The sequence below is a fragment of the Chenopodium album genome, chromosome 6 (assembly GCF_948465745.1).
Source record: "Chenopodium album chromosome 6, dcCheAlbu1.1, whole genome shotgun sequence".
Lineage (NCBI taxonomy): Eukaryota > Viridiplantae > Streptophyta > Magnoliopsida > Caryophyllales > Amaranthaceae > Chenopodium > Chenopodium album.
The window spans coordinates 5152075-5203674 of record NC_137839.1 but is presented as its reverse complement, the minus strand read 5'-3'; the positions used below and the strand labels follow the sequence as shown (position 1 = coordinate 5203674).

The following is a 51600-nucleotide window of genomic DNA, read 5'->3' as shown; positions in this document are numbered from 1 at the left end:
GCCTATACTTACTCGTATCTACGTATCATGAGAGAAATCGTGTGGCAGGTTGAATGAGGGCATCCAAACGAAGGGTTGTGAGACAATAAAGTCATGTCTCACAAGGGTAATATACGCATTTCAAGTGTCATTTTAAAGGTGTTTCATTGAATCGTCAAATAGAACCGCTATAAGTTTCAGTGGTGCAAAATACACTCTCAGTAGTACAAAATAAATATTAACTCAATGGTAGTGATTATGTTCGTTTTTGTACGTGATATATGTCTGAAAAGTTTTAGTGGGGCTCACATCATCTTTTTCACTCTTCACATCTCTCCTCTTTTCTTTCTCTTCCTTGTACCTTTATGTTTTTTTTAATAGTTGTGAGACATTATACTATATCTCGGGAAAATACAAGTTAATCTACCAGATAAACGAATTTTTGTTAATCTGATGGCTTTTTTTAAATATATTTAAAAAAAAAAACAGGGTCATTTATTCAGTACTTTTGATGAGCTGTCCAATTACTGTTTGCCTTTTGCTTTTACTGTTTGGTGAGGAAGTTACACATGTACCCCTCAACTAGTACATGAAAAGACGCATATACCTCTCCACTGGTACTTGAAAAGACAATTATACTCCCAGATAAACAAATTTTGTTTATCTGGGGAATTGACTGGGTATTGCTCCTATATCTCACAACACTCCATTTATACTTCCTCATGTTGAGTGACATAGGAGGTCGACTAGGCAAGCAAAAATCTTTAACTGGCATTCAAGTCTAACTAATTGATTTCGGGCTGGGTTTGGAGCTCAAGATAGACTAGTCTATCTATATGACTATATTTATATCTAAAACGTTCATTTTAAAGGAATGGTGCTATGCGGTACTCTTCAAAGTATGTGTTTTATCTCACAATGCCACATAATCATCCAAAGTATATGCGCCACGTAAGTTAGTCATTTTATTTAACAAAATAAAATATGCTTTGAACAAGATTCAAACTCATAACATCTAATACATATAACCGATATAGTTAATACATTTACAATCTCAACCAACTAATATTGATGTTTCAAGTTTCACATAATACTATACTTGTATATTCCTTTCATTTATTAAGTAATTTAGAGGTAATATAATATATATTTTTTTCACAAGATTAGAATATAAATACATATAATGTAAAAAAAAAAAAAAAAAAAAAAAAAAGGGTGATATTCGAGGCAACACCCGAGCCACTACACACACTAACTATACAAATGATCGAACATAATTGTTAAATTAAAGAAAGAAGTACACGTACAACTAACAACCCAGGGCATCACCCGGGATACACACTATTTATTAACTTATTGGAAGCATTTATCATTGAACGAATTCGGATACAAGGTCAAATCATGTATAGCATCATGATCATGTAAGATCTTGTTAAATTCGTCTCTAAATAGTACGAAGTATCACAAATACATAACTTTTATAATTTTTAATCATGGAAAATTAAAGTTATTAACCGTTAAATTTTTGCATTGATAAACTTAATAAATGAAAAAAGTAAAATATTTTTTTTAATAAATAACCAGAGAAAGTATATTTCGTAATACTCCTATATGTATTTTATTTATTTTTTTTTTTTAAGAAAAATGTTAGGAGAAAGTAAAATATTTGATTGTTGATAATGATTGTACTTTGTATGAGTGAAGAAGAGTTTAACTAGATTAAAAACAATAATAAAAAAAAAAGGTTAAACTAGAAAGTAGAACTTGAACAGAAAGGGATGAGGAAAAACGATTTTAGTAGCCTAGTTTACTTAATTGGTATATCAAGGGGCATATAAGACATTTCACTGATTTATTTGAGGGCAAGTTTGTACTTTCATCCTCCCTTCTTCTTCTTCCATTACTACTCACTACACTTTTTTCTCCTCCACTAATCCATCACAGCACGCAGTGCCATCACCACCTATCACCACCTAAAGTGGTTAAAATTGCCTTCACGAAGAAGATGTTACCCCTAAGAGATTGATACGACCCTAAGGTGTCTCTTTGTTACCCTTCGCGGCGTTTGAGTGGTTGTTGAGGAAGGAAGAACAAGGGAAGAAGAAGAGGGATGCGAAGAGGATGATTGTGGTGATTCGTGGTTGACCAGCGAGATGACGGGGGGTAGACGAAGTTGGTGGTGGTTAGTCATTCCTGAATCAAAGAAGTGATCAAAGTTAGTCCGCCCCAGATTTTTTTTTCCTGGGCGGGTGTGGGAATGCATTTTTAGTTGATTTTTTTTGCCCGCTCCGAAAACCCCGTACGACCTGATCATTTTGGGCAGGTTTGGGCACAAAAAATTCGGTTCAAAGCTTGGCCCGAGAAGTGGGTTGTATTTTTTTGTCTCGGGCCAACCCAAACTGAATCATTATTCAATGGCCCTGTCTGCTAGTCTGGCCCGATTTGACCCAATTATAAGGTGGACCATGGTCCACCTTACTCTATGTGGTTCACCATTAGATTAACGCCACGTGTTTGCTAGTTGTAGTTTTAATTTCTTCTTTCAAATTCTCAATGTTCTTCTTCTACTATTTAATTTCACCGACCTTCCCTCTTTCAATTATTTCCTAATTTCTCAATTCCCTCTCTTCAATTCTCTTCTTCTTCTTTTTTTAATCATCATACATAATTTCTCTCTCCTCGATTTTCTCTCTCCTCAATTTTCTCTCCTCTCAAATTTTCTCCATTGTTGATTCCTCTGTTTCCTTATTGAATTTGTTCATCACTGTTTTTCATCGCCAACCTCGACACTGTTAGATTTCTTATTTTATTTGATAATTATCACTAATTAGGTTTTTGTTGTTGATGCTAGTTATTGATTTTTCATTTTGTTATTGATTTTTGAGTGATGATTTGAATTGATCGTATAATTTTTAGGTTTAATTAGTTTTAATTTCATATTATTCAATTGGTTAATTGATGAATTGATCAAATGTTTGATTAATTTTAATTAAGTTGCTGAAATTAGTGATGAGATTTTGATTACTTACTGCATAATTCGTTTAATATGATTCTAAACATTCAGTTCATATGATTACTTAGTGCAGAATTTATGTGATCAATTTCAAAGATATTCATATATATTATTCAATTGATTAATTTAATATTTAATGTTAATTAAGCTACTGAAAGTGTGTGTTGAATTTGATTCTTGATTGTAATTGTTTTTTTTTTTTTTTGATGATTTTCAGTTTCATTTATTATTTAATTGGTGAATTGATGTTTTAATTTGTATTTTATGATCGAATATAATTTGTTTATATCATGTTTTTGAACATTTTGTTCATATAATTCGAGTAACGCACTTTTTATTGTATATATTATCAAAATTGTTATTAGCAGTATCATATTATGAACACTGTTTCTATTTTTTATGAACATTTAGGTTACTTTAATGAACCTTTTTGTTTTACATAAATCTCTGAGTATGTATATATGCTTTTTAGAAAATAATTGTAAACGTAATTATGAACATTTTTTTCCTGTATTTGAACTTTGTTGTTTTATTTTTTAACTCCAGTAATGGTTATTATGAATTGTTTTTGTTTATTACAGTTATAACATATGAAGTTGTTTGTAAGGAAAGTCTAAAGGCTGAGCAACATTCGGAGCAGTATTTTCACGTGCAGAAGTTTTTGAAGGATGTTTAGTAGTTTGTGGTTGGGGTTCAGAAATTTTTGTAGGGAAACAGAGATTTTTGTAGGGTATTCAATGGCTCGTGGTTGGGGTTCAGAAGTTTTAATACGGGGTTGTAGGGTGTTCAGTGGTTTGTGATTGGGATTCAGAAGTTTTTGTAGGGGGTTCAGAGGTTTTTGTAGGGTGTTTAGTGGTTTGTGGTTGGGGTTCAAAAGTTTTTATAAGGTGTTCAGTGGTTTGTGGTTGGAGTTCATAATTTTTTATAGGGTGTTCAGTGGTTTGTGGTTAGGGTTCAGAAGTTTTTGTAGGGTATTCAGTGGTTTGTGGTTGGGGCCCAAAAATTTTTGCAGGGGGTTTAGAGGTTTTTGTAGGGTGTTTATGTAGGAGTTTATAGGTACTACGTAGCGGAAAAACATGAATCATATTCATACAGTACCTAATCCCAAGATCTAATGCATAACACATAAAGAACATATAATCGTACCTTTGAAACGTGATTCCACGTGCGATCGAGCAAGAACAATGGAAGATAAAGAACCCCAAGCGTGATTCCTCTACTTGGTCCACGGGCACAGATTAAGACCTCCACTAATGCTAGTTAGTTGCAATTGAACCCTTCAATTGACCTTCTACGGAGAAGAGCGAGCAACGAACCAGCATGAACCACCACACACGCCACCAAGGGTGGCCGGCCGTACGGATGAGAGGAGGAGAGAGATAGCCGTGAGATAGAGAGAGGAATTAGGGTTTTGGGATTGGTTGCCTTGATGTCAAAATACTCTGTGTGTGAATTATGACTGCTTGCTTGCAACCCTAGGCATGTATCTTATTTATAGATCTCATCTCTAAATAAGAGCCCATGTCAAAAGCCCAAAACTTAATTCTAATCTAACTATGCTAGCCCAATCAATTTCATGATTAGTTAATTGCTCATGATGCCCATTAATAGGTCTCTAACTTGCTTAACCCAATACCCTTGTGTGTGACCTCATAGGATCCATTCTAGCGAGCTTTGGACTATTTATTGACTAGTCCAAAGATCATCTCTCATAGTCTAGCAACAGATGATGACGCCCCAAGAGAACGAACTTATTATCTCCATAATAGTGATCCTTGATATATCTAGTAATTGCACTTATCGAATACACAACTCCTTCAGTTTAGTGGTTTGTGGTTGGAGTTCAAAAGTTTTTGTAGGTTGTTCAGTTGTTTGTGGTTGGGGTTCAGAAGTTTTTGTAGGGGGTTCATAGATTTTGGTAAGGTGTTCAGTGGTTTGTGGTTAGAGTTTAAAGGTTTTTGAAGGTGGTTAAAATGTTTTTGAAGGGTGTTCTGTGGTTTGTAATTGGGGTTCAGAAATTTTTCTAGGGAGTTTAGAGATTTTTAGGTTGGTTCAGTGTTTTCTAGTGGCTTATCAGAAAATTTTGGGGGCTTATCCTAAATTTATTGGGGCTTTTGGGGGATATTCAAAAGTTTCTTTAAGGTGTTCAGTAGTTCGTCTATAAATAAATATTAAACAACAAAAGAGGAAATACACAACATCCAAATAAATTATTATTCATACCAAATACTTAATAAAATTTATACACAAATTATTGTTTCATACAACACATATATATGGACATAAAAGACAACTTATATGAACATCAAACAGGAAATATATGAACAAAAATATGAGGGATATGAAATGATTAACATCAGATTTGCTAATTTTATTACACAATCCACCAAAATTGGTTAAAAAGCTCAAAAAAAAAAAAAGCAATTTTTCACTTTTTAACAAAATACAGGATACTTTATATTACAGTGGATAGAGAAAGTAGAGTTTTTCCCATTTTTTGTTGAAAATTTTAGAGCTTTCGGTAATTTAGAGGTAAAAAAAAAAAAAAAAAAAAAAGAATCAAAATTGTTAATGAGGAAAACAAAAAATAATATCCAAAAAAAAAAAAGGAGAGATTAAAATCGAAAATGGTTGTTAATACGGAGTAGTTTTAATTTAGATTTTCAAATAATAAAGAGAATATCAAAATTCAATGGTGAAAAAAAAATAAAAATGGTTGGGCTTCTTTCTATTGGGCGCAGATACCTTTGGGCTAGGCGGCAGATTGGGCCTGGTGCATGTAATACCAATTGCGAAAACATGGCTTATTTGGCATTAATTTGGGCAAAGCCAAAATAACACTTTTTTTTTAGTTAAAAACTCAAGTCCGACCCGAAAAAGCTCTAAAACCCGTTTTGGCCCGACAAGCCCGCCACTTTTGAACGGGGTTGGACATGAAATTTGATGTTAAGGCCAGACCCAAATTTATGATCACCTCTACGGAGAGCTCGAAGCCCCCTATGGGCGTGTTCGGCGTTAGCTTTTGAGTAGCTTTTAGGTAGCTTTTAGTGGTTTGACTTGGTCAAACCACTACTCAACAAAAAATGTGAGTGTTTGGCAAAGTAGTGGTTAGGGTAGCTTTTAGTGGTGGAGGTAGCTTTTGTGAAAAGTTAGAAATATTAGCTTTTGAAATTAGAGGTAGCTTTTCAAGTAGCTGTTGAAAATTTAATCTATAGTTTTAAAAATAAAATATTGATTTTTATATGTAACAGCTAGTCAACCACTAGTTTATCGAACACTCATATCTAAATTATTTATCTTCACAGCTAACAGCTTGTTGACAGCTAACAGCTACCTCCACAGCTACAGCTACCTTCACAGCTATATTTTGCCGAACACGCCCTAAATAGTGATGTTAGATCTCTCTCTCTCTCTCTCTCTCTCTCTTTTTTTTTTAAATTAATAAAAAATGTATTATATTGCAAAGCAAGCCCATACCAGGGATTGATTTACGATGTTTCGTGACTTCGTCAATCAGCGTGATTGACTAAAGTGGCCTCTCAAGATCCTGTTCTGTACACTCGGATAATTTGCTCATTAAATTTTGCAAATTTTACTCGTTTATTATATGAGCAAATTACCCGAATCTATATATCCATTCTATTAGCTTATACTAAAAGCGAATGTCATTTATCCAATGACACTTGTCATTACCCTGCGAAAAAAATTCCCACCTTTTTTCTTTTTTTTTTTTTTTTTTTTTGAAAAAAGTCCTAAGAGGACACTAAATTTCATCAATGTAAGGCATACGGCATCTACAATTGACAATGAATGATAACGAAAACGAATTTAACAAAATCAAACAAGAATTAATTGGGGAAGGGCTAAGAATCCAAATACATAAATATAACAATTCGACATATTGTCGATTTGTTGTCTCATACAACTTTTTGAGTGGATCCGTCGTCGCTTCGCAATTTTGTGAGAAAGTAAATTCTTGTGTTGATTCCGTAACCCGAATCCGAGCCACAATCAATAGTAGCCCCGCACAACCGGAGACCAAATTAAGCACAAATAAAACCTTGTCTTTCGAAGGAGTACGAAAAACCTTGTCTTTCGAAGGAGATCGAAAAAACCTTGTCTTTCGAAGGAGATAAACCCTTTCTTTCGAGGGAGACATTATTGTGACCTAAAACAAATTAAAAAGCTTAAAAGAAAATAAAGATTCCCACCTTTTTTCAATATTTTATTTATTTATTTTTTATACTTTATTTTGCAAAAATCTTTAAGTAAGCTATTTACACCTTATGAGATTTTCTTTCCAATTTGACACATATTCCATATATACCCAAATGAAATATTTCTGCATATCTTTTATATACTTTACTAGATTAATCCCATGCGTTGCACGGTTCAAATAATTTTTTTTTGTTTAAAAATGTTGTCAATATTCTTTATTCGAAAAGTGTAATCATAATCTTATTTATTAATTTTGAAAGAAATATTGTAATTGTTTAGTTTTAAAACTTAGGAGAAAAAAAATAGAAAAAAAAAATGATAATGTCATAAATAGTTTTGGCGGGAAAATATTTTATAAGAAATTGACAAGTGTCCTTTAATGATGTCAGCATATTTTGTTTTAGTAATAGTCAATAGATATTTTAACTTACTTTTCGATATATGCGATTATGCGGGTGTATATAACAAATTCTACCCTCGTATCATTAATCCCATGACTTAATACGAGCAGTAAATAAACTGAAAGTAAAAAAAAAAAAAGGAAATTTTGCAAAAAACTGCCTTTTAAATCTTGTTTTTTGCATTTAACCACCTTTTAAAAAAAATGTTGCAAAAAACCACCAATTTTAAAAATTTTGTTGCAACTTACCACCAATTCAATGTAAAACAATTGATAAATTTGGCTAAAAAAATGGTAATTTGCAACAAAATTTTTAAAATTGGTGGTCTTGTGCAACATTTTTTTTAAAAGGTGGTTATTTGGAAAAAAAATAATTTTAAAAGGTGATTTTTTGCAAAATTTCCAAAAAAAAAAAAAACAAAAAAACTCCTTTGTGTTCCTCTTCTCTGTCAACTTGTCAAGTGTGACTGTGAGAGCGACTACCCGAGTACCGCCATTACCCATCAGACCCACCCGAGTGCCGCCACCATCTTCTCCGTCACGACGACTACAACCTTCAGTCCAACCGAATACACTCTTGCAAGGTTATTTATTTTGTTATATATATTCTATGAGACCTCCATAATTTTAATTTCATAAAAACATACAAGTTTAGATTTTGCTGCTGGATCAATTTTAATTTTAGAATACGAATGTGGATATGATGTTGATCGCTGGATCAATTTTGCTGCTGCGAATACAGGTCTACACAGTCTCACCCTGCAGTTTATATGTATAGATAGGTGGAGAGGTTATTTCCAGCCCCATTGTAAAGTGTTGCATCTTATTTACGAGAACTGCGTTTAGATTGAAGCTTGAGAATGATTTTATTGTACCAAGAAACTTAACTACACTTCATCTAACTAACATTACTCTAGAAACCTCCGAGGAAAGAAACCTCCGGTGCGTGGTGGAATTTATGAATATATGCTTGTGTTGGCTAACATATACTGATGTACTCCTTCTGTTCCTATTTGTTTGCCCCATTGTTAATATTTGAGTCAAACTTTGATAACTTTGACTATTATTTCCCGTTAATCTATAAGAGATTATATGGTTAAGTGGATCTTGTTGAATTCATCTCGTTGTATATTTTATTAATATCTAGTTTTTATAATTGTCTGATTTACTAGAATTTCTTCCTTTTCAGGTTAATGAATTACCGTCTAGCCCACACAAAACATTTCACTCAGTTTTGAAACTATTCATCTCCAGTGCGAATGATGATGGCAGTATAGTGTCGGCTCTCCCGTGCCTTCTTAAATCCTTTCCGCTTTTGGAAAAGCTTGAGATGAGGGTAAATATGACAAACTCCCTTTATATTACATTTATTTAAATTTATGATTTTATAAAATTGATTGACAAATTTAGTTTAGAACTATCCATGTGGTGTAATTTTGACATTTTTTTTTTTTTTTTTTCTAGTTTCCAAATTCTCCTGGCCGTCAGAGCTCTGAACTTCCGATTCCATATGTCCACAAGAATCTGAAGGAGGTTAAGCTGACTAATTTCCATACAAAGTGGATACCAGTTGCTATCTACTTGTTGCAAAGTGTTTTCATGTTGGATAGTATGGTGATTACCAAAACATCAAAAGGATATATTAATGTGGAACCTTAATATGATAGGTGAATCGATTTTTGTGATAGTGATGACGGAATTCAAATTTTGTTTGCTTGGAATTTTTTTTTTTTTCTTGATTCATGTTGCTGTTTAAGTAAGGATAATGGAATTGATTGTTCAATTTGTAACTTTATCATGATGGATCGATATTTGATTGTTCAAATGTAATTGACTAGGTATGGAACTACAATAAATTGTTTTTTTTTTTTTAAAAAATAAATAAATAATTGTTGTTGGTTTAAGTATTGATTATTTCCTTTAAAAAAAGTTATTGATTAATTATTTTGACAATGGTTTATGGTCCCTTTGGTGTTGTTGTGGATATCCATCCTAGAGTAAGTGGGACGTTGGACTTTTTCTCACTATTTATTTATTAACTTTGACTATAATGTTTTACTAACATAATAAAAACATATTTCCTTAACCCCTAAAAAATGATTAATAAGTTACTGTAGCTTATCTATAGTGACTTTCTGCATATGCCCCTCGAGGTGTTGATTCAGCCAATTGCTGAAGTCGTCGAGGGTTCTTTGGAAGACTATGATGATAGCCTAAAAGCTTGTGTCGAAGCGTCAAAGATGTGGATGCAGGTGATTAATACTGTGCTTTTGTTTTATGCGGTATTTTTTTTGGCTTCAGCAATATTTTTTTTTAATTGGAATTTAGACATCATATTTGTTAATATTTTGACTTGTTTCAATTGCTTTTTCTTTGTCAATATACGTGCTTAAATTGAGTCTATTGAAGTTTTGCTTGCCTTGGACCTCCATGGAGTGTGACTGCCCAGTTATGCAAAACAATTTGTCTTAGGGCTATTGATTTATGCTTTGGTTCTTGGAACTGCTGTTAAACAACTAATATAAAGCAAGGGATGACTAGTGAAGATTTCTTGGAACTGCTGTTAAACAACTAATAATTCTTTCGAATAACAAAGTTAAAAAATACACTCTCTCCCTTCACCTTTTGTTTTCCATGTCCTGAGCTCTTTTGTTCTTCTGCTTCTCACTTAAGTGTTACATCGGTATTATCACCCAAATAGTTAATTTATACGTTGCCTTAACATTATTAGAAATTAGAAATATTTACTTACAAAGGGTAGCATAACTAGCATTTGTATGTAAGATATAAGTTGGGTCATATAAAGAAGTATTCTGGGATCTAGGGTGTGCATAGTTAACCAAATCTGTAGCTTCCGTATTACCCGATTATGTAAATGTGGAATTATCTGGGTTTGGAGAGTAGACCTGAAGTTGCTGCTTGGGTACATGTATCAAAGTGATTTATAGCATCATTTTTATGTATTTGGGAGGGATGTCTATGTGTAGAGATTTGTCTATGTCCAAGTATTAGCTTTTTAACTACAATGCATAATATTGTTGGTCCAGAGCATTTTTTCTCTTTTGGTTCTTGTATACATTCTTTCATCAGAGTTAATTTAATGCTATGTTAAGCGTTTTCATGCAAAAAATAGGAAATTATCTTATAGTTAAGTTTGATAATTCCTAAAATGTAAATTGTTATTTTACCATATCTTGAAAACCAGAGTATACAAGTTGTAGCAAAGCGAGTAATTAATTCATTCAATGTTGTACTTCTAACAATTGTTTGGAATCTGTAGGAAAGGATTTGAATTGGAAAGGAACTTCTTGAGGCCAAGTGTGAAAAAATTCAAAAAAAAGATAAGGTTGTAAAATCTTTTCTACCTTGTTGTATACCTTTACGATTACTTTAATTAGACCAGAAGGTCCTGATTGCAAGATTTCAAGCTTAATTATCTCAGCAACTTTTTACTGTACTCTCTGTTTACCCCTCTGATTGCCATCTTAAAGTTTGTGGCCTGAAAATTAGTTGAATATTGAGGACCAGTGGTAACCTGATATTTTTCCCCTTGGTTTCACAGGCTGAACGAAGATGCAAACTTGGGTTGCCTCCAGAAGATCCTGCTGCTGCAAACCTTCTGAACCCATTGTTGAGGAGAAAAAGGTGGATTTTGTTAAGATGGACATAGTTGTTAAGTTAATCTGTAAGACTATAACTTTAGAACTTGCCTTTATCGTGATGTATTTATATACGAATTGCAGAGTATTTTGCCAGTTAAGCCTATTACGAAAGCAGAGCAAATTAGAGAGTGCCTTTGATTTTTAAAAACGAATCATAAGGTGAATAATGTCTTCAATGCTTTTGCTTGTTTGCACTCTTTAATTGCAAATTCAGGAATAAAAATCATAAGGTGAATGAAGTCCTTCAGCTTTTTATCAGGATGCTCATTTTCTTTCTTCTTCTTTCTTGGTTTAGATTAGGTCTTTCATTTTGGTGTGCCTGAGAATGGCAATGGACTTAAGAGTTAGAATGCTGAGCCATTCAGGGAATCATCTTGAGAGCGGTATGTGCTTTGCTATTGTTTAGAACTATTAGTTTGAGTTCTTGTATTGGATGTGATCTTATTATGCTTGTCCGGAACTATTAGTTTGAGTTCTCGAATTGATGTGAGCTTACGCTATTGTCTGGAACTATTAGTTTGAGTTCTTGAATTGATGTGTTCTTATGCTATTGTCTGGAACTGTTAGTCTGAGTTCTTGAATTGATGTGATTTTATGAATTGTCTGCAACTATTAGTTTAATTTCTTGAATTGATGTAAGTTTATACTATTGTGTGGAACTATTAGTTTGAGTTATTGAGTTGATGTTGTTTATTTCAAGAATATACAAAACAAAATATCAAATTAAGGTTAGCAGCAGAGTTTACGATGCGAAGTATGCTTGAAAGTGTTTTCTGAAAATTTCATGTAAATATTCACAAGTTCTTTCAAAATTTTCAGGTTTAGTGGGGGAGTTTAGCTGATTGAGTACTCTGTGTGATTATTAGATTGTCGATCCTGTTAATACGACTTTGTGAATCACCCGGTATTTTGTTCTCCTTATCGTTGAGTATGGAAGGAAATAATCGCTTTAAATGAAAGCTGCTTATAGCTCTCTTTCTATAACTGAATAAGGGTTAATTAGAGGGGTAATGCACTAATGAATGTTAATTTGTATAACAGAGTAGTTATAATTGATTTTTAGCATACATTACAAATAACCTATTATTGAATATGGAATGAGTGGTTATATACTATATTTGATTTTTAGCATGCATTACAAATAATAGGATTTTCTGCACCCTATATATGTGGCAAAATCAGTTGTGAATTGTGATCTCAATTTATTTTGTCTTCTCCTTTGCAGTCTTTTGACTGTTTTGAGACAGAATGCTTCTAGGTTGTTGATGGAAGATATCTACAGAAATCCAAGTCCTCTTCAATTTGATGGCCCTTGTGTTGATGCTAAGGTTGTTAGCGTGTGTGCGGAAGACCAGTTTTATATGGGCTGTATCAAGCATCTGCAAGAATTTTTAGACAAGGTATATGATCCTTTCACTCCACTATCAACTCTCATAGTTTCGTGCTTATGTGGTCATGGATCCACCTCGTTGGTTGGAGATTTTGGAGTATAAATGACCTTCTGGCTGTACTCCTAGACACTTAACAGTCTGAGGAATATAGTCTGGCTGGAGATTTCATTTTATTTTTGTTTTTTTTTTAAAAAAAAGAGCAAGGACGAAAAATGACAATCTGTGGTACGATGTATTAAATTATATTGCTAAGCATAAAGAAAACATACTATCAAAACACGAACATCGCAGCATTAGTGAATGTATAACGATATTTCTTTTTGCATTCTTTTGACACTTACGATTTCTAAATATTTAACTAATTTCATTTGTTATTCTTGTTGCTGCTATATACTGTTATCTTTGCCGCTGCTACTGTTATTCATTTCGTTGCTGCTGTTACTTTAGTACCCGCTGTTGTTGTTGCTGTCATGGCTGTTATTATTATGATGTTATTGTTAGGTTTTTCTGATATTGTACTGTTATTATTGTAAATGTGTTTTGGTTAAGTTTTTCTAATTGTGATACAAAGAGTGCATACAAAGTTGCAAGGTCAATCTCCACAATAGAGTGCATTACAAAATACTAACGCGTCCGTGTTTCAGCCAGAATAAGACTAAATATTTGAGGGTAAAGATGATGTAGAATATATATTGCCTATTAGAGTATTAAGACAATACACTTCTAATTTATTTTCGTAGGATTGATGTGGAATATAGATTGAATATACATATTATAATAATGTACGAATTAAAACCAAACAACTTACTCATAATATCAGGACTTATGAATAATCAGTGGAAGATATATCTTACCGCTGCCCCTTATTAAACACTTGTACTCGATTTGGGTAATCAAACCAATGACTTGTGTCTATGTCCATTCAGATGCATAATAGAGGTTCACCAAGCTGATATAATCATGAGCTAAATTAAGGGTCTGTTCAGCTGTTCTCATACGTTGAAATTCAGTTCAGTTCAGCTTAGCTCAGCTTCTAATTTCCTTGTCTTATAAAATATTCATTTCAGCTCAGCTCAGTTCAGTTCATCTGAGTTCAGTCAATGAGAACAGACCCTAAATTTGTACGTTTCATTTTTGTTGTTTATATACAAGTATATCTTTGTAGGCCAAATTTTATTTGCATAAATAAATGATTAATCAATATAGAAAGTACATAACATGCATCAAGAATAATGTATGGTATTGTAGATTTGTAGAAATAATGGAAGATGAGGTTAGTCGAATGTTAAAGTAAAATAGGTGAATAATGATGATAATCGAACTGAATTTAGAGCCATTAGAGGTATGATTATCGTAAGTGCACACCTAAATTTAGAGGTATGACATTTGGGGGAGGGAACCAGTTGAGACGATTCCATGGATTTGTAGGCAGCATTACTGAGCAGAAGCAACGTCTAGACCTTAATAGACTACAGGAATTGTGAATATAATATATATACGAAGTATAAATATTTTGGTCAATAGAAAACTACAACAATGCAAGTACGTAGAGCCGCATCATATACATACACCGATCATATACATACACAATTCCTAAAACTTATCCAAATAATCTAGTTGGTATATATATACCAATATACATACACCATGTCTACGTCGATTATTTATACGAAGTATGTACATTTACACGAATACGTGTACTCAAAAGTCAAAATTAGAATAGTCACGAAGCAAGAAAGTAACACTTCAAGCGTTATATTGGCAACATTATTATCATATATAGCAATCAAAAAATTGCTAATCTTATCTTATGCTTGTCATCTTCTACGATGCCACCATATATGAAAGCTCCCATTTGATCTCCTTGTCCATGTGCTTTCGCAAAATGCAATTCGGGGTACCTAAAATCTTTCTAATAATTTCTATGTTGGTGTTTTGACATAATTTTTGTTATATAATTGTATTTTTATTTATTTTTTACTTGAAAACAAGCAAAACAATCTTAATATTCAAGATCTATATATTCAATAATGTTCTATTGTAAAATTTTAAGAGAAGATTAAATGGGTATGATCAAGCTAAGGAGGAGAGTGTGGGTCGTAGTTACACGCCTAAGAGGTTGCACCCTAAAACAATTGGTGATGGGCAAAATAATTCATATGTGAACAATATATAAAGTTCAAGATGTCTAATATAACAATTACTTCGTATTTTAATTTTGACATCGGAGAACACACTCCCAAAAATTTATATAATCAATGAAAATTGATCATTTAGTACCGAATTCATCGATCCCTCTTTTAGCAAACCCACTTATCAATGATATTTGAATCCACTTAATCGACAGTGTTTCTAGTACCACCATATACAGACCTATCAATTCCTGACCCGACCCCATCTGAACCGATTACAAACCTAAAATACTGAGAGAAAACCTGACCTAACCCAAACAATCCAAAATTGACCCACTTTAATTGACCATTTATCATATTTGTAATGATCCAAACGAGCCAAACCACTTGACCCAAATCGGCCTGTTGACCGAATTAATAGATCTAGCCACATACAATAATGGCGGGGGTAACAAGCAAAGATCAAGGATGGAGGAGAACCACCAATAAATGATAAGAAGGTGTAGGAGCCAAAGATTATTTAACCAAAGAGAATTATGAGCCATTTGATTTACTGCCAGCCTAGCTCTAGTATATTATGGCAAGAGGTAATAAACAGTACAGATCATAAGACAATATAGAAGACAAAAAACAATTAAGAAGGCCTATCATCTCATTTTTGGCCATGATTTGATTTCGTGTATAGTATGTGGGTTGAATTTCTTGGGGGGATTGCTACTATTGATTCACCAACAATAATATAATTGCATGGAATTGAGCAAATTCTCAGATTTTGCCAGCTATTCTATATTTTATTGCCTAAAATGGAATGTACTGTATTATATTTGTTGTCACAACAATTGTTGAACATCATGTTTTGTCACGGTTGTTTCATTGTTCGGTAAAATTAGTTGTTGTTTATACTAGTTTTATTCGTCTTTAAAAGTTAAATGATCAGATGTTATAGCCAAGTAATTATAAATAAAAAGATGTTGTCATTTCTATCAATTTGAAGCTAGCTATGTCATATTGATGATTTTTGCTTATCAATATTATTCTATCTTAGCTTTCATATAAAAGACATGTAGAGATGTGATCATTGTCACATAACTTGGTCACCTTATGTAGGGCTAATTGAATATAAACAAAACGCATAAAAAGGTGTGGTATGAGTTAGATTATAACAAAGTGTGGAAAATGATCGAATTGTAACCCTGAATTCCTAATAGTCCTCTTTTCACATTAACTATATATCTAATTCATTGTATGAATATTATCTAGCCACTTGTATGTCATCGGTGTCTATATGTAGGTATATATCATTTTAAACACATCGAGCGTTCAAAAGTATGCATACATTGCAGGGTTGTATGCACTCCCATTGCACAAATATGAATTCATGTTGTGCTATACATGAGATCGATTTATAAGTTGAGACATGATACAAGACACCAATTATATAAATATTATTTAAGATTAAATATTGTATTTGAGGAGAATTATTGTAAGGGGTAATGAAATATACTTGTACACAAGATTTGATTTTAATCTCCATGTCAAAACTTTTATCTATTACGTACGTACTTCATCATTTGGCTTACATTAATATATTTGATGAGTATATGTGTTTATTCAATATACTGTGATTTGGATGAACTGTGGAGATACATCAAATATTCAAACGTTAATATAATGGATGGATTTTATAGTATTGGGGATATATGGTCATCATTTACCATACTTTTACTTAAACACCACCTTACTAATGTTCAATTAACGTTTCAATAGTCAATAGTACAACAATATCTCAATATTAGTACTAATAACATTATTTTTTTTGACGAGGTTGTTAATAAAATTATTAGAAATTGTGAAAGTCAAAATACAATATTGCTAATAAGACTTTCTAAAGGTAAAAATAGACCAATCATATCAAATATAAGAGTGCCACTCACAGACGGGCTAACCATTGGCTCAAAATAGCTTTATTTTGTCTGACCACCCAAAAAAAAAAAAAAAAAAAAAAAAAGGAAAAAGGAGGAAAAAGAAAGGAAAGAATAAAACAAATACAACGGCTGTTCATCAAATCATGTCTGATTGCTTCTTCCGTAGGTCAATTTAATTTAGAGCTAATGAGTTGTATTTCTTCCACTTGATTTGCTTGTGTGTCTAATGTCTAGTGGTGGTAGATTGAATTTAGGTCATACATAAAACTTATACTTGTACATACTTAGGAATATACTGCTTATAATATAATTTGTACTTGGTATTGCGTTACTCCTTCGATTCTTAGAATGACTATCATGGGTTCAAACTACCAATCTTGAGGTTAGGGGTTTAATTTCTACTAACACTTTGATAGTGTGGATCCCTTACTCATTTTCCTCACTCGCAAATATTGGACCAAAAAACCGTAAGGGTTGAGATACAGTTATGGTCCTTCTTTTTTTTTTAAAAAAAAAAAAAATAGGGTCAAATTCCTCAATTAGCTGGGAGTTGGGGTCCAGGGACAACGCCTTGGTTAGAGGGTTTGAAAAAAAATATACGTTATAATTGTCATTTAAAAACAACTGTTATATAGATATAATTTTCTTACAGTGGGTACAAAATTATTGTTATAGTGGTATACATATACTTCATATTTATTTTTTATTCCATATACATACTATGTATAATTTTATTTTCAATTTATTTATTTACCACTTTAGAGGTACAATTGTCGTACTGAGTGGTAAAAAAATCTACATTAACAAACCCAAATAACTTAGTGATGGGGCTGCATTACTTTGGATATTACATGCATAGTTCGTACAATTTATCTTTGAGGTCCAATAATATATTTATATATGATGCATGTTTATAATGCATTTTACAGCCATTTTTCACATGTTGATATTAGCTTGATTAAGTCTGGTACTTTTGGTCCATGCATGGCACGCTATGAAGGGTAGTATTGTCATGCATGCAAATTATAGGTGATGGATGGAGGTTTTTGCTAACATCTTTTTAGACAGCTTAAAATATTCTTGATGAGATTTTTAGGTCATTTTTTAAATTTAAATTTATAATTGAAGCGGATACTTGATTGTTTTACTTTATATATATACCAGGCATATCAACATTTAATTTTGAAAAAAAGATTTAATAATAAAGAATCTTTTAAGTGTTACTATGTGACTACAAGGTACGGACACACTATAAAATCACTATTTCTTTTTATTGTTTTTTTTGGGTTATGATATTCATCATTACATATATAGATAGGCTATCCAATGGAAATGTTAAATTAGATTTCTTCTCTAAAATCCAAATTGGTCCCTAAAATTGGAATTACATATGAAATAGACGTAAAGAATCATGATTATTAGCTTGCAATTTCCGCCTTAAGAAAGATATTTAACATTATGCATTCATATGGAATAATCATATATACCTTGTAATCTTGTACTTGTATATGGTATCGGTCACACTCTCATATATGTATTTTCAATATCAATCAATTACAAGCATATATTTATACAATGCATTCATATTAAGAAACAATTCATTGAAGGCCGTCCCTAAATAATTGTCGCACAATCTGTAATTTAGTCAGAATTTTAAATTTTTTTTTTCCCAAGTTTTTTGGGTGAAGATATTAATTTATTAGGAATTCTAGTATATATATATGGTGCGGCAGCTGGTAAATAAATTTATATATTAAAAAAATTAGTCATAATGGTCTTATAACTCGATCAATTTCTTACAAATGGATGAATATATTAATCCATAGAAACTAGGTATGTATGTTTGTAGATGGATAATTATGGCATATATTATCTCTGTTTCATAATATTTGCAACAATTAGATATTTTCTACTCACACTTTATGGTAAATCTTTGCAAATAATATAAAACAGATGTAGTATCTAATTTGACTCTTTTAGCTATGAAGGGAGTAATTTGACAAAGTACGCAACTGATTCTTGATAGACATTATTCCCTTCATGTCGTTTATATAAAAAATGCCATTAATTTTCTAAATTCGAATACATAATTCATGAACATTTTTTAGGCACGTTATTAATTTAAGGTCAATATTCAAACTTTGAAATATAACCCCGAAATTTGACATTGGTGATATTGATTAAATGTTGATTTAAGAAAATAAAATTATTTTCTACGCCGTAATATGTTTAGTATGTCGGCCTGTTTACTAGCTAGTGGAGAGTAAATATATATTGATATTATTCCAAAACTCCACATCCAATTGACCAATTGCATGTTACTTAATGAGTAAAGACAGAGTTTTATTTTGGATTATTCACACCAATTGGTTGGAATAATATCTCCGATTTACTAGATCAAACCAAAGAAAAATTTATAGGAGTTGATCAAATAAAAACTATAGAGAAGCAAGAATTATAACGCAACTTGTTGATTAGAGTTGGCCCATTTACTTGTCTGTATAGAAAACTTAAGTTTTCACGTTTTGATCTAACAAGTCGGGGTTGTACATAGCCTCAGCTCTCTTAGTTTTTACTATTAGGTCAAGACTTCATTGATGTACGTGAGACTGCGAGTCTTTCGTTAAAAACTTATGATGAATTGATGATGATCAATTAAGTAAAAAGCTCCCTAAGACCCTAACATACATTTAAAAAATATACAAAGTATATATATAAGTATATAGTAGTTTTAAATAGATGTTACATGTATTCATTATTAGTGAAAGGCTCAAGTGTTAAATGTCATGTTTTTATTTTTCAAGTTGTTTTAATTTTGAAGGTAGTAGTGGTAACTGGTAAGTCTTTATTAATTCTTGCTTCATATTTTGTAAACTCTGATTACATAAATATATTCAGCTGTTGTAAAAAAAAGAAAAAAAAAATAGTGAAAAAGTTGTACGAGTACATTTAAAAATATATGTTAATGTTACGTACTTTTATACAACCACGTGTCGTTTATATATAGATCTTAACGGACCTTCACAGTATGTAAAGAAGCTAAGGCGAATCATGTTGTATACGAGTATAAGCAAGTGAAAACCAGAAACCAGACATACTAGTAAGTTTTGTTGGCAATTGATCAAGTTTTGTTGATACTATGGGCAGTCATTTCAGCTCCAGAAGAAACACTAGTATCCTTTTGTCCAGATATCTTTACCAAGTTATCCATATTTGAAGTAGGATTGTAGGAAGTACTATCTTTCCACAATTTTAAGCTTTTTTATAGTCTGACTGATTAAAAGTAAGCTATTGTATGTAAACTAACAACATAATGCTTCATGCAAAAGTTAAAAACTTGTAGACCCCTCACTCTCCATAATGTATGTTTTCATCATTCACCATTATTTTATTATTTATTGAACTTCTTTAAATCATAGTTTACAAATTTTTAATTAGTTGACTGTGGTTTATAACATAATCCACTTTATAAAATATGTATATGTTGATTAATTTATTAAAAGTCAATCTTGTTACATTCAAAATAGTTTAGGCATTAATAATGTATAAATTAAAGTAGATGTGTTCAGTTAATTCTCCGGATATAATCGTCTTTTCAAGTACTAGTGGAGGGGTAAATTCGTCTTTTTATGTATTAGTTGAGGGGTACATGTGTAATTTCCTCACAAAATAGTAAATGTAAGTTGCACACAATAATTGGACAGTTCACCAAAAATACTGAATAAATGACCACGTTTTTAAAATATATTTACAGAAATGCCACCAGATTAACAAAAATTTGTTTATCTTGACAGATCTTGTATTTGCCCAAATTAAAGTGGATATTATGGATCTATATTGAGTCATCTATTTCAAGCTTGTTCTTACAATGGAGACACTGGGAAAACTATACTGAAGTGGTACGCCCCTTTACTATCATATTGCTCAAAACTTACAATTATGGAGTTAGCTCATACATATACTCTAACACATATTTTGTATTTAGATTAATATTGCAAGAAAGCTATAAAGATTTATGATATTACTAAACCAAGAAAATGTTGAACTATATATGGTTATTTATTTTTCTAAGTACAGGTAAAAAAAAAAAGGGTGAAAGCAACTGTGGGCAAAATGCAATAGTAAGGTTGTTTTATGCCAACTAATAGTGGGGGAGTATTTTTGGCAGCCTCTTGTTTGGCCTAGTCCCAATGCTTTGTTCACGTGAAATGCTGCTTCAGTGTTCTTTTTTTTGTTCTCTTGTTATGTATGCATAGATTTTGCCCTCTATATAATCTACACTCTTTTCTTCACTACTCTCTACCATTACACTTCCTACTGTGCTCTTCTTTCTCTTCACTATTACCTTCTATCATGGACTCCTCTAAGTCCTCAGCTCTTCTCTTCATATGCATGCTTTTCATTTCCTCGGTCGCTCCCATTATGGGTTGCGGCTATTGTGGTGATCAGCCCGCCCCCAAGCCGGGCAAGAAACCCTCTGAACCACCGGCCACTATTCCCAAATTGCCCGTTCCACCAGTAACTGTCCCTAAGTTGCCCGTTCCCCCAGTGACCGTCCCTAAGTTGCCCGTTCCCCCAGTAACCGTCCCAAAATTGCCCCTACCACCTACAGCTGTCCCAAAATTGCCCGTTCCACCAGTGACCGTTCCCAAGTTGCCCGTTCCACCCGTGACCGTCCCTAAGTTGCCCCTGCCACCTACTGGCATCCCAAAATTGCCCGTTCCACCAGTGACCGTTCCCAACTTGCCCGTTCCACCAGTGACTGTCCCCAAGTTGCCCGTTCCACCAGTGTTGAGCCCACCATCAGGCCCAAGTGACGCGCCGTGCCCACCAGGGAGCAGCCCATCAAAAGGACAGCCCACATGCCCAATTGATATATTGAAGTTGGGTGCTTGTGTGGATCTTCTAGGTGGGCTAGTCCACATTGGGCTTGGTGACCCAGCAGTGAACAAATGTTGCCCAATTTTGCAAGGACTTGCTGAGGCAGAAGCAGCAGTTTGCTTGTGTACAACACTCAAAGTCAACCTTCTTAACCTTAAACTTTATGTTCCCATTGCTCTTCAAGTCCTCCTCAGTTGTGGCAAGAACCCACCTCCTGGCTTCACTTGCTCTGTCTAAATGGTACGTCACTTGACCATTCCCCCCTATTACTCGCACTTTAATATTCTTTCGCTGCGATTTACAGATTTCAAATGAGACAAATAAAAAAGTAATAGAGGAAATGTTAATCAAATCACGCTATAATAATATAATATGTCTTATCATCACAACATTATTATATATAGTACAATTTTATGTGTTACTCATATATACATCTTAGTACAATTGTGAGAGAATATTTAAGATTGGAATCCAAATTAGGATTTTAGCATAATGTACCAAAATTATTATTAATATAGATTATTATACATTATAAATAGTTGATGTACTAATTTAATATGGATACATGTAACGATGTAAGAATTATCTTTTATTTAATTATTTAAAGATTTTTATCTTTATATCTTCTTATATGTATTTCTCCGGATAACATTATAAATGATAAGATTGAATTTGACGTCTAAGTATTTACAGGGATTGGGCCCATTTATGTATGGACATTTAAGAAATTACCTTGTAGTTAAAATTAAAAATAAATATATAAAAAATTTCTAAGATTATGAATTTTAATTTTGTTTTTGTATTATATATTGCAGGTTGGTAGATGAATTACGATTGAACGAATGGATGATTTTGACATGAAAGGATGTCGAGCATCCATTATTTTTATCTCTTCCATTAACTTGTTCTACCTCCTCATGTAATATTTTGGATTTGTTAATTCTTGCTCATTGAAATTTGGTAGGATGTTATTTGGGTTTATTATTGAACACATATTTTATTTGTAATGACTCATATGTTATGAGTTAAAATTGCTACATTCATATGTAATATTATGTGTTGTATCACATTATGTTATATTATTGTAACCAAGTAATGCAATGGCACATCCCTTTAATTTGTCTCTATTCTATAAGTAAACCCTTGAGAAGTTTGATATCCACATAGTCGTTTAAATTCAATATCTTATAGTCTTTGTACCATGAATATCCAATGCGAAATATAAAAAGAAGAAATTTTCTATGACGAGCATTTAATAATTTCTTTAAACATTAAGATCCGTAATCAATTGGTTGTGTTATCGTTTACCCCAAATTCACTTAGGCATTGACGACATATCAAGTCAATTAGTGAACTTAATTGGTGAATTTGGGTTTGATATAAAGTTGATTCGGGTTATTTTCACTCTAACCTTTTCGCTTATTTTTTTGTTATGGGTCAAAAAAAATCTTCTGGATCCAAAAAATGGCGAATTTTGATGGAGTTTATCATCACAAGAGACACAAGCCCTAAACACCACAAAAATGTAGGGTTAGAATTTGATCTCCTTATTTCCAAAGTTACAAAGGATGAGGTAATCGCTAGAATTTATGCTCTTGGTTGATGTCTTGATGATGAATCTTAACATGTAAGATCAAACTCTTTGCAACCACCCAAATAGTCTCCTTATCGTTTCATTGACCCAAACATTGATCCAAATTACGTGAATGTTAACTAACTTAATTAAGTTATGAGATGGTTCATAATCATCGAAATTGTAAAGAACATTGATTGCTTGGGAAATGGTCTTCCTTTGCTTCACATTAGGGAACAAGAGTAATGTAAGTTCCACCGTTAAAGTTAGGTTGTATTTTACATGAAGATTAAATGGCTTGTCATATATTACTTTATTAAGAGTATACTTCTTTCGTTTCAGAATAATTGGCACGCTGGACTTTTTTTTCACTATTCATACATTTACTTTGACTAAGGTTTTTATTAACATAATAATATATTTTATAATAAAATATATTGTTAGATAGGTATTGATATAAATTTTCATATTATTTTTTTTATTATAACTTTCATTAATATTTACTCCTGCAAAAATAAGGTTAAACTAATACATTGACGTGTGTATAAAATTTGACTGTGTTAGTTATCTGTAACCAGAGAGAGTATTAAGATACATGGACGAAGATTTTAACGGGCTTTAATAGGTCATGCTCCCACCCACCAACTCCCAAGGCCCAAGTGTCCAAAAAATTAATAAACAATACTAATATTGTATCTATGTAAATTCCTAATTTCTCTAAAACCCTAAAATTATCCTTGTATGTAGATTCCTATTTCCTCTATAACACTTAAATTTTCCTTGTATAAATATAACATACATCATTAATTTCTCAACAAAATTACTTTAAAACGAATAAACCATGGATTTTTGCGTAGATGTTGGCATGCACAAATTAGTAAAGGAGGCACAATCATCCGATAAACCTTTAGAAAACGTTGTTTTTTCACCTTTTGGTATGTGTGTAATATTAAACATGATTGCTAATGGTGCTAAAGGAGCAACCTTGCACCAACTTCTCCATTATATCAAACTTCAAAGTGTTGATGATTTGGTCACTCAAGCTTCTAATCTTATGCAATTAGCCAAATCCTCCGGTTCCAACGACAACGATGACGATCTGGTTATATGCAACTTCAATGCTGTTTTGGTGAAGGAATCAATAACCCTTAATAAAAATCACCAGAGGTTTCTTGAGGATGCATACCAGGCTAAAGTCAAGTATGTTGATTTTAAGCGAAAGGTAAAAAATCTCTACTTCTGTTATATTTTAATTAATCTGATAGTTGATGTTACAATTTAGGTTAAATTAATCCAAATCTTCTAAATATTAGAAAGTATTTTATGTTTATTATCATATTAATTCGACGTGTGTAACTTGGACTATCAATAATATCTCTATCTCTAATTAAAGAAGACAACTTTTTAAAATTATACATGTCGCATCTAAATAGCGTATGTAAATAGTGTAAAGGTAAAAGAATTTTAAGTTTTTAACATTAAAACGGAATAAGAAATAAAAAATTTGCATCTCTTATTATTTTTCGATTTTTTTTTTTTTTCAAAATAGAGGTCTCTTTAATATCGATTATTTTCTTTTATGCATCTCTTATTTTAATTTTTTTCGATTTTAATCAAACTCAAGAATGGAGACATTTTACCCTATAGGTGAAAGAAAACGGTACGTTGATGTGCCCTTCATGAAGGATTTCGAAAATTTCCATGACTATGGTTCATTTGATGAATACGACGTTGTTAGGATTCCCTATAAAATCTCACATAACTATGATCAGAATATTTCAAGCTCGAGGCAATTCTCTATGGTCATTATCCTTCCAAAAGAAAGAACAGGGCTACTAAAACTGATCGAAAAGTTTAAAGAAAGCCCCCATCTTCTAACAAGCCAGCATTTGAAAATGAAGAACGAGTTGATAACGTGTTTATCTATTCCAAGATTTAAGCTCTCGTACAATTTTATACCTTCGGAGGATATGCAAGAACTGGGGTTAACATTGCCTTTCGACTTCAATGGTGAGCTCGATGGTTTGATCGAAGATAATGACCTAAAAGTTTCTAGAATCACCCAACATACTCAAGTTGAATGCAATGAGAAAGGTACAGAAGTAATAGCTTGCACTTATGACTCGGATGAAGATATGGGTTTTAGTTTTGATTCGCCGCCGCCTCCAAAGCCGAGTATATGGTTCATCGCTGATCATCCCTTTATGTTTATGATCAAAGAAGATGTCAGTGACAATATATTTTTCCTGGGTGCCATTTTCAATCCTCTGGATAAAGATAATCGAGTTATATCCAAAATTGATCCTGTGGATAAAGAAAATGAAGACATATCTGACAATGAAGAATCCGATGATTCTGAGGGTTTTAGTCTATTTGATTAAATATCTGACAGTGAATACTAGATAAATGACCTTTGCTTCTTACGTCGTATTTTATATGTATTGAACAAGCCAACAATAATAAAAGTTCAGAAAACACATTTGAATTCAAAGGAAAGAAAACTTGAAAGAAGGATATCTGGCTTAATTTGTATGAAAAGAGCTGCTCCATGTTGCTCTTTTTCTATTTCTCAATTAACATAAAAATGACTAGCCACTAAAACATCAACAATTCAATAACTACAACTCACATCTAAATGACTAAATGACACTATGGCAGGCATTACACTGACCTAAGAGAAAACGTTGGCCAAGCCACACCATCCTCTCGGACCCTACATCGGCTACATGTAAATCTAGGAGGAAAATTTAAGGAGAGAAAAATGGAAAAATGAAAATATTTATTCTCTGAATCGAACTATATTTATGTTACAAATACTTTGTAAAGATTGGGTTACCTACCTTTCATATCTGGCACCGCGATATGGACTACATGACTAAGTGCAAATGAGAGAAAATGAAGAAAACCGACAATAAAGATCAAGAAGCGGCTTTTGATCTTGAAGAGAAGGGCAAGAACTGAACCCAACAACAACGTTTCAACTTGATGAGAGCTTCTCGAGATTTAGCAAGCTTCAGATCCAAATAAACTGCCATGAGTGCAGCTTCTTGGCTAGCAGGCAGAGTCGCCAACGCTTGAGCTGCATACCGACTAGCCTGCTCAAGTTCTCCCTGCAAGACATGCATGGATGCTAAGTTCACATAGAGTGCTCCCCGGGCTTCCTCTGGTGAGAGAAACACGTTATCTTGTTGCTCCTCATACACAGAACCCCTAGCAGCAGTTTGTCCAGTATTTGAATCTTCAGCGTCCAGAGTTTTCTTTGCCTGCCACTGTCTACAATCATCTTCACTGTAAGGCAATTCCACATTTCCACTAGCTAAATAAGTAGAGAGATGTTCAGCAGCTTCTTTCGGTCTGTTCAGCAAGCAAAGGGCCTCAGCTGCATAAACATGCCCCAAAAAGGCATTCATTCGGGAACATTCAGGTATATTCAGGAGAGTTAGAGCTGTAGAGAGCGCATTAAGTGGATTTCCTAATTCAAGCTCAACAAATGCCAAATCAATAAGAATTGCTTGCTTGAGCTTATGATTTTCTCTTTTACAAATCTCCTCGTACTCAGATAGGGTGTTTGCTGCGGCTGTATTAGAATGAGCTCCACCTCTCTGTTCTTTTGCATCTCCATTTGTACTCATTTGACCTGAACCTGCTGTGTCTTTAGACTTCGTATCATTGCTTCCCAAGTTCTTGTGAGCCAAGTTCTTTGCTGTTACTACATCAGTAGATTCACTTTCCTCTGCAGAAGATTTTGTCAATGACCCAGACTTGATATGCTTCAACTCAGAATTGCCTAGCAAGTGAAGGGAGTTTAAAAGACACTGTCGGGCAAATGACAGAGATAGCGTTGGCTTGCTATTTTTGTCAAGACTCGAATCCTCCCTGTCATCGGGATTAGTGAAACCACTTCTCAAAGAACCATTCTCAAAGGCAAGATGTCTCCATTTCCCTTGCCCAATAACTTGGACCTTAACCTGTGATTCATGTCTAGGGGTCTCAGTACGCTTTAAGAGTCCCTTATCCAGCGCCATTAGGCAGCATTCTGCAAGTCGCAGCCACAGGAGAGGCCTGTTGTAGAAAACCAAACAGGCTTTCAGAAAAAATCGAGCAGCGAGAACAGGTTTACCACAGGACAAGTATTGCACACCACAATTATATGCTATGAGAAAAGATTTGTCTTGAGAAAATGTGGCTAGCTTCCGAGGCTTTTCCTTCCACAATGATGAACAATTGCTCAGGGCTTTGTGGAAAAATATGCTTGATGTGTGTTGATTCCCCTGTTGATAATAGATGCACCCAATGTTATTGTTGATTATAATTGAACTTCCAACATCTGATTGACTATTTGATGCTCTCAAGAGTTTGAAAGCTTTAGGGTAGTTCCCACGAGCATATTCAAGCTGCGACTTCAGTAGTAGAGCCCTAGAAGAATCTATGTCACGTGCAATGTTCATTGCCAGCTTTACTTCACGCTTAGCTGCCTTCAGATTTCTGGTGAGGAGCAAAAGCTGTATCTTGTAAAGGGGCAACTGTAACCTCAAATTAATGGTGGGTGTAGACCGATCAGCTGGTGTCCTTAACAGATCATTTGAAGTTGACAGATGAGATGCCCTGGAAATATTCTGCCCGCTTATATCGAGTGTTGATAGCAAGGTCTCATACTCAATCGTTTCATCTGATAGTGTTCTCGATAAGGAACCTTCTGAGGTATTTCCAGCAGCAGTCCCTTCAGGATTAAAGTCATCAGAGGCTGACGAATTATTGGGAATTGATGAGGACTTCACTACAATATTTGAAGCTGGTTGCTGCCCTGTACTTCCACCATCAGCTTGATTGAGCATATAGCTTACACCAAAGGCCTTTTCAAGATAGCTTATTACATCCTGAAGGAGAAAAAAAGTATGCTTTTAAATAAATTCTAGAAATAAAAAAGAAACCAGACTCAAATGTAACATCAAGATTTCCAATGTTGCACAGAATTATTATATTTAATACAATTGCAGCTGCAGTGGCTAGGATTTAAGGTACAACCATACAGCATCCAGCTCTTCAAAGACTTAATGTAATTATTAACTTAAAACTGTTATACCCAGCATAGGAAAAATTCTATGCTTCACCCTTCCAAGGTGAGAAGAGACTGATGTGGTTTTCTACTGAGTTTCAAGGTTGCAAATTTAATATCCAAAAAGTTATTGAGCGAGTTTGCCACATTAGATGCTTTGGGATTAATGCATGGTACAAATGGTGCTAGATATCCCTTGAAAATTATACCCGCTGCAAGTCAATGCAGCATACTCACTAGCCTATACACAAATCCATCCTTGACACAACTTCAAATCCCAACAAAAACCTTAACCCATGCCTTAGCTCTATAGTATTTACTATTTAGCAACAAGCACTTTTAGTGTGCTTGAAAAGCACAGAAAAGACAAAACACCATGCTCACCAATTTTCTCACTACAGAAAGCATATATCCTGACAGAAAGAGAAAACCATCTTTAACCCAAGTCTAAGTCCCAACAAAGCCTTTTTCCATGCCATCGCCCTATAATATCTAGCTACCAGCATTTTTAAGGTTCTTTGAAGAACACATAAAAAACACTACCCCACACCTGCTAGTTTTTTATTTACAGGAAGCATATATCTTGATGGAAAGGAAAATCATAGAGCAAAAGATACAGAGGGGGCCAGAGGCTGACAAACCAATATCATTGAACGAAGTTCGCCTACGATCAATGCTATGGGTCATCTACCACTACTTGACTACAATTTTCTTATGCACAATCTAACATAAAATCACATCAATCCTAACAGCCAATCTGTTACCAGAAAACATAAACAGTACACATTTTTCAACAAACATGCTCAGCCCTCCCCTCAACACACACACACACACACACACACACACACACACACACACACACACACACAAAAAAAAAAAAAAAAAAAACACTAAAGCTAGGTTCATGAAGAGCACAAATTGCAACCCAGAAACCTAAACAGTCCACATTTCAGACTATATCCTCCCCTACACCTAATAGCCAACCTTTTCCCATAGAAAAATATTAGAGCTATCTCTAGTGCTAGGATGACAGGGTCATAAGGTCAATCCTCTTTGTTTTCTTAAAACAGAACAGTCTTCATCAACCATAGCCTTGGATTGGATAAGGGAAAGATGAGCCAGAAAGCAGTGGAGAGTTCCCTTATATTGAGGGACATGCAATCTTCCACAATTTATGGCTTAATAATAAATAAAAAATAAAGATTGTTCAAAGGTAAGAAGTGCCCATAAAAAATTGCACCTAATTTAACACCAAGATGCAACACAACTGCACTTTCAAGTTCTAAATTCTTCAACCAACCAACCGCCGCATGTATTCCTGTTTCATGGGTGACACTACATATTACTACTGTGGGTTTTGTGGCAGCATTACTTCTTCCTCCAAAGTAATTCTCTGCAAATACAATAAGGAAAAGCTTGCATTTTCTACCACAGGTTAAAAGAAAATATGTGTTTTGTCAAACAGCAGCACACAAACAAAAGTGCTTCCTCTGAAGGTTAATTAACCGCAGAAACTAATTGAGCCAAACAAATAGTTTCAAATTTGATTCCAATATGTCATATATGTGCTCATACAGCAGCACAAACAAACTAAACATTGACTGCTGTATCTAACAATAGAAAATCAACCAAAATAAACACAAACCCTTTTAAAGACCTATCAAAATCCAAATGGTTTACAAAACCCTCTAGAGATGTCATCATGAATCTTACTCCTTATTGCTCAACAAGTCAACATATCTCATTAAAATCTACAACCAACCAATTGATCCAGTTGGGAACAGAAAGATACTCCCCAACAAGAAACCGAGATGTGATGACAAAAGGTGGATGTTAAGCAACAATAAACAAGAAAACTACATGTAAAAAGAAATATGAAACGGAACTAGTAATTTGATGAGTATGCTATATAACGATGGTATCAATTAAAATCAACAGTGATTTAACTCATTCACAGTTAAAACTTACCGCAAATTTAGATGCCTCTTGAGTCACAAAAGCAACATCCAGCAGCAAGAGGCAAACATGAAGAGCTGTGGTCTGTGCTTTAACAATTCAAAAGCACAGAAAAGGAATCAGAAAGATACATATTTGCATCTGTAAAAAGAAAAAAAAAAAAAGACAGACTTATCTCATAGTATATAAAAAGACATAAACTTACCTCATCTATGGGTTCAATATTCTGAAACAGTGGCTCCAAAACTGACAATGCCTTTGAATACTCGTGAAGGTGGAATAGGACAGTTGCCTGCAATCGCAATTAAACAAACAAAAAAACTAAATCCCTACACAAATTATTAAAAGAAGGCAAAGCATAAATAAAATCCAACATTGTGAATGTGAGATACTACTTAACACATACAATGTTTAGCGCTGCCACAGATGAATCAAATTCATCTGTGAAAACTGTACTGGGGCTGTTCGCCAAATTATTAGTTCCTTTGGCTCCAGAAATGGCTTTATTAGCAGCTTGGGAAGCAGCATCTGTTTGCTCTCGGGATGCACGTGCAAGATCTTCACTTTTCCTCTGGAAAATATAGAGTTTTCTTAAATCCCAGCTTATCGTTTCAAATAAAGTGTAGATTGTAAAATGGAAGAAGTACAAAATTCCATTAGAGTACAATAAATCCATTATGAGACTAATATTTCAATTTGTAACAAATCAGCAACAAATTTAATTTTAACTAGACCAATTGCCTAACTATTGTGAACTGCCGTATTATACCTAGATCATGGCATGCTTTTACTTCAACATTTCCATACTTTACTTTGCCAACAGTTATTGTCAAACAAAAAGTGCCACAAAAAAATTCAACACATTCTAGAGAATTGGAAAAAAAAATTCAACCAGCATATTGCTAAAAGGCCAAATAGATTGTTCTCCTTCTATTTCTTCCTACTACACTTAATTCGTCTTCATATTACATATTATCAAACAAGAGAAAATGAGCAGCTATATTATGAGAACAGTCGCATCACTCCCATGCAACATGAAACAAAATACTAAGATCATATTCCATACCTTAGCATTGACAAGGACTTCAACCAACTTCTTTGGATCTGAACATCCATCACGCAAAAATTTTGCCACCGCAATATTATGCAAAATCTGTAAACATAACTTGCACATGAACAACCAACCATGGAAAGAAAAAACAGACATCGTCTATGATCTACAAATTAATCAAGCCAGATATCATACACTCATAGTTTAGCATCAACACAGTGAAAAGAAACTCTTCAAGTAATTGTATAATCAGATTCCAAACATGAAGAATCTAATACTTGTACAGTTCAATAAAATACGCACAGTATACAATTTATTGTATAACTGTTGATATGAACTTGACATGAAATATCACATAAGCAGTTTCTTCTGAAATATTCAAAGAGAAAAAAAAAATAGAGATAATGAAAAGAGCAACAGCAATTTCTCAAGATGAAAATTAGGCTCTTAACACTACTATTCAAACTCCATGATTACCACTTTAAATCCACTTGTGCCACAATCACAAACACTTTCACAAGCAAAAGGTACACAATTGACTAATTGCCTTGCATCTTAGATTGGAAATTTCAAGAAATAATTATTCCTCAAGATCTCAGTACGAAGCAATCATCTTGCATATCCACCATAAAAACAAACCAATCATCATTAGTTGATGAAATTCACCTTTAAAAAAATGGAATCAATTGTCCCTCACTATAACTTAAAACGCAAGATAAGAAACGCTATCCGTGCATATCCACTCAGAACATAATCTACCACAAAATTAATAGTAATTTGAATTCTGATCCTCCAATCCGTTTCACCAGCAATTACTCGCTAAAAGCTCCAATCTCTCAAGCTCTAGAACTCAACTGAGAGAGCCTTACTCAGACAATCAGAATTCTCAGCAAGCATGAAAACAATTCACCAGACTTCAAAACAAATATACACACAGAACTAATCCCGTTAACATTAATACATGTCCTCACCAAAGCAAGTTACTATGCCCTATCACAAATAAATGATGTGGAAGTAACTACATCATCTTGCTACCATAAGCATAAGTAGTGAACCAAAGTGCACACATCCACACTTCCAAAGCAACTTCGTTACATAACCTGTTCTCACATACTAAGTAAAAATTCATAGATAAACTACCTTATCTCTCCAATCTATCCAAATAGAGCAAATTGAAATCAAATGACGAGAAATCAGTGAATTTCACAAGTTAAAAGTAAGTATAGATCCATTCAAGCTACTAAATCTGTAATTCAGTATAAGAACTATCACCAATATGAATTATGAGCTAGATGAAAGTAACTTACCCAGATGTTTCGAGTCAATGACAACTAAACTAGTTAGCTTCACAAGCTAAAAAATCGATTCCAGATACACTATAGATTAATTCATTTTAAAAACTATCTAAAAGATGAATTATGAACTAAAACACAAATGAATTACGTACTAAAACACAAATGAATTACGAACTGATTATAAACAACAAATAATAATCAAAATATACCTTTGGATCACCTTCCTTTTTCTGCAACAATTGATTGAGCACATCAACACATTCCGAAAACTTATCAGATTGAAACAAGGCAAAAGCTTCTTTAGCGAGCAAAGCAGTGGCCGAAAGAACACCGTCGTCATCGGAACCTTCTCTAGCCACATTAATCGAAGAAGACGAAGTTGAATCTCGCGAATCCATCCGAAGATCGAAACAATTTCAACCAAAAATCACACTAAAAATCCAGCAAAACCAAAAAAAAAATGCAGTTGAACAGAATCGAAAAATCAAACCCTAAATTTTCCACTAAAACCTTCAAGAAGAAGCTAAAATCTCAGAATTGCATGCTTTATCGCAGAAAATCAAGGTTCCATAACCAACAAGTAGAGAAGAGAGAATCGGTGAAAATGAAAACCCTAAATCAATTGAGAAATTCGCCGATTTGAAAGTGACGAACAATTTTGATTCTCCCTCCTAAAGAAATGAGAGGATGAAGAGATAGAGAGAGAAAATGGGGGTTTTGGGAGGAGAGAGAAAGAGAGGGATTGTGTAATTTTTGGTTTTTGGGGAGGGTTTCTTTGAGAAGGCTTGAGTTTTTCATCTCTTTCGACTTTTTTTTTTTTTTTTTTTTTTTTTTTATTTTACAGTTTTGGTAAAAGCAGACATTAATTTTGTTAATGTTATTAGAGGGCGTTTGGTTTAATGTTATTAGGGGGCGTTTGGTTTGCAAAGTGGATGAGGTTGGAATCAGGAATGAAATCATAGTGGTATGTGTTTGAAACTTGATTCTAAATACCATATGTTTGGTATAATTATAAAATGCAATGTTTTTTTTTTATTTAAGCTTGAATGTATGGGAATGAGCCAAATCCACCTTCCCCCTCCCCCAAGGTTTCTAAAGCCCATACCTTGGGGGTTTGAGGTATGGGTTTGTTTGAAAATCATAAAACAAACATAAGGTATGAGTTTAAACCATTCTAAACTCATACCTTATGCCTTAATTATGTGAACCAAACATCCCCTTAATGGATTACTTGTTATGTCTTTTAAAAACAATCTCGCCTCTAGTTGATTAAAAAATAATCCTACCTTTAAAACTCATTTTCTTTAGCTAATTTTTTTACTTACAACCCTATAAAAAAGAAATTTTTTTAGTCTCTCTTCTACCACCTCCTCACCCCTATAAAACCCACCTCTTCCTCGCCCCCACGAGCCACAAACCATCACACCAACTTTACCACCACCCCTTACATCAAAAACCCTCCCACTTGAACAACCCACCTCTTCCCCGCACCCCACAAACGGCGACCACCACCCAACCCCCTTGCAAACCAAACCCCAAAATGACAGTCACCATCCACACCCCCTTGCAAACTCACAACCCCAGTCAAACCCAACCCCCCTCCCCCACCACCCCGAATAACATGATTAATGGTCAAACTGAAAAAACATATTATGCTCACGTTTATTTTTATGCAAACGAAGCATACACCAAAAGAAAAGAAAAAAAAAAAAAAAAAAAAAAAACCAATCAAACTAGTCTATCAAGGAGGCTAGGCGGGAAAAGCCATACCTTGAGTGTTCTTATTACACTACCTATAATAAGAAGACTATCCGATTGATGGTTTGTTCAGATTTACTTATTTTCAGTTCAGTTAAGCTCCAATCAGTTTAGTTCATTTAAGTTCAGTTCAGCTCCAATCAGTTCAGTTCAGCTCCTAATGTCCCTCTCTCATAAAATATTCGTTTCAGCTCAGTTCAATTCAGTTCCAATCAGTTCAGTTCAGCTCTAATCAGTTCAGTTTAGTTCAGCTCAATTCAGTAAATGTGAACAGGCCCTGAACCACCCCCACAATTGGCAAGCCAGGCAGCTGCACGGTTCCCTTCACGAAACACATGAATCACCATGACTTCTCAATCATCTTTATTTAACAACTCGTTGCAGTAGTTGATCAAGTGAGCACACTCACCGCTTTCATGAACATCTACGCTAATTGCTTGGACTTGATTATCGAGTTGGATTTGAAGTTTGCTTATGTGAAGGTTACGAGCAAGTTCCAAGCCTCTCACCAATGCCATCACCTCAACTCTATACGCGTTACAGTAGCCATAATTAGCAGAGAAAGCTGAGATGAATTTCCCCACATGATTCCGGATAATAGCACCCCGCACCTGCTGGTCCAAGTGATCCCTTTGATGCGCCATAAGTGTTCAACTTCCAAACTCAATATTAAGGCTTCGCAAAGTATTTTCAAATCTTACCTTTAGAAAAGCTCGTGTTTTTTTAAAATATATGTAATGTTCTTTTTTGCTCGCTTGCTCTATACGTATGTGTCATATTCTTTTCGGGTGCACCATAGTTTTTTCAATGAATTACCTACATACCCCTCATTATCCACCAGATTTGATATATGTAACCAAGATAAACTCTTGTTGTGTTTAGTTCACCTCATCATTTTATGTGTGTACGGAGAGTTTATCATTTTCTTAGTAGAGATACTTGTTACTTTGATTTCAATCACATTTCTTTTGATGCTAATATATTACTCCTTTTTTTTTTTTTTTTTTTTTTTTCAGTTCTCCATACCCTTGGGTACATAGTTGTTTAGGCAAAAGAATAGAATAATAGATAGAAGGAGAAGGTTAGGATTAAAAAATTTGGAAAAGTAAGAGAGAGAAATATGAATTGGGATTACTGAAAATAATGTGAGGGAGAAAATATTATTAAAGTTAGTGGAGTTAGAAAAAGGAAGGAGAAAGTAAATAATGTGAGTAAGGTTCCACTTTTAGTAATTGGGCACTTATAAAAACAACCGTTTTAGAAAAGTGGGGCACTAAAAATAAACAGAGGGAGTATAGAACTATACGGAGTAGATTAGTATTTTGACTCGGACAATGCCAAATACATTGATAATGTATACTCCGTAATATGTAATTATACATTTAGTACACATGACTCCCTATTTTCTTAAATATATTATAAATTTACTTTGTCATTTACTACAATGCTGGTTACAATTCGAACTTCGAAGTTGATTTATATTTTCTAACACTAATTCACAAAAGAATTATGAACATTAAATTATCAACAAAACTATTCCACTAGCAAGAAGACCATAAGAAGCTGTCATACTATCACAAAATCAATCTCCAAGTTTAAAGCAATCAACCAGATTTTCTGAGCAAATTCAAGATTAACTCAGAATCACGAACGTTCTCAAAGTCCTGACTATCTTGTGAATCCTCATGATTTCCTTGTGAAAAATCAGCACCTGTATAAGTTCGAACTCCAGGACCGTGTCCACTACAATCTCTCAGTCTCCCTTGTTGTGCTCTTCTCACTTCCTTTTGATGTTCTGTGAGCTCTGACCTCTTTCGTTTCGTGCTTGGAGGAGGCAGCTTGCTCTTACAAGGGGAACCATCCACTACATTTTCCAAAAGTTTTACTCGTTTTGAGCACATATTTAATGTAGCTGTTACATTGTGTTTTGGAAGAGAAGTGACAACTTCCAAACTCGAACTGTTTTTCTCCACTGCTGGTGCTTTCCTGTTTCTGATTTTTAGCCTTCCAACTCGCAACAGCTTGTCTAAAACATTGAGCAAGCAAGGAGGAATATCTAAATGAACCAGATCTCCACAAGCAGAGTTCCAAAAGGTGATCGTGGGGTTGGAAATAGAAGGATTGGGGTGGTCAAGTGTTTTTTCAAGTAGAGGTGCTTGTAACTTAAGGAAGGAGGAATCAAATACTATTGTTGGCCAGCTACGTAGCAAACTTCTAACAATTTCTTCCCACAAAATTTGCAGTTGACATTTGATGCTTTCGCAGTTTATCACAGATTCTGACAACCAAGGAAGCAGGGGATCACATAGAACCTGATAACAAAACATTGTGGGTAAAAAATTACATATTATTTCGTGGAAATTTCCTGATAACACAGCGTAAGGATAAACAATTCAGTAAGTGCAGGACTAAGACCTTAAACAAGGAAATAATATCTTCTTTCCACTGAAGGCAACTGACTAAGTATGTAAATGGGGGGAGTATCCTGCTATATACAACATTAACAGATTAATATACTCCATCTGTAGAAAATAGGCATGCATATACAAATGTAATTGTCTTGTATGATCTAAATATGTAACCTTGAAATAACATGTTCTGGTGCTTCATTAATTGTGCTCATGAGATTTATAAGCCTGCATTATCAAGGGAAAAATAAACAACAATCAGGCCTCTACAGTGAACCGACATGTAAAAGACTAAAAGAGTAAAGATACGAGTGATGAAGATTCACAGGTTATAAGAATCAAGAACAAAGATGTCAGCATATTTCTTAAGAAAATTTATTCTAACCTGCATGAGCTGGGCCTAAGAAGATGAAGTCAGTCCAAAGTAGCAGTGCAGTACGTAAATTTTGGCAATTTTCAAAATTAAAAAAATTTAAGGCAATTATATCTAGCTGAATTTAGCACAAAAACTAGAAATCATCCCTCTATTAAAAACTGGCAGGATCATCAAATGCCTTGTTTGGATTTCACATTTGTCATGCATTGTGACTACATGCACCTGCAGCACTATACATTTTACACATAGCTATTATCTTGAAATGGTTTTCTACATTATACATTAAAGACCGGCCAAATAAAAATAACAGGGAAGAAACAGGAGCCAGGCCAGTGTCATTACTTTAAGGCAAGTAAGCAACAACTTATGACTGCTAAAAGAGACAGCAGATACAAAAAAATTCAAGGGTAGAAAATCATAATAACACTGACCTGGCTATAAATTCCAAGCAGTTGTTTATGCCACTGGATTCTGTATAATCACCCTTAATTGCTTCAGGAGTGACCTTTTTAATATGCAAATTCTTTAAAATACACTCAGCTATATTCCCACAAAAAGAGAGAAAACGGTGCTCCTGACTGTTATCAGGAGGATCAACCTCACCCGTGTTGCTTCTTTGGAGGAAGTCATTCAAAGATGAACAAAGATCTTCTGCAAAACTATTCTTGTTTTGATTTTCTTGCAGGTTAGTAGAATTCACTAGACAATAAAGTGACATCCACACTTCTTTAACTTGTGAAAGGTTTTCTGATAAACATGAAGAAGCTATACGGGAATTGCACTGCTTTTGGGTGCTTACTGTTTTCCGAGAGGTACAGACAATGAGTGGATAAACAAAGAAATGGCACAAGGTAATACAACCAGTACTAGCAGGCTGGGTTCTCATTGGCATCATATCCTTAGCACCATCTAAATATTCCTTCAAACATTGGGCAATTGTAATCCAAACCCTTAAGGAATTGTGATCAAAATGATCATACAGGATAACAGTGATGGCATGGATCACTTCGAGAGAATCATACGAAGATAGCACACGAGTAAAATATTTATATCCTTCTTGTAGACTGGAGTCACTAGACCCAATGCTGGCTTCCTTATTGCTAAGTTGAACCATCAGACAAAAGTAATACACAGTTAAATAAATTATTGGTGGAACCATTTCCATAAGCTTTGTGGGGCCAATCCCTGTCAGCATATTGCATGCAACTTCATCTGTGGATCTACACTTCATGACTAAGGCAACCTTATAAAGAGAGGAACCTAGAATAGATGGATCAAGCTCCTGAGTTACTGCTTCCAAAGTCCGTAGGCAAGCAAGTTGAAAGTCATTTGTTGCATCATCCACACTTGAAGCAGTGTCACAAACAGTCTTTACAAACACCAAAATATCATTCATGGACTGCATAACAGTATCATAATTAGTTGAAGATTTCATAAAATCTATTTGAACACCTTTCAAAAAGAAACAGAACATCCTCGTTGCAGCATCACAAACCAGCCTCTTAATTTTGGGGCACAAAGTAGCTTTTGCTACTTGACAGAAAATCATCTGTATTGTTCTCAGAAGAAAATCCACCTGACTACAGTCCCAAGGTAGCCATCTTATAGAGTAGTTTTTTAATGTAGATTCCTCTGATAACGATACAAGATTTAACTTATCAGTAGTTACAGGTGATATTGTACCATCAACCTGGGTGTGCGATCCATAACTTACAGTTTTTGATTGGATAATATCATGAAGCAAATCCATGCAGAGTCTCCACCTCCAAATATTATCGTCTTCAAGTCCAATATTAAAGACTACCTTAAACAAAGGTTCCACAACTATACCTTGAATATGAGGATCATTTACTAGTGTATCAAGCTTATGTAACAGATAGCACCATGTGTTCAGGCAAGATGATTGGACAGAAAGACCAGCTTTACTTGTCATAATTCCAACTAATGGTGTCATAATCAGCTTCAAACTTTTTGAAAATGCTTTATTTTGGCCAGTGCCTCCATTAACTTGTGAAGTACCACCACATTCTTTTGACGGAAGGAAAATAAATGCATCTATTAGACCTTCCCATGCTACCTGCACAGCAAGCAAATTATCTAACGGTGTGTTTGGATTGAAGGAAATAGAGGGAAAGGAAGGGAAGGGAAATGGAGATATGAGGTATCATTTATTTGGATAACAAATGAGGAAGGAAGGGAAATGGAGATATGAGGTATCATTTATTTGGATAACAAATGAGGAAGGAAGGGAACTGGAGGGTAGAGAAATGAAGGGATTAAATTGCAAGAATTTATCCCTCCAACAAGGGAGAGATTTAAGAGGAAAACTCACCATTCTTCCTTCCCCTCCTCTTCTCCTCCCTCCCCTTCTTTTCCTTCCCCTTTATTTATCCAAACACAGTGTAAATGTCGAGAAAGAGCAAAGGAATACCATGATTCCTAAACTGACAGTACTTAGGATCTTGTTCAAAGGCATGCCTCAGTTTAAATTTACCAATCATAAACTCATTTGGAAACATTTTGATTATTACATCAATTCATGAACTCATTTTCCAAACTTTATCAATGTGCATAGCCACTTTGCCTATTTTTTTCCATCTTTCTGAGTTCATATACACAAGGTAGCTGTATTTATGTGGGAGAATCTTTACAGGATAAGTACATCAAATATTAAGCACTTCATGAGCAAAAAAATGGTACAAAAGCTTACCTGTGTGGCAATCTGGATTTGTGGGTCTGGATCGGAAAAGGTTTGCTCAGGGACTTTGAGTAATGCATTAACCAAATGCCTACTCTTCATAGAATATTGTCCAAGAATACGAATATACCATCCCCATGCTTGGAGAGCCTGAACTTTCTTCCCATGTTTCAGCATATCGTCCATCCCAGAAAGTAAGCTTAGCTCCATGTCTTGAGCAATGGCCTAACAAAAAGAACCATATAATGAAAGTGGGCACTGTGCATTAGCTAATTTTTAATCCATGGCCTGTTTGGAAAAAAATCATGAAAACTAGATAATGCACCATCGTGTAATTCTTCTCCAAATTACCCCATCTATTATCCTGAGAGAAGACATAAGGAAAGAGCACTCTACTTAATCAAAATATAGCAAGAGCAAAGGCCCATAACCTTCGGCTAATAAAAGAACTTATTAATAAGCCTTCAGCCATCTCATAGATACAAGAGAGGGGCTAATAGCTTGTATAATGCAGACAAAAAGGTGTAATTGACAATACCAAGATGGTTCTAAAGCTGGATACATACTTTGGAAGAGGTAGTCGCTCAAATATATATGATGGCTGAAATCTAACTCATCTCCCTAGTACTTTATAAAAGTTGCTCCATCAAGAGGCCCATAAGCAGGGTCATGGAAGAATAATTTCATCAAATGTTTTTGACAATACCAAGATGGTTCTAAAGATGGATACATACTTTGGAAGAGGTAGTCACTCAAATATATATGATGGCTGAAATCTAACTCATCTCCCTATTACTTTATAACAGTTGCTCCATCAAGAGGCCCATAAGCAGGATCATGGAAGAATAATTTCATCACATGTTTTGGCATAAAGAGAAATACATTAATATTGATGACTAGATAATCACAATGAGAAGCAAAATGGTCGGGTAAATTCAAAAAGGAAGAATAGCACAAGAGAACAGTTTCTTCTGCCTCACAAAAATTGTAAAATACGAAAACATGATAGTGCCCTTGTATTATCGGTTTTTAGAGTGAAAATCACCACCATTCATCCATACCTTTGAGAGAGCCAATTGTGGAGGAACAATTAGAAACTTGATCATCAACAAACATCTTATGCACATATCTCTCTCTTTCTTTTCTCCACTTAGAAGTCTTCGATATATAGAAGGTGCCCATATAGATGACGATTCTCTCATTTTTTCACTTATCTGATTTGCTAACTTCATGACAGCCTGTAAGGAACAGAACCCGGAAAAAAGAGAGATAAACTTAGAAGCTTTACATCAATCCTTTGAGCAAAGGGGTTTAGAATCGAGAACTTACTACACACCTAGAACTTTGATTTGTAGTGAAGATATTGCATAACAGAAAGTAAGACTTTTTCACCATAGTTTGAGTCCACTGTCATTGACATTATTCACTTTGCAGTCCGCACACAACAAATAAAGACAAACAGGAATAATATTTTTGAAATAAATACCAGTCCTGAGCTAGAATTACCTGAATAGCCTCGAATGTTGTAGATAACGAGCCAGTGGGGTTGTCAAGGGAATGAACAACAGCCCTCAACAAGGATTCAAAGTGAGAAGCTAAATGTGATGCATCTAGCTGCTGAATGGAAATACACCACACACCAAGATTGCAAACCACCTACATTCAGCCAATCACACACTTCAACATGTTAAGTGCAGCGGCTACAAGTCTACAACAGTGCCACCAATCAGACCAAAATATACCAAGCATTTGTTACCTTAATTTTCGTTGTTAAGATCAGCTTAGCCAATGACTCAAGCACTTGATCAACATATTCTTCTGCATTTGACCACTCCACACAATCAGAAAGGTAATAATTATCCTTAAATATGAACATATATTACTATGATATAAGCCACTAGGCAATCATATTCTAATTCATTTAATTCCCCTTGTAGCAAGTCTAACAACAGTTACAGTCTAGGAAAATCCTTCATCTAATCAACAATAATATAAGCCCCTAGGCAATCATTAGTTCATCACTCTGAGTTCTGACACAGTTCATCAAGCGAATTATACCATTATACATTCATAAAAACACGATACAAAATTCAATTACTGCTATCATCAAGTAATTAACTTATTCAATAAAATCCCAATTAAACTCACTAAGAAAACTAAATCAAAATAAAAAATTAAAAAAAAAAAAGAAGAAAGAATTTAAGACATACTCGAAATCGCTACAACGAAAGAAGGATGATAAATTATGAACCCCAAACACTTCAAAGCCAGTGTAGAACTGCAACAAACAAACCATAAAATTAAGTGTTAAATCAATTAAAATCCTAAACTTATAAAACTAAAGAAACTAACTTTAACAAATGAATTATACGAGTAGTTACATTTCTTCATCAGCATCAATAATTTGAATGTCGTCGATAATCGAAGAAATGATAATTTTATTGAAATCAACAAGAAGCTGAATTAAGGAATCATCAGTGCTCGCCTGCTCTTGAAGATGTTGAAGAGTTGAATAAGCAAATGATTTTTCTAATTTTGAAGATGAACAAATTAGGGTTTTGATTTGTTCCAATTGCTCAGGAAAATTCGACATTACTTTGTTGGATTTTCAGATGATTGTATAATTAGGTTCAGAATTCAAGTGAGATTATGAAATTTCAATCGATACCCTAAATTGGGAAATGGGAAGGGTTTTTTAATTTTCGCGCCATTTATGGTAGATTGGGAAAAAGGGCGTTTTTTTGTTGGATTTGGTGGGAATAAATATATGGGCTTTGGGCTTAGCGTAGGGAGCACTTGGTCCAAAGAGAGTTTTAACACAAAAGTATTGATATATACACGCATTTAGATGTCCATAATGCAATCGGGTGTACCTACATTTTACAACTTTACAAGTATATATTTAAGTCATTTTTCAAGGTTTGCTCATTAGCGCTCATATTAATGGTTTTGAATAGTACGATGAATTTATAAATAAAAGTCATATAACAACAAATGCCAAAAAAAATCGAATTATTCTCAAGTTCTTACATCTTAAATTATGCTCACTTAATTCGAGATTAGACCGAGTTTAAATCAAAGCAAGCGTAAGTAATTCTCAAGTCATCTTGATCAACCTCTTATGATAAGTGCTTATTCGGATACATTTTTAAAGAGACTAAGATTTTTTCCCATGAAAAAAAATAAAGAAAACCAGGCGCTATAATTTGATATCCTCATAGACCATAAACCATGATTAAGTTTACATATTCCATGACTCATCAATATATTTTGGTTAAAATTTCACCAGTCTTCGGTTGCCAATTGGTTCTTTTTTATTAAATTAGCTGACTATAGTCTTTTATATGATAAAAATTTATGTAATCATGTTGTCTAAGAGCCTTCATTATGCTTCCATAATAATTGTTAATAAGCTAGAGGACCCTCCATTATATATATTTCTTGATTCTTGAAGAATCCAGTACATTCTACTGTGGTAGACGTATGCTTGGACGATGAATATAATTAGGGAAATTATCAATGATACCCTCGTCGTTTTGACTTTTATCAATGATACCATTCATTAAACTTTCATTATCAGCGGTACCCCTATAATTTTACCTTAATTGCTACAGTAATCATGACGTTAAAAAAAAGTTATGTTTGGTCATTTGACAGTTTTGATGGGGTGGGGAATGTGAAAATACTTAAATGCCCCTATCATTTAATCTCCCTCCAAAAATCCCAAAAGTTTTCCCTCCTTTTATTTCTTTATTTCCTTCTTTCCAATATAACCTTCACCCCTCTTTTTGTTTACATCCCTTTCTGATTTTTTATTTCTATTTTAATATCTTAAAAGATTAAAAATTTAGCAAGCTAACATGATCATATGTAAATTGAGCATAATTTAGAGCTAAATCCAACAACACTTGTAAATTGTACACAAAATCAAACAAATTCCACAAAGGTGCATACATTACCTTAAACCTAACAATGTTAACAAAATTCTCAAAATTCACTAGAGAAGTAAGCACTAACCTTTAGAATTGCAAAGAACCGCTAAATCTTCAAGGATCTTGCTTCACTTTAGCGTTAGTTAGGGTTACTCATAAGAAGAAGAACAGGGGAGCAATTTCAAAGAAGATGAACGATCAAATTTGAAGTATTAAATGGTCTTGGTTGGGCTTGGGGGGTATTAATGAGTGCAGGGCATTTTTGTCAATCCAATTCATTCCATTAAACCTATCAAATGACCAAACTTAACGTTTGTTTAACGTCATGATTACTGCAGCAATTAAGGTAAAATTATAGGGGTACCGTTGATAATGAAAGTTTAATGAAGGGTATCATTGATAAAAGTCAAAACTACGAGGGTACCACTGATAATTTCCCATATAATTATATATGTATGCACTACAATATATATACAGTCAATACTAAATATGCATTAAAAGAACATAAGTACCACGTTGTTCAAACAGACACAAGTATATACTCCGTATAATACATGAACATGTTACATGTTTTATTTTATAACACTTATAGAAATAAATTAATTGTTTTAATCATAATGTGGTTTACTCCATAAGTCTATATGAATGGAGTACGAGTGTAATGTGTATATATATATTATACTTCGTATAAGTATTTTTTTCGATTTATAAATACCGTGTATATATGTTTATGATTTAATTTACGATCACATGTAACAATGTATGTTTTTTTTGAGCTCTTTCCTTAAATAATGCTAGCAAAACACCCAATTCCCAAATTATGGTCAATCTTTTATTAATTCCCATTATACCGTCCACGTCACCGGTTCAAGAGAATTTTATTGTTTTACGGCTTGAAGGGAAAACCGCTACTTCAAGTAGCGGTGTACGTTGGAAAACCGCTACTTGAAGTAGCGGTTTATACTCACTCAAAACCGCTACCTCAAGTAGCGGTTTCTTGTTTAATAAACATCCCCAGGAATTTTGCCTCAACTACGAAGAACACCTCCACCCTTTCTGTGCTCCTCCTCCACCTTTTCTATGCTCCTCCCCTACAGCCCTACTGCCGCTAGCTTCTTGCCACCCTATTGTTGTTGGCTTCTTGCCACCCTATTGCCGTCGTTTTTTTCCCCAACCTCGTCTTGCTACTGCTGTAAATTAGGGGTCAGATGAAGGGTTATTTTATATTTTACCCTAATTTTGTTTTTACGTACCTAATTAACTTGTTAATTTTGTAATTATTTTCAATTCACATAATAAATTTGACAAATTATAAGCATTGGTTTTGGAGATTTTATATAAATATACAGTGGTGATTTTATAGGAACAACAAGAATTAAAGCTTGCGGCTGGTGTTCATGTTAAAAACCAATGCTTTGTTTTGATATAAACAAGTAGCGGTTTCCAGTTTTGAAAACCGCTACTTCAAGTGGCTGTTTTCTGAGTATAAACCGCTACTTGAAGTAGCGGTTTATAGCTGGACCGATAAAAAAAAATCGGTTTATTTCTTTTAGCTTACGTGGACGGTATAATGGGAATTAATAAAAGATTGACCATAATTTGGGAATTGGGTGTTTTGCTAGCATTATTTAGGGAAAGGGCTCGTTTGGTTTTTTTTATTTTTTTTTATTTTTTTTATTTTGCACCTACTTCTGCCAATAATTCTAATATGTGCCGTCTGTTTCAACATTTTTTTTTTTGTTTACTTTATGGCTTGCTTTTCAAACTTGATAACTTATCAAATTCAATGTTACACTATTAAATTTTGGGAAATTATCAATGGTACCCTTGTGATTTTGGCTTTTATCAATGGTACACTTCATTAAACTTTCATTATCAGTGGTACCCTTATACTTTACCCTTAATTACTACAGTAATCTCAACGTTAAACAAACGTTAAGTATGTTTAATTAGGAGGGTAAATGGGTTGGGGAACGCGAAAAGACTTCAATGCCCCTTTTATTTCTCCCTCCAAAAATCCCAACATTTTTCCCTCCTTTTATTTCTTTCCAATTTCCTATATAACCCTCAACCCTCTCTTCCTTGTTTCCATTAATTTCTGAATTTTTTTTTCTTTTTTTCTATACTCTGCAGTTTTGTCAAGGGTTTCAAGGGTTTTATAGTAATGACTTCTTCTGGAAGGGCTTCATCTTCAAGCAATTTGAATGGGGGAGTTACATGGTTTAGAGCCATGAATTGCAATTGTGAACCACCAAGAGTTGCGGATATTAGGTTTTCAAACTCAATTGCGAATCCTAGAAGGCCATATTATAAGTGTAGGGTATGTGAATTCTTTATGTGGGTAAGTGAAGACCAAATTTCAAGGGACATAGGAGGGAGGCAAGGATCCATGGCAGAAGTAGGCCAAGTTCATGCATTAAGGGCAGAATTTACAGAATTATGCACAAGAATGATGAATTTGCTGATTTCGTGTACATGGTTGTGAAATTAGCTGTAGTGATGTATTTGGTGTTGTTGATTGTGGCTTTAAAATAGTAGCCTTTTTAAGATATTGGTTTGAAAATGATGTACTGAAATTCTAGTTGACATTAATGGAAGTTGGTTATTTTCGTGTTATATTGCATTTTATGTCTTTAGTTTACTGTTTTGAGAGAGCACAAAAATAAGCAAATAATTACTAACATATTCACATAAATATGCAAACAAGTCATGCTGTATTGCTTCCCAAAAAAGCAGCTAGTTCTGCTAAGTACTTTACCGAAATGTATCTTGCATTAATAAGCAAATAATTACTAGCATTCACAGCTAAGTACTTTCCCAAAAAAAAAAAAAAAAAAGACAAGCTCTTGCATCAATAAAAACTGGTAAAACATGTTCAAAAACTGATTCATTACATCAAAGTCAGTCCTAATAGCCTAATGCTGCAGCATCCAAACAGATGTCAGGGTGACTGGGACAAGTCGTGTGGTTGGCTAGCCAACTGTGAAGAAAAGATCTCTGTTGCAGCAGACATAGCTCTAGCCTCCTTAGCTGCATTTGACTCATCTCTTGATCTTGCGTTCCTAACAACCATTGCCTTCACCGACTCCAACTCCTTTCCAGTCAAACCACCCTTGCAAGTTGCTTTGTTGTGGCCTAAATTCCCACAGTTGTTGCATCTGACTGTTCTAGACCTCTTCCCTGGTTGGTCTTCACCCTCTTCTCTTTTCCTGTTTCTACTTGGCCTTCCTACACCTCTCTTCATTTTTGGTGGGTGGATGTGCTGAGGGTGGGTAGCATCAACAGGTGGCCATTGACTTGAATCAGGAATTGGGTGAATCACAAAATTGTACACTTGCTTGTAGGTTCTAGCAGAGTACCATGAGCTCACATAATTGTGGGGATCAACTTTGGCATGTAGCATTTCCCTCACTGCATGTCTGCATGGTATACCACACAGCTGCCAAGCCCCACATGAGCATATTTTTTGGTTTAGGCTTAGAGGGAGCTGAGACCTCCCCTCATGTATCTCATATTCACCTGGACTTGACTGGAAGGCTCTGCAGGTAGAGGTTGCTTTGCTAATGTCCCTGACCAACTTTGCAATTTTGGGGCATAAGTCATTATCCTCCCAGCCTTGTGCTCTTTCATGCCTTGAAGCAATCCTCACCATACACACTCTTCTAATCCCTGCCAATCAACCATATAAGATGCATAAGTAAATCTAACCATAAGAGTTGTGTCTTAACTGGAAAAAAAAAAAAAAAAAAAAAAAAAAAAAAAAAAAAAAAAAAAAAAAAAAGTATACCTTCAAGAAGTGTCAAAACAGGTCTGCACCTGTCAACTCCCAAAGTGGAGTTTAAACTCTCCACAAAGTTAGAGGTGTTTGAGTCATTGCATACATTTGGATCAAATTTGTGCTTGCTCCATTTTGATTGATCACCTAAGTTTGCAAACCGCACCATAACATCCTCTCCTCCTTCCTTCTGCAATCTCTCCATTGCTTTCCTGAAAGTGAACTTGTTGGTTGCATTGCATGCCCTCCAGAATAGTGTGTACATCAAAGGGCCTGGGAATTCTTTCTTGTAGTTCCTGCTCAAGTGTCTGCAGCAGTATCTCCTCTTGGCATCAGGCCATACATCTTTTAGGGCTAGATTAACCTCCTGTTAATGCAAGTAATGTTAGTGCAAGTACTATATTACAAGTATAATGTTAGTGCAAGTAATATAATGCAAGTAATATAATGCTAATAGTGTTAGTGTAAGTAAAATGTTTACCTTTTGTCTGTCAGATATAATTGTCCAATGTTGCCTGTTGGATTGCTTCACTATGTTGTACAGATGCCAGAAGAAGTAAGACCAACTTTCCTTGTCTTCAACACTCACAATGGCAAATGCTATTGGGTAAATTTCATTGTTGCCATCTAACCCAACTGCAGACAAGAGGATTCCACCATAATTTCCCTTTAGATGAGCCCCATCAACTCCAATTAGGGGTCTGCAACCAGCCAGAAAACCCTTCCATTGCCCAACAAAACTGATAAACACACTTGTAAACAAATTCACTCTAGGAATGCTCTCACTAAGCTGCCATGCTACAAATGCCTTTGACTCAGGATTAGTCTGGCAAATCATGTCAGCATACCTTGGCATCAATGAGTAGGACTCATCATGTCCACCAAACAGCTCTTGAATCACATACCTTTTCAGCCTATATAAGGAAGCTTGTTTCATGTATATCCCATACCTCTGAAACAACAATTCATTCAATGCTTTTCCTGGAATATCAGGGGCAGCCCTAATATCTTCCATTACTTTTGGGGCAGCCCATTTCACAGTACATATAGGATTATATGTTTCCAAGCCCCTACAGTTGTGTACATCTGGCCATATTTTCTTGATAGCCCAAGTTTTTCCATCAATTAACCTACTGGCATGCAGCCTCCACTCACAACATTCAGCATAGCATGTCACTGTGTATCTGGTGTTAACTGCAGCTACAACATTCAGAGCAAAACCTTCTTGGACTGCATAATCCTTCAAAGTCTCCCTTAAGTGTGCCTTGTCTATGAACAGCATCCAAGGTCTAAGAACAATCTTCCCAAACCCCACATCCTCATACATTTCACCATTACCATAAAGTTGTTGGAAGTAATTATCATCATCATCATCATATATGAATCCAGACCAGAACCCCTGCTCCCAGTTGTCTTCAATGTGGGGAAGTTGTCCTATGTCTTCCCTCTCATCTGCTGGCACATCACCATCTGGGATCACCTCACCATCTGAATCATCAAGCTCATCCCCAAAACCTCCACCATCAGCATCCTCACTTGACTCACTTGAATCACTAGAATCACTAGGATCATCCCCACCATCACCATCACCATCAAAAATGACTTGTCTTCTAGCAGTTGGTTGACTACCTTCCCCACTCTCATTTGGCTTATGCAACTCTCTACCCTTACCCTTAACCCATAGCCCTTTCCTAACAGTTGTACTCTTAGGCATTTTTCTAGTAAAAAGTGTGGGATTAGTTGTAGGATTTGAACCTCTTGTGTTTGGACTAGTAGACAGTACAATGGTGGGTTGCTTGGTAATAGTTTCAACAGGGGAAAACCTAGGGCTTCTCCTAACAGGTAGTGTCTTAAAGACAGTGTGTGGGGAAATGGGAGATGGGGGTAACTTCTCACCACCAGACACTAACAACTTTGCTTTTGCCTTACCCTTACCCTTCCCCTTGCCCTTGGCCTTGCCCTTACCCTTTCCTTTACCCTTTCCCTTTGCTGTACCACCAGCAGAACCACCTACTTCTTCTCCCCAGCAATGTCTACAGACTTACCCTTACCCTTTTCCTTATCCATGTACTTTTCAAACTCCTTTCTACCCCTTCTATACTCGTTCTCAGTCTGCTTAGCACTATTATGCTCATAAAGGTCTTCTATTTCAGTGAAAGTAGCATATGGATCATAGTTTATAATACTAGGGTCTGAGTCTTCCAATGAAGGGATAACAGGAGAGTCAGGGATTGTTGGTTGAGGTTCTGATTGGTATGTAAGCACCAATCTCCTCCTAGGTTTCAGTTTGCTCCTAGGAGTAGCTTCAAGAGGGTTGGCTTCAAGTGGAGGTTCAAGAACAGGTGCAGCATCACCAAGAACAGGTTGATTGTCAGGTTCAGGTTCATTGACAGGCAGTTCATGTTCAATTGGTTGATTTTCAGGTTGAGGTTCAATGACAGCAGGTGGGTTATGGATAGGTGCAGGTACATGTCCAATTGCTTGCATAGCTCTTTCAGCAACTAGTTTGTTCCTCCTAAATTCAGACACTAGATCATTGAGGTAAGTTGAATTCACTGCAGTCCCAACTAAAATCTCATACACATTAGCTTGGGGAAATGTCCTAAAAAACCTTAGGATACCGCCATCATCATTTATTGGCCAGTGCTTACCTCTATAAGCATATGCAAATATAGGGTTAAGTATAACAACTCCTTTTTTTTGTAACCTATCCTCAAACTCTATGACTAAATCCATTAAGTTACACTCATCAGGGTCAACCTCAATATCAATTCTATGCATCTTGTACTTAAATCGAAACACAACCCTATCATGCTCAGTCATTCTGCAAATTCAGTATAAAATCACTTTCTTTAGAAACTCATCATGAATTACACACTCAACACCAATTTAAATATGTGAAAAGACTGAAATTAAAGCAATCACTTAGCATAATTCATAAGTTACACTGTTACATGCACACAATTGCAAATTACACCACAAGTTACTGTTACATGCACACAATTACACCATTAATATATAAAAAAAATTTAAAATTTAGCAATCTAACAGGATCATACGTAAATTGAGCATAATTCAAACCTAAATCCTACAATAATTTCAAATTCTCCACAAAAGCAAACACATTTCGCAAACATGTATACATGATGTAAAACCTAACAAATTTCAACCAAAATTCCCAAAAATCAGTAAAGAAGTGAGAACTAACCTTTAGAATTGCAAAGAGAAGCTAAATTCTTCAGGGATCTTGCTTCAGTCGTGCGTCACTTAGGGTTGCTCAGAGGAAGAAGAACAGGGGAGGGTGCAATGAAGTTGAACGATCAAAAAAATTTCAAGTATTAAATGGTAGTGGTTTGATAAGTGTCATTTATGTCGCTATTTTTAGGAGTTTTGTAGTTAGTTTTTCATAGTTTTTCTATCTTTTTATTTGGTTTTAATAGCGTTTTACTACATTTGTCATGTTTGTGTGTGAAATGTCGTTATTGCTCAATTTTGGCTTTTCTTGCATATTTTGGTGGCTTATGACATTAGATTAAACTTTATTGGTTTACTCTTATGTTTAGGAACACTTGGATAAGTTCATTGCTCAAGATTGAAGAAATATAAAACATAAAAGAACAAGTAATGAAGAAATGTGCACTTGATTTGCAAAGATCATACTTCAAACGCCTATATCTTTTGATCTACAAAACATTTTTGGGCGATTCTAATTGGAGATGAAAGCTTATCTTGAGAGCTTTCCAACGACAGGTCATATGCTCAATTCCGATGTAAAACGTGGGAGATATGCTCATTTGAAGCTGAGTAGTTTGCCCAGTCCGAGAGGAGCGGGCGCTCCAAAATCTGCACGCCCGCTCCTCACAGGAAATCCAAAATAAAAAAAAAACAGATTGTTTCCTCCAGATTTGGAGCGGGCGCTCCGACCTTCTGCACGCCCGCTCCTGGACCTGGAGCGGGCGCTCCACCTCCTGCACGCCCGCTCCTCTACGCGCTGCTCGACTTTTTGCGGAGCATCCTAGGCAATTTATTAAGGGCTATAAATAGATTTTTTTGCTCATTTTAGAGAGAGAAATTCATATTTTCAGTAGTTTTAGGTTAGTTTTAGGTTTTTAGAGAGAGAA

The 51600-nt window shown here is 34.6% G+C and overlaps 5 protein-coding genes across 10 annotated transcripts; 3 read left to right on the top strand and 2 right to left on the bottom strand.

Moving 5' to 3' along the window:
* The first annotated feature begins 8035 nt into the window (after positions 1 to 8035).
* LOC145634382 (uncharacterized) lies at positions 8036 to 13037 on the top strand. Of its 6 annotated transcripts, none has more exons than XR_014113409.1 (8): positions 8036 to 8194; positions 8800 to 8946; positions 9075 to 9862; positions 10891 to 10956; positions 11173 to 11255; positions 11354 to 11431; positions 11568 to 11655; positions 12498 to 13037. XR_014113409.1 is itself a non-coding variant. In XM_081685802.1 (8 exons), exons 1-3 carry the CDS (start codon positions 8311 to 8313, stop codon positions 9267 to 9269), a joined length of 384 nt encoding a protein of 127 aa, XP_081541928.1. In that variant the 5' UTR covers positions 8218 to 8310; the 3' UTR covers positions 9270 to 9862; positions 10891 to 10956; positions 11173 to 11255; positions 11354 to 11431; positions 11573 to 11655; positions 12520 to 13037. The 6 variants fall into 6 exon arrangements, 5 of the variants coding, with proteins under 5 accessions (XP_081541928.1, XP_081541927.1, XP_081541926.1 ...); XM_081685802.1 differs by lacking the exon at positions 8036 to 8194 and adding an exon at positions 8218 to 8352 and having other exon boundaries at positions 11573 to 11655; positions 12520 to 13037; XM_081685801.1 differs by lacking the exon at positions 8036 to 8194 and adding an exon at positions 8218 to 8352 and having other exon boundaries at positions 11573 to 11655.
* A 7975-nt stretch (positions 13038 to 21012) lies between these two features.
* Positions 21013 to 22728, top strand: LOC145635681 (uncharacterized). The gene is made up of 2 exons (XM_081687009.1): positions 21013 to 21841; positions 22417 to 22728. Exon 1 carries the CDS (start codon positions 21074 to 21076, stop codon positions 21836 to 21838), a length of 765 nt encoding a protein of 254 aa, XP_081543135.1. The 5' UTR covers positions 21013 to 21073; the 3' UTR covers positions 21839 to 21841; positions 22417 to 22728.
* A 2071-nt stretch (positions 22729 to 24799) lies between these two features.
* Positions 24800 to 25555, top strand: LOC145636556 (serpin-ZX-like). The gene has a single exon (XM_081688135.1). The coding sequence runs from the start codon at positions 24800 to 24802 to the stop codon at positions 25553 to 25555; it is 756 nt and encodes a 251-aa protein (XP_081544261.1).
* A 137-nt stretch (positions 25556 to 25692) lies between these two features.
* On the bottom strand, positions 25693 to 33289 carry LOC145635680 (uncharacterized). The gene is made up of 6 exons (XM_081687008.1): positions 32742 to 33289; positions 31253 to 31339; positions 30593 to 30757; positions 30392 to 30478; positions 30199 to 30270; positions 25693 to 28051 (listed from the first exon to the last, which is right to left on the bottom strand). The coding sequence occupies exons 1-6, from the start codon at positions 32928 to 32930 to the stop codon at positions 26093 to 26095; spliced, it is 2559 nt and encodes an 852-aa protein (XP_081543134.1). The 5' UTR covers positions 32931 to 33289; the 3' UTR covers positions 25693 to 26092.
* Positions 33290 to 35625: 2336 nt separating this feature from the next.
* On the bottom strand, positions 35626 to 40888 carry LOC145636555 (uncharacterized). Its single transcript, XM_081688134.1, has 8 exons — positions 40834 to 40888; positions 40569 to 40743; positions 40098 to 40164; positions 39785 to 39997; positions 37506 to 39151; positions 36873 to 36926; positions 36706 to 36775; positions 35626 to 36602 (listed from the first exon to the last, which is right to left on the bottom strand). Exons 1-8 carry the CDS (start codon positions 40886 to 40888, stop codon positions 35895 to 35897), a joined length of 2988 nt encoding a protein of 995 aa, XP_081544260.1. The 3' UTR covers positions 35626 to 35894.
* Between the last annotated feature and the right edge of the window lie 10712 nt (positions 40889 to 51600).

Bases quoted from the DNA above. Each gene is read 5' to 3' on its own strand.
- LOC145636555 (XM_081688134.1), bottom strand. From the start codon at position 40,888: ATGTTTGTTGATGATCAAGTTTCTAATTGTTCCTCCACAATTGGCTCT. The intron at 39,998-40,097 runs GTGCATTATCTA...TCTTTTTGTTAG, and splicing joins TGGAGAAGAATTACACGATG to GCCATTGCTCAAGACATGGA. The intron at 36,776-36,872 runs GTTACATATTTA...TGTATATAGCAG, and splicing joins CCAGAACATGTTATTTCAAG to GATACTCCCCCCATTTACAT.
- LOC145635680 (XM_081687008.1), bottom strand. From the start codon at position 32,930: ATGGATTCGCGAGATTCAACTTCGTCTTCTTCGATTAATGTGGCTAGA. The intron at 30,479-30,592 runs GTATGTGTTAAG...TTGCGATTGCAG, and splicing joins CTGTGGCAGCGCTAAACATT to GCAACTGTCCTATTCCACCT. The intron at 30,271-30,391 runs GTAAGTTTATGT...GTTAAAGCACAG, and splicing joins ATATTGAACCCATAGATGAG to ACCACAGCTCTTCATGTTTG.
- LOC145635681 (XM_081687009.1), top strand. From the start codon at position 21,074: ATGGACTCCTCTAAGTCCTCAGCTCTTCTCTTCATATGCATGCTTTTC.
- LOC145636556 (XM_081688135.1), top strand. From the start codon at position 24,800: ATGGAGACATTTTACCCTATAGGTGAAAGAAAACGGTACGTTGATGTG.
- LOC145634382 (XM_081685802.1), top strand. From the start codon at position 8,311: ATGATGTTGATCGCTGGATCAATTTTGCTGCTGCGAATACAG. The intron at 8,353-8,799 runs GTCTACACAGTC...CTTCCTTTTCAG, and splicing joins TTTTGCTGCTGCGAATACAG to GTTAATGAATTACCGTCTAG. The intron at 8,947-9,074 runs GTAAATATGACA...TTTTTTTTCTAG, and splicing joins TGGAAAAGCTTGAGATGAGG to TTTCCAAATTCTCCTGGCCG.